This window comes from Bufo bufo, chromosome 1 (genome assembly GCF_905171765.1).
Source record: "Bufo bufo chromosome 1, aBufBuf1.1, whole genome shotgun sequence".
In the NCBI taxonomy this organism is placed as follows: Eukaryota; Metazoa; Chordata; class Amphibia; order Anura; family Bufonidae; genus Bufo; species Bufo bufo.
Window position 1 is genome coordinate 701,193,017 of NC_053389.1, and position 72,089 is coordinate 701,265,105.

Genomic DNA, 72,089 nt, shown 5'->3' on the forward strand with positions numbered 1-72,089 from the left:
ATAATATGAATTGGGGAGGGAGGGAACAGCATGAGAACTCCACAGAGTGGACCAATGACATAGTGTGGATGTGGCAGAAGCATCAGGAGACCACAGAGTGACAAGGTGACATAGTGTGGAGGTGGCAGAAGCATCAGGATACCACAGAGTGGCAAGGTGACATAGTGTGGAGGTGGCAGCAGCATCAGGAGACCACAGAGTGACCCGGTGACAGAGTGGGGAGGTGGGTGGCACTAACATTACCCGCTAATGATGGTGGTTGTAAGAAGGAGCACTTGGCATCAGATGTGTGGCATCACGCGAGTGGCAGCATCAGAATAGTAGCTGAGGCAGGTAGCCAGGAGAAACCGGTCTCTTTTGTCAAGGTTTGGGTGAGGCAGCATGGATGATCTACTCTGATGCATCAGGCATTGGTGGTGGAAATCCTGGCTGATCCACGCCTGATTCATCTTGACAAAGGTCAGTCTCTCCACATTTTGGGTGGACAAGTGAGTTTTCCTTAGGGTAACTATGGCCCCCGCTGCACTTAACACCCGCTCTGATGCCACACTACTGGCCGGGCAGGACAGCGTTGCCAGGGAAAATTTGGCCACAAATCCAGTTTGGATGCCAAGTAGTCCAGCGGATCTTCAATGACAGCTGGCAGGGTGCACTCCACGTTTGCCACCACCTGCTGGTTAAGGTCCTGCTCTATGTCTAGCTTCTGGTGAGTAGTTTCTTCACTATGCGGGTGAAGAAAGCTGCTCATCAGCGACTCTAGACTCAGGCTGCTGCTGATGGAGCTGGTACTGCTCCTGCCACCCCCCCATCCCGAGCAGCCATGGCAGTGGAATGTGTGTGCAGAGGGCCCCCCCTCAGTCAAACCTGCGAGAGGATGGACGATTGCGCAGATAGGCAGTGGCCAACTGACTATATAGGATGTCTATATAGTGGTTCAGTTTGTCCTCCCTATCAGCGGGTGTAAAAAGGACCCCATTTTGTATCAGTAGTGAGGGTCTAACATGGTGGAGAGCCAGTAGTCATCCCTCTGCCAAATGGTGACAATTCGGCTGTCATTACGCAAGCAAGTGAGCCTGCATTGGGCCATTTGCGCAAGTGACTCGGAGGGACTCCCTGCCTCCATCCTCCACTGCATACTGCCATGCCTCATCTTCCTCATCTCCGTCTTGCTCCTCTGGCTGCTCCTGCTCCTCATCTCCTGTCACCTGTGTAGAAAAACCAACTATTTCGCTACACATTGCTTGTGCTCCAATGTCCTCCTCCTCCAGTTCAGCCCCCAAAAGGCTCATGTGGCCGTGAGATGTAGGCTCCACGTCTCCATTCCCCTGACCAGCCAGATTTACCAGCATCTTTTCCAGGATATTAATTAGTGGAATGACGTTGTTCATCCCGTAGTCCTGGCGACTGACAAATAAAGTGGCCTCCTCAAAGGGTCTGAGCAAACGCCAGGTGTCATGCATGAGCTGCCACTGGCTAACATAGAAGTTACAGAGCGGAGTATCTCTGTCTCCTATATCATAAAGAAATCATTTATGGTCTTTCTCTGTTTGTACAGTCAGTCCAACATATGGACGGTGTAATTCCAGCATGTGGAAACGTCGCATATCAGCCTATATTGGGGGACACAGTTCTGCCTCTGTAACTCAAGGATGGTGTGCTTGGTGGTGTACGAGTGGCTGAAGTGCATGCAAAGTTTCGTGGCCATTTTAGGATGTCTTGCAGATGGATGGAAGACTTCAGGAAACGCTTGACAACCAGATTGAACACATGTGCCTTGCAGGGTGCATGGCTCAGCCCTCCTTGACGCAGCGCCGACGCCATGTTCTTCCTGTTGTGGGTCACCATGGTTCCGATTTTGAGTTGTTATGGAGAAAGCCAGGATTAGATTTCTTGATGAAGGATGGGGAGCAGCTCTTCCCCTGTGTGACTCAGTTTGCCCAGGCAAACTAGGTGCAGAACAGCGTTACACCGCCGTGCCCTGCACATGTGGTATGCTGGTGGGGTATTGTGAATTGTCCCCGCAGTGGAGGCTGAGGACATGGTGGAGTATGAGTAGGCAGAGGCGGACATTGTCGCAGGACCCACGGCATGAGAACGTGGAGGCGGATGCGGCGTCACCTGGCCAAGTTGCTGGTTTGGCTTGGTAGGAACCACATTCACCCAGTGGGCAATAAAGGGCATGTATTGTCCCTGACTGTAGTTTCAGCTCCACACGTCGGTGCTGCCGTGCACTTTGTCAGACACCGACAGGCTTAAAGAGGACTTTTCACTAGAATGAAAAATCTAAACTAAGCATACAGACATGGAGAGCGGCGCCCAGGGATCTCCCTGCACTTACTATTATCCCTGGGCGCCGCTCCGTTCTCTCGGTATAGGCTCCGGTATCTTCATATGTTCGTCTCAACTGGGTGGAGCCTTTCTCCCAGGCTGTGGCGCTGGCCAATCACAGCGCTGAGCTCATAGCCTGAGAGAAAAAAAAAACTCTCAGGCTATGAGCTGAGTGCTGTGATTGGCCAGCACTCCAGCCTGGGAGAAGGAGACGCCAGCAGGCTCCACCCAGTTGAACCGAACATATGAAGATACCGGAGCCTATACCGGGAGAACGGAGCGGCGCCCAGGGATAATAGTAAGTGCAGGGAGATCTCTGGTCGCCACTCTCCATGTCTGTATGCTTAGTTTAGATTTTTTATTCTAATGAAAGGTCCTCTTTAAGGACTGGCCAAACTTCTGTTCTACATATGTGTGCAGGGCTGGTACTGTCTTTTTGGCAAAGAAACAACGGCTTGGGACTCTCCACCTCAGCTTGGCACAAACCATCAGTTCTCTGAAAGGTGCAAAGTCCACCACTTGGAAAGGGAGGGACTGCAGTACCAGCAACTGTCCTACATCAGAAAACTGTTTCTTTAGCGGACTGTAAAACAATCTGTGACACATCTAGTGACAAAACAATTAAAATGGAGAAGGTGAGCACTAAGGGACGAGGAAGTGGGCGTGATGCTGATGGTGCATGCAGAGGCCGTGGTCCTGGGCACAATGAAACTGTGCCTGCTGCCAGTGCACCAGAAAAAAATAAAACATCCACTGTACCCAGCCTTATGTCCAACTTAGCTGGGCGGCGCAGGACAACACTGTCCAAGTCATAACAGTGCGAAAAGTTGGTCAGTTAGATTGCTGAAGATAATGCTTCCAGTCGGTTAAGCACCACCCTCTCTTCCACCAAGTCTAGTCAATCGAATCCTCTCTCTGATCATCCTTCCTCCCACCATGAAGAGGCTTGCCAAACGAGTGATCCCACACTCGGATATTCCGAGGAGCTCTATCCAGCGCCACTATTACATTTGGCCCTCGTGCCCAGCATGCTTGAAGAGGGACCTGAGTTATTGTGCCCTGATTCCCAACCTCTTGAGACTTCACAGTCTCAAGAAGATGACGGTGGTGAACGGCAATCATTCGTTCACGAGGTGGTTGATGATGAGACACAGTTACCAATCACTGAGGTTGTAGTTAGGTCAAGTCAGAAGGATGAGCAGAGTCAGGAAGTGGAAGAGGAGGTGGTTGACGATAAGGTCACTGACCCAACATGGGAAAATGAAACGCCAAGCGAGGACAGCAGTACAGAGCGGGAGGGATCCGCAGCACCGCAACAGGCTGGAAGAGGCAGTGGGGTTGCAAAAGTCGGCCCACACCAAACAGGCCCACAACCGTAACACCGAGCACCCCCATGCGTAAATCTACCTTCCAAGGGGTAGGTGTTCCGCAGTCTGGCGCTTTTTTGAGGAAAGTGCAGACGACAAAAGAGTGGTAGTTTGCAATCTGTGCCGTACCAAAATGAGCCGGGTCGTGAACACTAGCAACCTCACCACCAGCATGATCCGCTACATTGCATCCAAGCACCCTAACAAGTGGGCCAAATGCCTGGGTCCACAATCTGGGTCTGAGGGTTACACCACTGCCTCCTCTTCCCCTGTGTTACGCACTGCTGGCCAATCCCCTGTCAAAGGCGCAGGCCCGGATGCCCCTTGCTCTGCACCTGGACCTTCGCATGAACCATCAGCAACAACATCCACTTCCCTGTCCCAACGCAGCGTCCAAATGTCCATAACACAATCATTTGAACGCAAGCACAAATACCCACCCACCCACAGACCATAGCACTAAATGCGCAACTTTCAAAATTACTGGCCCTTGAAATGTTGCCATTTAGGCTTGTGGACACTGAGGCCTTCCGCAGCCTGATGTCGGTGGCTGTCCCTCAGTACACAGTCCCCAGCCGTTTTAGAGGGTCAGTTCAGTAGCAGGCCCTCGCCCTTAATGTTTTAGAGGGTCAGCTCAGCAGCAGGCCCACAGCTAAAATCTTTTACTTGGTCAGCTCACCTGCAGGCCCGCAACTCATTGTGAATGAGGCCTTCCTTTATGTGATATACAGGTTGTATCGGAGTGCCTCTTCATTGTAATTTTTGGCAGGACTTGCACTTTATATACAAGTAAATATACAGGAAAGAATGTTTTCAATCAATTTTTCCCATAAAATCGATTTTTTACTTTGGTTTTGTGTGTAAAACCTTAATTAGATTTGTGGGCCTGGTGATCAGTTTAAGGCCTTTTAAGCAGCATCATCAGCAGCAGCATGGTGATAAAAATGAGTGGCAAGGTCACATGGTGTAGAGATGGCAGCATGAGGAGGCCACATAGTGGCACAATGACTGAGTCTAGATGAAAGACTGAGGCCACAGATTGCTTAGAAAGGTGCAGATGGAATCAATCTGTGGAGCTGTATTACCGTCACCTGCAGATTAATGCCGACCAGGGCTGTAGCTATAGGGGAAGCAGGGGAAGCTGCAGCTTCTTTAAAAGTGGCATACAACTCGGACAACATGGTTCCCAGCAGCGACCTGGGAGTCCAAGATGCATCCAGACATCGTCCCCATGGTGTTCCCGATCCATTTCGGTGGTGTTTCTGTCACTTTCTGACCTTTTCCAATGGATCAGGCACCCTCCCCTCTTCAGAGCAGGGGGTGCCTGGTTGTCTCCCATTGACTTCCATTATACTCGGGTGCTCGGCCGAGCACACGAATATAGCAATGTGTTCCGCCCAAACACCCGAATACTTTGGTGCTCGATCATCACTACTAATAAGCCCTTTTTCTTTTTCCCCACTAATACGCGGCAAAAAAAGACTGCACTGCACAAGGGCTAATGGATGGAATAAAACAGATATATTGAAAAAGAAGATACGACTGCCGGGATTTATTTTTCAAGTGGAGGTTGCTCCTTCCCGTAGCAGCGTTCACAAATGGACGAGTGCCGACCAGCTGGATTATTTTAAAAAAGACTTTAGAACATATAAATGCGGCCATGTGCAACAAATAATATTTTTTTTTTTTGCCACTAATACACGCCAAAAAGGGCTATAAATTTTCCACTTCACCACACAACGGCTAATAAGCCCTTTTTCTTTTTCCTCACTAATACACACAAAAAAAAGGCTTTCGAACAGATAACTGTGGCAGTGAAATGCCATTAAATTTTTATTTTTGCCACTAATACACGCCAAAAATGGCTTTCATTTTCTCACTTCAACACACAACGGCTAATAAGCCACTTTTCTCCCCCACTAATACACAACATAAAAAGGCTTTAGAACATATAACTGCACCGCACAAGGGCTAATAAGACCCCAATAACAAGAACGGTTTGCTGGAATTATAGAAGTATTGCAAACCTGAAATGAGCAGCAGTATAATGGCAATTTGGATCCCCAGTCAGTGCAGCAAGGTATAATAGGATTGGTCCTATTACCCAGGCTGTAAACGCCCCTATTGAACCCTGTTCTGCTTCAATACTGTCTAATAATTCCTCCCTATCCTTTCCCTACACTTCTAATGCTCTTACCCTGAATTTCTATTAAGAAAAATATAAGTTTTCAAGTCTTTCCTAGCACTGTCCCTAGCGCCTGCTAATGTCTCTACCTGCACTAAGTACATTGCAAGCAGCGTTTTGGTGTCCGTCTCCAAAGCGGAATGGAGACTGAAATGATGCAAACTGATGCATTCTGAGCGGATCCTTTTCCATTCAGAATGCATTAGAATGCAAACTGATCCGTTTTGGACCACTTGTGAGAGCCCTGAACGGATCTCACAAACGGAAAGCTAAAACGCGAGTGTGAAAGTAGACTAAAATAAAATCTGACATTGCAGTTTGTTTTTTAAACAGGCTGTTTGTTACTAATGGCCACCATGTAGCTGGCCAGCTGATACCTGTCCTAGGTTGCTAATATAGCTTGTGTGTTTATACAGCTAGACTTGCCAATAACCTTAACACAGTTCCTATGTTTGTGTGTTAAAGACAAAAGCAGAGTTATTTACAGTGACTTCTTGTTTGGATGTCATAAAACTGTTATATATTGTGTTCACAGAAGCAGAAAAGATAATATGCCTTTAAGATTCATTATATAATGTAAGGTAAGCTCAATGACACAGCAAAACACAACAGAAAGCATAGAGTTAAACTGTTGTTGCTGGGCAGGAGTCTTGACCAATCACAGCCGGCCTCACACAGCAAGAGCTTTGACCAATCACAGCCAGCCTCACACACAGTCTGTGTGGGAAATTCCCCTAGCAAGAGCTGCTAGAATTATTACACCAGAGGAGAGAAGCTGAACAGACATTCACTCCACTAAGAGCTGTGTTTTATGGAAGCAGAGAGGCCAAAATAGGTATTTAAAACATATACAAACGGAAAATGCAAATGTGATCGCACACTGCATCCAGCACTCTGCCCTCCATACTGGATGAGACATTGGTTTATATTTTGGCCAAAGCATAGTAAGCCACTCACCGCGTCAAGGTCGTCTCAATTGAGTGGTCCCTAACTCTTGTTCCTACCTGTTCATGGGCCATGACAGCCACACAAAATCCAGGGAATGCAGGTCAGCATGCAAGCCAAGTACACTTTGCTTGTAACCCCGTCCGGTGCCATTACAGCTTTCATCGGATCCAGGGATGCAAGTACCAACATGCATGCTGAACCCACCATATACTTCTCCTGGAGCCAGATGGCTAATGGTAGGTTCTATATAAGCAGACTCAGTTTTATACTGACTTTAAAACCAGCCTCCAGGACAGATTGACTGGTCAGGTGTGCTTGACTCAAAGGAGATCGCCACGCCTCCAATATATGCTACAAAGAAAAAAAAGTGGGGGGTTGAGTCAGCACAACCTGCCTGCAGGTGCAGATCACTATAGCGAAATACATATACAAACGGAAAATGCAAATGTGATCGCACACTGCATCCAGCACTCTGCCCTCCATGCTGGATGAGACATTGGTTTATATTTTGGCCAAAGCATAGTAAGCCACTCACCGCGTCAAGGTCGTCTCAATTGAGTGGTCCCTAACTCTTGTTCCTACCTGTTCATGGGCCATGACAGCCACACAAAATCCAGGGAATGCAGGTCAGCATGCAAGCCAAGTACACTTTGCTTGTAACCCCGTCCGGTGCCATTACAGCTTTCATCGGATCCAGGGATGCAAGTACCAACATGCATGCTGAACCCACCATATACTTCTCCTGGAGCCAGATGGCTAATGGTAGGTTCTATATAAGCAGACTCAGTTTTATACTGACTTTAAAACCAGCCTCCAGGACAGATTGACTGGTCAGGTGTGCTTGACTCAAAGGAGATGCTGACCTGCATTCCCTGGATTTTGTGTGGCTGTCATGGCCCATGAACAGGTAGGAACAAGAGTTAGGGACCACTCAATTGAGACGACCTTGACGCGGTGAGTGGCTTACTATGCTTTGGCCAAAATATAAACCAATGTCTCATCCAGCATGGAGGGCAGAGTGCTGGATGCAGTGTGCGATCACATTTGCATTTTCCGTTTGTATATGTATTTCGCCATAGTGATCTGCACCTGCAGGCAGGTTGTGCTGACTCAACACCCCACTTTTTTTCTTTGTAGCATATATTGGAGGCGTGGCGATCTCCTTTGAGTCAAGCACACCTGACCAGTCAATCTGTCCTGGAGGCTGGTTTTAAAGTCAGTATAAAACTGAGTCTGCTTATATTGAACCTACCATTAGCCATCTGGCTCCAGGAGAAGTATATGGTGGGTTCAGCATGCATGTTGGTACTTGCATCCCTGGATCCGATGAAAGCTGTAATGGCACCGGACGGGGTTACAAGCAAAGTGTACTTGGCTTGCATGCTGACCTGCATTCCCTGGATTTTGTGTGGCTGTCATGGCCCATGAACAGGTAGGAACAAGAGTTAGGGACCACTCAATTGAGACGACCTTGACGCGGTGAGTGGCTTACTATGCTTTGGCCAAAATATAAACCAATGTCTCATCCAGCATGGAGGGCAGAGTGCTGGATGCAGTGTGCGATCACATTTGCATTTTCCGTTTGTATATGTATTTCACCATAGTGATCTGCACCTGCAGGCAGGTTGTGCTGACTCAACCCCCCACTTTTTTTTTTTTTCTTTGTAGCATATATTGGAGGCGTGGCGATCTCCTTTGAGTCAAGCACACCTGACCAGTCAATCTGTCCTGGAGGCTGGTTTTAAAGTCAGTATAAAACTGAGTCTGCTTATATAGAACCTACCATTAGCCATCTGGCTCCAGGAGAAGTATATGGTGGGTTCAGCATACATGTTGGTACTTGCATCCCTGGATCCGATGAAAGCTGTAATGGCACCGGACGGGGTTACAAGCAAAGTGTACTTGGCTTGCATGCTGACCTGCATTCCCTGGATTTTGTGTGGCTGTCATGGCCCATGAACAGGTAGGAACAAGAGTTAGGGACCACTCAATTGAGACGACCTTGACGCGGTGAGTGGCTTACTATGCTTTGGCCAAAATATAAACCAATGTCTCATCCAGCATGGAGGGCAGAGTGCTGGATGCAGTGTGCGATCACATTTGCATTTTCCGTTTGTATATGTATTTCGCCATAGTGATCTGCACCTGCAGGCAGGTTGTGCTGACTCAACCCCCCACTTTTTTTTCTTTGTAGGTATTTAAAACAGTTATATAATGTTCCTACTGTTAATATAGTGAATAGAACTGTATAGTGAACCAGTTATATGTGTATTTACTTATAATTCCGCCAATTGCAAACTACAAAGTTCACAATTCAAATTCCATATTGCAATCCAAATTTGATACAATCATACAAACAAAATTGCAATCTGCAAACTGCTCAAAGCAATTGTATAGAGCAAACTACAAACCAAGTTGAGCAAGTGAACTATTGGTTAAACCTCAGATATACCTCTCAGAGAGATCATAAAGTGCTTAAATAACTTAAAGTGAGAGTAAGGATACCGAACAGAGAAATATATCCACCATTGTATGCTGAATGACAAGATTGAACAGTTGAACCACCATCTTATGCATACCGCCATTTTGTGATATCTTTTCAACACGTGTTATGTACATGGACTATCTGCTGCGGAGGCGGCAGTGTTATGTATGAAGAAAAGTTGAAGTTAATAAAGAAGTTATTTCAAGCATTTGGTGTGCTCTTTAAACCTACTGTTTCCATATAACTGCGCTAGAGGAATTACAGAGTAATAAACAGTCTGGTTGGACTAAAAAGTCAGAGATATCAAAGTTTTTCTAATGCCACAGCGCAAAAGGCACTTTATAGTGCTGTGCCTGCCACACACCATCCATTTATCCATATCCATATATGTTGCTGTCACTTTGACTAACACTGTCTTGTCATTAAAGAGTTCGACCGAGCCCTCAGAGTGTTGAAAGACTTTTCAGGACATTTGGGGCACTTCCAATTTGAGCTGAATTTATTCAGTCCAAATGGAATCTGATGGCTGATTTGAGCAAATAGGAACCCAAAATTTTTTGGAAAATTCACTCATCTCTAAACACTATACTTGTGGACCTTAGTAATGGTGACTATATGCCATTGGTACTGTTCATGTTCAGCAGCACTCTTCCGCTTGATGTGTTCTCCAGTACTATATTACTATAGTACGTTCTCCAGTCTAATGAATCTCTCATCATATACTACTTGACAAATTTAGTGCATCATCTGTGTCTTTTCAGATAAACATAGGCACAGCTGAGATATGGAGTGACTCCTAAATGGCCTTGACAGGACATTTCCAGATCTCGGTCCACTAGGCACGAAGCCTATGAGGCAGTAGAATGGTGCAATCACCGATGCATTCACAATGACATCACCGTGACCTCCTGTACCGAGTCTTGTGTGATCATGTCATCGCATGATACCCGATGCAGTCGCAGTGATGTCATTGGGACCGCCTTAGCCTACAGTTCAGAAGAGGTTCATGACCTACATTGTATACAGTGACAGGGAACATTGGCAATACTGGGGGCACCAAGGAAGGGAGGGATAATGAAGCATTATATTTACCTGGCACTACAGTGGGGAGCATTATATACTGGTACTATGGGTAGTACTACAGGAGGCACTACAAGGGGAGCATTATATACTGGAACTACAAGGGGAGCATTATATACTGGCACTACAGGGAGAGCATTATGTACTGGCACGGCAGGGTGCATTATATATATGCTGGTACTACAGGGGGCATTATAATACAAGGGCACTACAGGGGAGTTATAACTGCAAGGGGGTGTTAGAATTACAGGGGCACTGCAGGAGGGTCATTATAAATATTTGGGGCACCAAGGTGATGTTATTACTACTCTGGGCACTCTTGGGGAGTATTATCATTATTGGGGGCACTATTACCAATGAAGGCAGTCTGGGAGCACTATTACTATGGCGGGAGTATCTGTATGGCACTGCTATTTCTGACAGTACAGTGTTTGTGGGCATGGGGGAGCACAGCGTGCACAGTATTGGGAGTAGCAGCAGGATGACACAGTGGTTTGTATAAATTTAGGGGCTGATCTGGACACTGCTTAAACTTGGGCTTTGATCTGGAGTCTTCATAAATTTGAGATTTGATCTGGAGTCTACATTAAATTTTGGGGCTGATCTTGTGGTCTGTATACATTTGGGGACTGATTTGGGGGTCTGTATAATTTTGGGAGCTGCTTTGGGGGTCTTTATAAATTTGGGGGCCGATATGGGGTCTGTGTAAATTTGTGGGCTGATCTGGGAACTGTATACATTTGGGGGCTGATTTGCAAAATCTGTAACAGTCCCCCATCTACCATGTACCATATAGTAATACGGGTGTCTTCTTAGCACTACACAACCCCTTTAAGGTGCTAATCAGGGTAAGTTTATTGTGAAGTACAGGAAAACAGATATTGCAACATATTGATACCATATATCTTTATCAAGGATATCTGGAAGTTGGAAAATATATCAGAGAGGTATGTGTGTATCAAATATGTCTATCTGAGTGAGACATGTGAATTAATGCTGCTGATATGATCCTTCCAACCTCCTATTACAGATATCCTTAATAAAGATTCTTATCAGATTGATACTTTTCATATGACAATATATGTTGTCCTGCACATTGGAATAAATGTACACTGATTTACACATCATGCATTTAACATCTGGTGGTCTATTTTTGTGCTGTGGATTTTGTGCAGTTTTTTGAGTCTTTGCTTCTATTACAATTAATAGACAGTAGTGGGCAGGTGATGGAAAAGTGAGGAATTTAAAATGTCTGTGTGACAAACTTTGCAGAGAGGAATTATAACAGAAAAAAGTTATGAAGAAAGTCTGGACCAAATGGTGAACATGAGAAAAAAGGACATCTGCATCAAATGAGACATCACTGGATAGTAATAGGTACAGTATGTAGTTCTGCACTCTCCTGTATGTTTACAGTGGGGCAAAAAAGTATTTAGTCAGCCACCAATTGTGCAAGTTCTCCCACTTAAAAAGATGAGAGAGGCCTGTAATTTTCATCATAGGTATACCTCAACTATGAGAGACATAATGAGAAAAAAAAAATCCCAAAAATCAAATTGTCAGATTTTCAAAGAATTTATTTGCATATTATGGTGGAAAATAAGTATTTGGTCAATAACAAAAGTTCATCTCAATACTTTGTTATATATACCCTTTGTTGGCAATGACAGAGGTCAAACGTTTTCTGTAAGTCTTCACAAGGTTTTCACACACTGTTGCTGGTATTTTGGCCCATTCCTCCATCCAGATCTCCTCTAGAGCAGTGATGTTTTGGGGCTGTCGCTGGGCAACCGAGAACTTTCAACTCCCGCCAAAGGTTTTCTATGGGGTTGAGATCTGGAGACTATGGGGTTGAGATCTAGGCCACTCCAGGACCTTGAAATGCTTCTTACGAAGCCACTCCTTCGTTGCCCGGGCGGTGTGTTTGGGATCATTGTCATGCTGAAAGACCCAGTCACGTTTCATCTTCAATGCCCTTGCTGATGGAAGGTGGTTTTCACTCAAAATCTCACGATACATGGCCCCATACATTCTTTCCTTTACACAGATCAGTCGTCTTGGTCCCTTTGCAGAAAAACAGCCCCAAAGCATGATGTTCACAGTAGCTTGCTTCACAGTAGGTATGGTGTTCTTTGGATGCAACTCAGCATTCTTTCTCCTCCAAACACGACGAGTAGAGTTTTTACCAAAAAGTTCGACTTTGGTTTCAACTGACCATATGACATTCTCCCAATCCTCTTCTGAATCATCCAAATGCTCTCTGGCAAACTTCAGACGGGCCCGGACATGTACTGGCTTAAGCAGGAGGACACGTCTGGCACTTCAGGATTTGAGTCCCTGGCGGCGTAGTTTGTTACTGATGGTAGCCTTTGTTACTTTGGTCCCAGCTCTCTGCAGGTCATTCACTAGGTCCCCCCGTGTGGTTCTGGGATTTTTGCTCACAGTTCTTGTGATCATTTTGCGTGGAGCCCCAGATCGAGGGAGATTATCAGTGGTCTTGTATGTCTTCCATTTTCTAATAATTGCTCCCACAGTTGATTTCTTCACACCAAGCTGAGGTGCTGTCGTTGCCCGAGCTGCGTTGGCGACTTCCTCCTCTGCCTCGTGCTTCCACTGAGCCCCTGCTTTCAGGTGGGAATGCAATCAGTAGCACATCTACCAGCGTGAGCTTGTACTCGCACATCTTGCAATCATGCTCCAGTGTCCTTGTAGCGGGGATCCAGCAGGGTGGCAACCCAGTAATCAGTCCTGGTAAGAATGAGGGCAACTCAGTGGTCGTTACGGAGGCACTGCAGCATGTAGTCGCTTATGCGTGCCAGGCTGCCCAGAGGCAACGACAAGCTGTCCTCGGTGGGAGGTGTATTGTCTTTGTCCTCTGTATCCCCCCAGCCATGCTCCAGTGATGCCCGTGAGATGATTTGGGTGCCACGCTGCTGTGAACGCAGATCCTCCTCATCCTCCGAAACTGTGCCTTGGCTGGACAATTGTGCACCTAGCCGCTGTTGGTGCAGGAACCCACCCTCCAAGCTACCTGTGGACGACAGACCTGACAACCATGGAAATGATTCCTGTTTCTCCTCCTCTTCATCCTCATCCATCATCGCCTGATGTGTTTTTTCAAGGAGGCATAGAATTCGTATAGTAACGCTGATGACAGTGTAAGCAGTGCTGGCCATGTTGGTGGAGTACTCGAAACAGCACAACATGGCACACACGGTCCTCATGGATGAAGTGGTGCTGTTCCGCAGAAAGACTCAACCGTGCGTGCTGCAGCTGAAACTCCACTATCGCCTGCTGTTGCTCGCACAGTCTCTCCAGCATCTGCAAGCTTGATTTCCACCTTGTGGGTACGTCACATATCAGGCAGTAAGCAGGAAGGTCGAAGTTACGCTGCAGTGCAGACAGGCGACAGATACCCCGCACTTTCTGCAGCAGCTCTGACATAACTGGGTAGTTCTACAGGAACCTCTGCACCACCAAATTCAGCACATGCACCAGGCAGGGGATGTGCGTCAAACCGGCTAAGCCCAGAGCTGCTACGAGATTTCGCCTGTTGTTGCACACCACCAGTTCTGAATTGAGTCTCAGAGACACTAACCACTTATCGGTCTGTTCCTCGATACCCGCCCACAGCTCCTTCCCGGTGTGGGTGTTTCCCCCTAAACATATGAGTTACAGAACAGCCTACTGTTGTTTCCCCCTGGCTGTGCTGAAGTTGGTGGTGCAGGTGTTGCACTGACACGATGAGAAGGTGGTGGAAGATGAACTGGAGGAGGAAGCGGAGTAGGAGGAGGAGGCAACAGGAGGCACTGAGAAATGTCCAGCAATCCTTGGGGGCATTAGGAAATGCATCTAACTGCTTTCCGCCTCAGGCCCAGCCGCCACTATATATGTCCCTGTCCGTTCTTACTGGTCCACATATCAGTGGCTACATGGACCTTGCCATTGCTGGCATTGAGCAGCGCACACCTGATTTTTTCCACCACTTGTTCGTGCAGGGCAGGGACTGCCCACCTGCAAAAGTAGTGGCGGTTGGGAACTATATACCATACATTTTTCAAACTCTCCGTCTCCACCAGATGGAATGGCAACAATTCAAAGGCCAGGAATTTTGAATTGCTGGCATTCAGGGCCAGGGTTTGCGGGTGGGTAGGGGGTTATTCCCCTTTCTCTCCAGTGTTTGGGGGCTGGACAGTGGTACGCTTCCATGGGACAGTGTGGAGATTCTCGGTGACACTGGTGGTGTTGCTGCCACATCCTCTCTTTCGCACATTGCCTGAAGAACTGCCACGCCAGGGAACTCCTTTGAGCTGGCTTTGGTGTGCTCTGTCCCTTAACGCATGGGTAAAAGGAAGATAAGAGAACTAAGCTCAAAGATTACTGGATCACCTTTGTGTAGTGCCACTGTTCTGGAGTCAGAGACTAAGTGGAATGAGTGTATGGAAGCAACCTGTGCAAATAATGGTGCAGAAGACTGATGTCTGCCACTAGGGAGACTGACCTGTTGGTTGCCAAGTGCTAAGTTCAAGATTAGAGTAAGATCGAAGTACTCGAAAGGCTGAATTCCTGAAGTAAGTGAGATAAGTTGAAGGAAAGTGTCATCCTCTTGTAGTTTGAGCTGGAACCTGCTATCTACCACCGTCACACCGTGCCTGTTGTATGAAGTTGCAGCTTGCATACTTTTTTGTACCAAGGAATTATCTGTATTTCGAGGCAAACTTTATCAAGTAAAGGTTCTGTTGTTACAACTATTGACTCCTCATTCTTTGTACACTATCTCTCAATGCACCTTACATTGCTGGCATCACAAACACCAGGGACCCTGCCACCAAGGCACCCAAAGCATCTACACCATCAAGGAGACCTCAACTTCCATCTGGCTGTGGATCCCTGGACAACTAGAGTGTCCCGAGGGATTTTGTGCCGTCCTTCCCTTCACTGCACGCCAGACCAGGGAGCTACAGAACAGTGAGTAATACTACTATCCACATCAGCTCACCCTACACCAACACACGCACACCAGACTGGTGCAGGTCTACAATTTTGTTTCTGGTGTCAATCGACAGCTCTTTGTTCTTGGCCATAGTGGAGTTTGGAGTGTGACTGTTTGAGGTTGTGGACAGGTATCTTTTATAGTGATAACAAGTTCAAACCAGTGCCATTAATACATGTAACAAGTGGAGGACAGAGGAGCCCCTTGAAGAAAAAGTTATAGAAATCTTGCTTGTTTGTAGGTGACCAAATACTTATTTTACCGAGGAATTTACCAATTAATTAATTCAAAATCCTACAATGTGATTTCCTGTATTCTTTCCCCCCTCTCTGTCTCTCATAGTTGAAGTGTACCTAGGATGAAAATTACAGGCCTCTCTCATCTTTTTAAGTAGGAGAACTTGCACAATTGGTGGCTGACTAAATACTTTTTTGCCCCACTGTATGGAAAGTTTGAACAACTGTAATGTCCAGTATGGATTAAAATGTACATGGTCGTATCTGCAAAATGGTTTTCCACCAGGTGATTGTTCATTCATCTGCTGTTCAACCATCAACCAACTTCTGTCTAGTGTGTATGGCCACCTTTACTATTTACTGAAATGAATAGCAGTTATAGAAAGTTTGATTGCTTCCAAGAGCTGTTAAGCTGGTCATACAATTGACATAATGATCAGCCGCATTGTTGCGGATCAGTCATCTATCAGATTGCTCGCATTATTATTATTTATTATTAAAGCGCCATTCATTCCATAGCGCTGTACATATGAGAAGAGGTATACATACATAATACAGACAATTGCACTAATCATAAACAAGACGAGTTACAGACTGGTACAGAAGGAGAGAGGGCCCTGCCCGTGAGGGCTTACAATCTACATGCATGAACGATCCCACCAACTAAACTCGCTGACCAGGGAGTCATTTTTTTATTTATTAAAAACTGACTCCCTAGTGCTTGAGCACAATTGCAAGTGATTGGCTGAATTTAGCTGATCATGCCATCAACATGCATGTTCGACTGATGAACGGCAGAAGTTTTCCAGCATTGCGGATTACCTGTTCGGCAAAAAGTTTTTCAAACGTTAGTAGGGCGGAATGGCTGAAATCTTACATTTGTCCTGATTTTAATCTTAGATGTATGGCCACCTTTAGTTGTTGTTTTAGCCATGCAGATCTACCTCTCAAAGTGGAGAACCAGCCGCTGGTTCTCAGGATTATTGAAGGACACCTGTTAATCGTAAATCTATAACATGTATGAGTGATATATCACAAATGTCTATTTACTACATTCAGCATATATAACATATACATAGTACTGAATTTCACTATGCAGGCACATTTTGGACATGTGTCATTGAATCCTCCTCAAACAGAGGTCTGATAATGAGACAGCATGCCTCTGCTTTTCAAGCATGATGCCAGAGAAGCAGAATGTCAGTAGGGTTTCTTTAGTCAGTCTTTTTGACTTCAACTTTTGTATCTCTATACTTTCCATAAATTATACAAGATGGTCTTCTCCTGCACACCATTAAGGACTCAAGGTTTACTTTATAGGAATCTTGTTGAGGTTAATATTTATCAAAAGCCCGCTCTCCTGTTATAAATGTATCCGTGGATCTTACAAGAGACAACAGGCCGGTGTAGATTACCCTGGCTTACCTCCTGTTTGATGTGCTTAAAATGTCACCATTGTGTTTAATGCCTTCACTAAACATTTACATATGATTTTATTTACATCTCAAAGGTTCTTGGAGGTCCAATTAATCTTGGTTAAAAGACCTGAGTTAAGATAGTTACCCCCTCTCCCCAAGGTAGTGGAGTGAATTTTTGCCAAGAAGTAAATTTAGCATCCAGAGAGCTGGTTTCCAAGAAAATAATGGGTTCATTATTTCCTATGGAAACTGAACGCCCTTGCTAACATTTACTGTGCTTGTAACACACATAGCTGCCAACACAGACCTGGCACATCCTGAGAACCTAAAGGTAGTCAGCAAAACATTGTGAAGTCTAGAGTTTAGCAACTGAGATAAGATGTTAATCATCATGTTCAAGAAGGAACATAGAGGGTTTCTCCTGCTAATGTGTGTCTTCTACATGTTTTGTTGCTGTGGATATAAAATACTGGCAACAAGAAGAGAGCGGGGACCATTTACAATGCAAACAGACAGATGGAACATGATGGAGTTTATATTTATGTGTTCATATTTGGTCATAACTGTAGGCACCAAGTTTAAATAGGCAGTTCCTTCAGGGATTAGTCGGAAATAGAAATATGGGTGAGAAACACCATTACATTTAATTACAGTGCAGAGGTAAATTATGTGCTTGAAAGAAGGTTAATATGGAGTCATAAATAATTACTTAGAGACATCTACCACAGAAACAGTTATTAGCATCTATAGGGTCTTAGATGGGAAAGCAATTTTATTTGCACATATTTTGGAGCTTTAAATGGGTTGTCTGTATAATAAATGAAATGATCTGCAGGAAATATTATAAAATAGCAAACTAACTTTTGCTCATCAGTCAAATCCAGTGCAGCTCCAATGCCAATACTCCAGGGGTCCCTGCATACACTCAACACCTCTGAGGTCAATGATAGTGTTGAGCACGAATCTTGGAAAAGCTAATTTTTATCACGAATATTGCCACTTCGAGAATTCGCGAATATTTAGAATATAGTGCTATATATTCGTTATATTGAATATTCGTCATTTTTTCCATCTGAACATGCTTGACCCTTCGATGAATGTGTATCACTAGATTTGGTAGCATGGCTGCAGAGATCATTAACCTACCTGGACCTTAGTATGGTTGGCACTAATGTTAGGAGATGCACCTAGTTCAGAGAAATACTGTAGATTGATATATCACTAAATTTTCCCTCCACTGGAGCTTGCCATTACGTGCATGCAGCCATATAAACCGAATATCTTGGTGACAGTTTTAGGCTAGGGCTACACTGCAACTTTTTGTAGCCTGACTGACTGATTTTAATTCTTGTACTTCAGCTGCAGTCCAAATGAATATATTCAGCTGCATGCAATCTTGTGGACTGCAGCTGTCATTCAGTAGTTAAAATGAGTCAGTCACGCTACAAAAAGTTGCAGTGTAGCCCAGGGCTTACTGCTAATGTTGCATCCACAGGAAAGTGAGGTGACCAATTATTATTATGTTCTACAATTCTCAGCACTTGGAGATCCTGTTCTATAAGTGTATGAAACTCGCAACAATTGATCTTCTCCTAGATGAAATCTGGCAGAGCAGAAATTTGATAAAGTGACAAATGTCAGAGTGCCACATTGTAACTCTCGTCCAGGTGTTACTGCTGATGCTTGTCTATGGAGATTGCACTGTGGTTTCCTTGATTTTTTTTGCCAAGTATTCTTTTAGAAGTTACTTCTTTGTTTTTGATGTGGTCAGTCCATATTGGACAATTGTATACAAAGTTCAACAATACATTTGAAACTTTAGTGAAAAAACTCCATATGTTTTAAAAATATAGGTTCAGATAACATTTAACTATAGTGTAGACTGGAGGGAACAAGAGCGATAATTTCTGACAGTAACTAATGCTTCTATTTGTATCGGTGCAGGTTATGTGGTTCTGCAATTTACTTTCAGTCTAACCGTTATTCATTGTGCTGGTCTTATCTAGCTGATTTCATCAACCATGAGCTCCTGAGTACTAATAAAGCTAGAGTACATATCTGTAGAATGGACACACAGCATGAAGAGTGATGGGCGAAGCCTATGTAGGTTTATTGCCACGCTCATTTTTAAAATTTGAGATATTGTATAGATATGTATTGTACAGAAATTATTCATATTTACTAAACCAATGTGTCCCTAAGCATTATTTGGAGCTTGGATCTAGAGATAAGCGAATTTAAAAAAAATTAAATTCACCGGTTCGTTTTCCTGGAAAAATTTTATTCGATCCGAATATATTCGTGGCGAATTACAGTACAGACCAAAAGTTTGGACACACCTTCTCATTCAAATAGTTTTCTTTATTTTCATGACTATGAAGGCATCAAAACTATGAATTAACACATGTGGAATTATATACATAACAAACAAGTGTGAAACAACTGAAAATATGTCATATTCTAGGTTCTTCAAAGTAGCCACCTTTTGCTTTGATTACTGCTTTGCACACTCTTGGCATTCTCTTGATGAGCTTCAAGAGGTAGTCCCCTGAAATGGTCTTCCAACAGTCTTGAAGGAGTTCCCAGAGATGCTTAGCACTTGTTAGCCCTTTTGCCTTCACTCTGTGGTCCAGCTCACCCCAAACCATCTCGATTGGGTTCAGGTCCGGTGACTGTGGAGGCCAGGTCATCTGGTGCAGCACCCCCTCACTCTCCTTCATGGTCAAATAGCCCTTACTTTCAAAGTTTTCCCAATTTTTCGGCTGACTGACTGACCTTCATTTCTTAAAGTAATGATGGCCACTCGTTTTTCTTTACTTAGCTGCTTTTTTCTTGCCATAATACAAATTCTAACAGTCTATTCAGTAGGACTATCAGCTGTGTATCCACCTGACTTCTCCTCAACGCAACTGATGGTCCCAACCCCATTTATAAGGCAAGAAATCCCACTTATTAAACCTGACAGGGCACACCTGTGAAGTGAAAACCATTTCAGGGGACTACCTCTTGAAGCTCATCAAGAGAATGCCAAGAGTGTGCAAAGCAGTAATCAAAGCAAAATGTGGCTACTTTGAAGAACCTAGAATATGACATATTTTCAGTTGTTTCACACTTGTTTGTTATGTATATAATTCCACATGTGTTAATTCATAGTTTTGATGCCTTCAGTGTGAATCTACAATTATGAAAATAAAGAAAACTCTTTGAATGAGAAGGTGTGTCCAAACTTTTGGTCTGTACTGTATGTTAAAAACGACTATTTCCTGGCTGCTGAGAGTCTTTATAGTGGTGTAGAACATTGTACCTTGCAGTAACACGCATAGTGAGTCTGCTTTGGTAGTGAAATAATACTATGAGTCAGTATGACATACAAATGACAGGACTCTTAGAATCACTGCACACTTCACTTATTTGGGCAGTCATGGGGCCAAAACCAACCAAATGACTCAAGTATGAACTCAGTCTTACAGGTCGATGTTAGCGCCAAGAAGAAGCGCACTCCTTTTACACCGTCGTCAGCTGATTCCACATAGATGTCTACAGAACCTGTTCTATTAAATGCTTATACAAGTAGAGCCCTCCTGACATAGTGGAGACGGTGTCAGTAGTAAGTTTGTGTTGACGTCACTGATTCATTTTCCCTTCCTCTGATCCGTCGGAGCAATAACCCACAAAAAACGGATCCTCTCTGCGGAGCATACGCCTTTACTTGGTCAGCATTTGTTCAATCATCCATCAGTATTGCTAATGCCAAAAAAAACTGAAGTGGATTCAAAACAGAGATGAAACATGAATGGAATATTTGCATGTCTTCTGTGTTTTGTACCCACTCCTGCTTTTGGCTACTAAATCATAAGCCAATTCTGATGGGACCATACTACAGGCCTTACAGCTGATACACAGACAGGATCCGTTGTGCGTCTCATTTTTCCTTTCTTGTGACAGATCAGAAGAAAGGTCAAATAAATGATGATGTCAGCCAGACCGAAAGCCAAAATAGTGGACCAGTCATGAAGTTGGGAGGGTGGGAACAACATGAGAAGCATAGTGGCTTGGTAAAAGCAGCATGAGCAGACCACAGAGTGGCAAGGTGACATAGTGTGGATATGGCAGCAGCAGGAGGAGACCACAGAGTGGCAAGGTGGCATAATGTGGAGATGGCAGCAACAGCAGCAGGAGGACACCACAGAGTGGCAAGGTGACATAGTGTGGAGATGGCAGCAGCATGAGGACACCACAGAGTGGCAAGGTGACATAGGGTTGATATGGCAGCAGCAGGAGGAGATCACAGAGTGGCAAGGTGGCATAGTGTGGAGATGGCAGCAGCAGCAGGAGGACACCACAGAGTGGCAAGGTGACATAATGTGGAGATGGTAGCAGCAGCAGGATACCACAGAGTGGCAAAGTGACATAATGTGGAGATGGCAGCAGCAGCTGCATCAGGAGACCACAAAGTGTCCCTTTAACAGAATGGGGAGGTGGGTGGCAATACCAATACCGCTGACGAAGGTGGGTGAAATAAGGAGCACTTGGCATCAGATGTGTGGCATCAGGAGGGTTGCAGCATCAAAGTAGTAGCTGAGGCAGGTAATAAGAAGAAACCAGTCTCTTGTATCAAAGTGTTGGTGTGGCACCATGGATGATCTAGTCTGATGCATCAGGAATTGGTGGTTGGAAATCGTGGTTGGAAATCATGGCTGATCCATGCCTGATTCATCTTGACAAAGGTCAGTCTCTACACATTTTGGGTAGACAGGCGAGTTCTCCTTGGGGTAACTATGGCCCCTGCTGCACTAAACACCCGCTCTGATGCCACACTACTGGCCGGGCAGGACAGCTTTTCCAGGGCAAACTCTGCTAGTTGCGGCCACAAATCCAGTTTGGTTACCCAGTAGTCCAGCAGATCTTCAATGTTGGGTGGCAGGGTGCTGTCCAAGTATGCCACCATCTGCTGGTTCAGGTCCTGCTCTAGGTCTACCTGCTGCTTCTACTGGTGAGTAGTTTCTTCACTATGCAGAAGAAGACTCAGACCGCTGCTGATGGACAATTCAACAAGAAAAAGTTCCAGCACTCACGATTTCTTTGGTAGCTAAAATCCTCGTCTTTATTCAGGCAGTAGAAGCAATATACAGGACATGCACCCTCTAGTGTAGCAACATTGACGCGTTTCGAACAAAGTTCTTATTCTTAACTGTGAGCAGTGTCTTTTCCAGAGATTAAATACTGGACTGAAACAAATGGTTCCGCCCTCACCTGAAGAGGTGGGGGAAGGGATAAGAAGGAAAAGGTGGAACCTTCTATTCCCTATATAAGGCACTGTCCAGGCTGATTGAGTAAGCTAGACTTTACTTTATTAATTGCTGCTGATGGAGCTGGTACTGCTCCTGCCACCCCACCCCTCCCCAGCAGCCATGGCAGTGGAATGTGAGCGCAGAGGGCCCCCCTGATCAGACCTGCGAGAGGATGGACGATGGTACAGATAGGGAGCGGCCAACTGACTACATAGGATGTCTCTGTAGTAGTTCAGTTTGTCAGAAGTCATCCCTCTGCCGAATGGTGACAATTCGGCTGTCACTACACAAGAAAGTGAGCATGCATTGTGCCATTTGTGCAAGTGACTCAGAGGGGCTCCCTGCCTCCATCTCTACTGCATACTGCCACAGTGTTTCTAGGTTCTCTATCTCGTCTTCCTCATCGCCCTGTAGCTCCTCTGGCTGCTCCTGCTTCTCCTGTCCTGTCAGCTGAGTAGAAAAACCACTCATTTGGCTACACATTGCCTGTGCTCAAATGTCCTCCTCCCCCTCCTTCTCCTCTTCCAGTTCAGCCCCCACAGGGCTCATGTGGCCATGAGATCGAGGCGCCACGTCTCCTGTCCCCTGACCAGCCATTGTTACCAGCATCTGTTCCAAGACATGAAGCAGTGGAATGACGTCATTAATCCCGTAGTCCTGGCGACTGACAAATAACGTGGCGTTCTCAAAGGGCCTGAGCAAACGGCAGGTGTCACACATGAGCTGCCACTGGCTGACATCAAAGTTACATAGTAGAGTACTCCTATCCGCTTGCATCATCAAGAAATCATTGATGACCTTTCTCTGTTCATATAGTCGGTCAAACATATGGAGGATAGAATTCCAAAGGGTGGAAACGTCGCATGTCAGCCTATGTTTGGGGATGCCGTTCTGCTGCTGCTGCTCAAGGAGGGTGGTGCTTTGCAGTGTATGAGTGGCTGAAGTGCATGCAAACTTTCCTGCCCATTTTTAGCATGTCTTGCAGATGGGTGGAAGCCCTCCTTGATGCAGCGCCGACACCATGTTCTTCCAGTTGTCGGTCAGCATGGTTCCGATTTTGAGTTGTCGCAGAGAAAGCCAGCATTCGATTTCTTGATGCATCACACGGAGCAGTTCCTCCCCTGTGTGACTCGGTTTGCCAAGACAAACTAGGTGCAGAACAGCGTGACACCGCCAAGCCTGCACATGTGGTATGCTGGAGGGGCACTGTGAATTGTCCCTGCAGTGGAGGCTGAGGACATAGTGGAGGATAAGGAGGCAGAGGCGGACATTGTCACAGGACCAACGGCGTGACCTGTCCAAGTTGCTGGTGTTGCTGTGCAGGAACCACATTCACCCAGTGGGCCGTAAAGGACATGTATTGTCATTGACCGTAGTTACAGCTCCACACGTCGGCGCTGCCGTGCACTTTGGCAGACACCAACAGGCTCAAGGACTGGCCCACCTTCTGTTCTACATATGTGTGCAGGGCTGGTACTGACTTTTTCACCAAGAAATGAAGGCTTGAAACTCTCCACCTCGGCTCGGCACAAGCCATCAGTTCTATGAAAGGTGCAGAGTCCACCACTTGGAAAGCGAGGGACTGAAGCACAAGCAACTTGGACAGGAGCACATTCAGCTTCTACGCCGTTGGATGCGTTCACGCATACTGTTGTCTCTTGGCAATCGCTTCGGTGATCGATTGCTGACGGAATGACTGACGAGGAGTAGGAGCAGGAGCATCTGGACCAGCAGAAGATGGGATTGACAGACTGAGGTGGGGAGCCTTGACTGGCTGAAACTGGATGCGTGCCACTGGGTACTAAAATACGACCCTATCCGCTTTGACCAGAAAAAAATTTAAGATTAAAGTGCGTATACAGTATATATATTTCTTGAAGTACTGAAATACGTCCCTATACGCTTTCAACAGAAATAACTGCAGAAGTGAACTGAGAATATATATTTATTGTTGGACTGAATTAGGCCACGATACACTTTGATAAGTGAAGTGCTTATATATATTTCTTGCAGTACTGAAATACGCCACTATACGCTTTTACCAGAAATAACTGCAGAAGTGACCGGAGATTATACAGTATATTTCTTGCTGGACTGAAATAGCCACTCTACGCTTTAACCAGAAAACAATTAAATTGTGAAGTGCGTATATATATTTTTGGTAGTACTGAAATATGCCCCTATACGCTTTCACCAGAAATAACTGCAACAGTGCAGTGCCTATATATTTGTCTTTTTTTACTGAAAAATGCCCCTATATGCTTTCAACAGAAATAACTGCAACAGTGCAGTGCGTATATATATTTTTCTTTTTTTAATAAAATACGTCCCTATACGCTTTCACCAGAAATAACTGCAACAGTGCAGTGCGTATATATTTGTCTTATTTACTGCAAAACGGCCCTATATGCTTTCAACAGAAATAACTGCAACAGTGCAGTGCGTATACATTTATCTTTTTTTAATGAAATACGCCCCTATGCGCTTTTACCAGAAATAACTGCAACAGTGCAGTGCGTATATATTAGTTTTTTTTTTTTACTGAAAAATGCCCCTATACGCTTTCAACATAGATAACTGTAACAGTGCAGTGCGTATATATATAATATATATTTTTAATGAAATACGCCCCTATACGCTTTCACCACAAATAACTGCAACGGTGCAGTGCGTATATATTTTTCATTTTTTTACTGAAAAACTCCCCTATATGCTTTCACCTGAAATAACTGCAACAGTGCAGTACGTATATATATTTCTTGTTGTACTGAAATACGCCCCTATACGCTTTCAACATAGATAACTGCAACAGTGCAGTGCGTATATATATTTTTCTTTTTTTAATGAAATGCGTATATATTTTTCATTTTTTTACTGAAAAACTCCCCTATATGCTTTCACCTGAAATAACTGCAACAGTGCAGTACGTATATATATTTCTTGTTGTACTGAAATACGCCCCTATACGCTTTCAACATAGATAACTGCAACAGTGCAGTGCGTATATATTTTTCTTTTTTTAATGAAATACGCCCCTATATGCTTTCACCAGAAATAACTGCAACAGTGCAGTGCGTATATATTTGTCTTTTTTACAGAAAAACAGCCCTATATGCTTTCAACAGAAATAACTAACAGTGCAGTGCGTATATATATATATTTTTTTAATGAAATACGCCCCTATACGCTTTTACCAGAAATAACTGCAACAGTGCAGTGCGTATATATTAGTTTTTTTTACTGAAAAATGCCCCTATACGCTTTCAACATAGATAACTGTAACAGTGCAGTGCGTATATATTTTTCTTTTTTTAATGAAATACGCCCCTATACGCTTTCACCAGAAATAACTGCAACAGTGCAGTGCGTATATATTTTTCATTTTTTTACTGAAAAACTCCCCTATATGCTTTCACCTGAAATAACTGCAACAGTGCAGTACGTATATATATTTCTTGTTGTACTGAAATACGCCCCTATATGCTTTCAACAGAAATAACTGCAGAAGTGAAATGTGTATATATTTTTCTTGTCGTACTGAATAAGATACTAAGATATAAGCCACTAAAGGCTTTTTAATATAACACTTGCAGCCCATTAACAAATAGCTGGAATGACAGAGCTGTCTAATGGCTGTTTGGATCTCCAAATAATCATTCCCTGCAGTTGTAAATCACTTTCCTATCAATTACCCTAGCGCCTTCTGATGTCTCTCCCTGCACTAAGATACTTTGAAATGATTCCTCCCTATCCTTTCCCTGCACTTATAAATGTTTTTTAGTCTTTTTTTTTTCCACAATCGTTTTTCCAATAGCTGTCCCTAGCGCCTTCACATGTCTGTCCCTGCACTCTGAATGCTGGAAAATGGAATAATCTAAAATGGCTGCCATATTTATAGGGCTGTGACATTGCAGGGCTGGCTGGCTGCATGCAGGCATGTCAATCTGGGTGATCCAACCTTCCCAGAGTTCCATGCCCCATGTCCTCAGTCCTCACACTTGTAGCCGCCATTTTAGAAAAATTGTGATTCGTTACTACGAAGTGAGAGGAAATTCGCATTCGTTGCAAATCAAATTTTTCCTGAAATTCTAAACAAATTCCACTTCGTCAGCTTCGATTCGCTCATCTCTACTTGGATCCATGCAGGAGACCTGTGGGTGATGACATGTAAATTTATCATCAGGAAATAACATAATTTAGTGTACCTGTCACAGCCGGGAAAAGGAACCACAGAGGAACAAAGTCATAAAAAAATGTAAACAAAATGAGATACCTAAAAATGATTATTAGGGCAACAGAGTGCCCAGAATGAATAACGTATCTCTTATACCTTTAATTGTTGTTGGCCAAAAGACAGTTATCTCTCTTAGCTCCCCAATACACTCACAGGCTCAGCTGAAATTTAAAGGGTCTGATACTTCTCTACTCCAACATTGTCTGTTGGGAAGAGTCACAAGCCTCCTTTCTATACCTTATATTGTCACCAGATCCCATCAGCAGATTAAGCCAACAATAGCCTAGTGTGTGGGGGGGCTTAAGCAGCCATAGTAATACAAATAAGCTCATATCCACCAGAGACACAAAGGGAACAGGAATCCATCTGTAGACAGCTGTTTTGGGGTTCTTGCCTCCTCATTAATACAGCACAAGGTACTGTTGGCTGGATGAGATACCTTGTGTGCGTTTTTGGGAGAAGGGGTACTAGTTTTTAGTGAAGAGACCTAGTGATTCTATGGGGACTTATTATGCTCCATGTGAAAAAATATGAAAATGAGCTTGTATCAGCTTTATAGGGAAGTATGTTTTTATGGTGAACGTTTCTCCCAATCTTGTAACACTGATGATCCACATGAAGTGATAAACCCCTGAAATGATTATTTTGTTATACATTATGGAACCTGTTCTCGACCTTGTCCATTATTGGATGGACCTGTCACTAGTGATGAGTGAATTACTTAAAATTCGATTCTGCTGAAAACATTGGGCACTCGATTTGGGTCCAAATAAATTTGATCTAAATCAAAAGTGCTCAAATTGCCCTGAAAAGTCGTGTGTGAAGGGATACGACATACTCTATTTGGCTATGGGTAAACACATGGTAGCTGGAGGTAAGAAACAGCCTATTTAGTAATACACTCTACTGTAGGATTTTTTCCATTTATTTTTAGAAAGAATGCTCTGAAAAAGATTTTCTGTTGGTGGGAAATGCTGCAGATGCGCATATTCAGCTGGTGTTAGGTGGGTTGCCCTTAAAGTTACGTAAAAGGGTTCAAGGCAGAAGTCCCTGGTGGTGCAGGCAACGCAATGGTGGTAGCAGTGCAATATTGGTGTAAGGCAATAATCAGGCCAATGTATGGGTAGTAAGTCCATTGTTCTTTGTTGAGGTAGTTTAGGCAATTCATAAACAGAGATACTGGTAGAATTCAGTTGAGACTCTGCAGAGTACATACACAGTACTTCCAAAGCTGATCATGGCAGTAAAATGGCTGACTCTGAATCTTTGTCTCTGTCAGGTCCAAACTACTTTCTAAGTTGATTAAGGGGTGCACATTCACAATATTGTACTACTGTTCCCACCGCGGTGTGGAGATCCTCCAAGGGGTAGCTTATCCTTAGTAAAAGTGTGCTGACTGCCTGAGGCGATGTACCCTTTCCACTATCAGTAAGGCCTGTTGCTGTATGAAAAGCAATTGAACGTACTGTCTATCCTTTACACCAGTCGTTTTTGACCCTTAACACTCTGTATTCTGTACTTCTTTCCTTCTCAAAGAATGGAGGTAGTTGTTGGGATGAAAGGGTGAGAGTCTCACTTCTGCACAGGCACATGCAGATGCTTCCTCTCTCTCCAATTGTTTCAACTCAACTACTAAACTCCAGACCCAGAGGATAAGGGCCAACCTCCTCCCACTGAGCAGGGCGCAATAACTAAACAGTGTTCCCCTTTCAGCTCTTGGACAACAAACATAAAAAAGTACATTAACAATGAACATTAGTTGCAAATTAACCATTTACAGTATCCCTGCATACACACACACACACACACACGTTATCTGGGGTCATGTGACCCTCCTTCTTCATTTTTCCTATCAGTAAGGCCTGTTGCTGTATGAAAAGCAATTGAACGTACTGTCTATCCTTTACACCAGTCGTTTTTGACCCTTAACACTCTGTATTCTGTACTTCTTTCCTTCTCAAAGAATGGAGGTAGTTGTTGGGATGAAAGGGTGAGAGTCTCACTTCTGCACAGGCACATGCAGATGCTTCCTCTCTCTCCAATTGTTTCAACTCAACTACTAAACTCCTGACCCAGAGGATAAGGGCCAACCCCCTCCCACTGAGCAGGGCGCAATAACTAAACAGTGTTCCCCTTTCAGCTCTTGGACAACAAACATAAAAAAGTACATTAACAATGAACATTAGTTGCAAATTAACCATTTACAGTATCCCTGCATACACACACACACACGTTATCTGGGGTCATGTGACCCTCCTTCTTCATTTTTCCTGTCTCCTGATCTGACAAATGGCTGATCCCATTTGGAGAAATTTTCCCTAATCAAATTGCAAAAAATAAAAATTTGGATTCGGAATTGACCCAAATTTTGTAAAAAATGTGCTAAAAATTTGGAATGGATTTGATTAATTTAGAATCAATTAATTCATCTCTACCTGTCACTCATTTGGTGTTTTCACATAAAAACTCTGGAAAATTTCAGGAATATCAGGTCCAGAGATTTACTGGAGTTGCCTTTTCACACATGTAGCTATGAGCCTGGAGATGTTCTGTGTCTGGCGTGTTCTCACTACAGAGGAAATGTTTAGGGTGCCTAGGCATGGGGCGGATATGCTGTGGAACATTGACTGCTGTGTTCACACACGAGCTGACTTGGACAAAACCTGGACTTAGTTCTGGGGCACTGGCGAGAAAAAGTCGGGGGTGGAAATTGCGAATGTTTGCGTTTACCCATACAGCTCCTACAGTTAAACTCCAGAACATATCTGGGTTAGGGCGCATTCACAGGACCGCGCCATGTTTTTCGGTACGATAATTGTACATCCGCAAAACACGGATGCCACCTGTGTGCGTTCCGCAATTTGCAGAAGGGAACAGGCGGCCCATTATAGAAATGCCTATTCTTGTCTTCGATTGCGGACAAGAATAGGACATGCTCTAATTTTTTTTGCGGGGCCGCAGAACGGAACAACAGATGTGCTGTCTGCATCTTTTGTAGCCCTATTGAAATGAATGGGTCAGCACCCATTCCGTAAAATTGTGTAACGGGTGGGCACTCATTCAAACGGTCGTGTGAATGAGCCCTTGCCCTGCATGTGTGAATGGGGCTGAATTAATTCATAGCAGGGAAGCGTGGCAGAAATTGTTCTTAATGTATTTAGGGTCACAGTTTCACCCCTCTGTTCACCGATGGTAACCTAAGGCTTTAAGTGCGGTAAGCAGAGTAATTAAAGGGTTTCTATCACTTCGTTTCACCTATTTAGCTTTCAGACACTAGCGATCCGCTAGTGTCTGCTTTATCTAACCATCCTAATATAAGAGCTTATTGTCCTGCCGTTTAGCTAAAAAAATAACTTATATAGATATGCAAATGAGCCTCTAGGTGCTATGGGGGCGTGATTAGCACCTAGAGGCTCCGTCTACCTTAACAAACTGCCGCCGCCCAGCGCGTCCCTCCAGCCCGCCCATCTCCTCCGGAATGCGATGCTCCTCGTATTCGGCGCATGCGCAGTGAATGTCTGATCGCTTCCGTGCTCAGACATCTCCACTGCGCCTGCGCCGATGACGTCATAGTGCTCCGAGGAACAGGCGCAGTGGAGATGTCTGAGCAGGGAAGCGATCAGACATTCACTGCGCATGCGCAGAACAGAGACGCGCACGGAGAGGATCGCTTCAGCTGGAGATGGGCGGGCTGGAGGGACGCGCTGGGCGGCGGCAGTTTGTTAAGGTAGACGGAGCCTCTAGGTGCTAATCACGCCCCCATAGCACCTAGAGGCTCATTTGCATATCTATATAAGTTATTTTTTTAGCTAAACGGCAGGACAATAAGCTCTTATATTAGGATGGTTAGATAAAGCAGACACTAGCGGATCGCTAGTGTCTGAAAGCTAAATAGGTGAAACGAAGTGATAGAAACCCTTTAACTACATTTTTCAGAATGTTGAAATGTTGTTTTTTTTTAAAGCGGTTACCATGAAGGATATAAAATGTACATCAAAACCAACCTTCCTAGATTAATAAAATCTTTTCCCAATGATGAAGTGAACTGAATGTCACCATAGATGAAAGTAGATGTGTGACACTGTCATACTTAACATATTATATGACTAAGTCGTTTTCCGTATGTTAATGTCAGAATGACTTCTCCTCCTGGCAATCCTGAAGACATTTGTCTAGTGCAAACATGCTTCTCTTCATTTCTGCCTATTACATGACCTGACAAGCAGGCTGCTTTTCCTAACTAGAAGGAAATAACACATTCACTAATTGGAGTAACAGATCATTCCTCCTGCAGGCTCTGATGTTCCCTCTGTCGCTATCTGCTTGAGGATCCACGAATTTTCAATATTTAGTTATTTAAAGGGCCAGTAATGAAGTGGAGGCGCTTCCTTTTTGTAAATTTTTATTGTACAATTATGACACTATAATTTCATGTTTATTAGCAATCTATTGGACATCCCTGATTAGAAACTTAAGGGAAAAAATTAAAATAAAAAATATATATATATTCGTACCGTGTTAGCCAGTAAATAAAAGATAAAAAAAGATTACAGTAAGATTCCTTATTGGTTGAAAGGTATCAACCACTGAGGAATCTCAATCTTTTTTCATCTAAAAACTTAGGGGGCCACTTTTTGGCGTATGTTTGGTGCAGATTTGATTTGTAGCAAAAATCTGTGACTTCTTCCCCTTCCACGCCACGTTTGTCAGTTCTAAAAAAGGGAGCGTGGCGTGGTCGGGGAAGATGGCGGGCTGACAGGCCTGTCTCCTTTTATCATTTTCTACACAAGTTTTAGATGGCGTAGAAAATCATCTAAATGTACGCCAGCAAGGGAGCTGGCACAGATTTGAGGCTATTGTACACCGGCGGTGTATGTGCCTAAGTTATGTAGAGGCCGGCGCCTCTAAAAAACTTTGGCGCATCAAGCACCAGCGCTGGGTTATTAAGACCAGCATCTGAAACACCGCTCTTAATAAATGTACCCATAAAATGTTGTATTTTGAGGGTACATCTATTTTTCTCCACTTTTGGTTTTATATGCTTTTACTTGTCATGAGTCAGCTGGTATATATTTCTCTTTGTGCATTATGACTTGTATGCAGTGTACTCATAACAAAATGACATTTATGCAGGGGCGGATCCAAGACTGAAACTTAGGGTGGAGCAGAAAATCTGTGGCAGTGGTATTTGAATAGGCAAGCAACACCATCAACACAAAGTGGAAGACAGAGACATACACTTGCTCTTTCAGTCAGAGCCAAAGATGTACTACTGATGTACAAAGAGCAATATAATATAGGTGGATCCCTGTATCAGAAACAGTAATATTAAGAAATGAACCTCTTTGCACACCTGGACATATCTGTACAGCTCACAGGTGCGCGAGGAGTGTGCGGAACGTGCCCACAAGCTGAGCACACTGCATACATGGCTAATGCTTGCTGTGTTCTACTACTAACACCCAGCTACAGTGGCTAGGAATGGAGATACCTCTAACCCCGGACATTTAACCCTTCAGATGCTGCAGTCAATCAAGAATGCAGCATCTAAGCGGTTAGACAGAGGGAGGGGGCTCCCTCTCTCCTCAAATCAGCCACCTCATGGTGAAATCACAGGGTTCTGATTGGTTTTCATGGCAGTTAGAGGGAATCTGTCACCAAGAAATTCACTGAACCACAGTACCTTGAAGGGCTAGCTCAGCTGAACGTAATGGTGCCTTTGGCTTAGCGATCTGTTGCTTCATTCTGGAAAGTATATTTTTTTTATCTATATGCAAATGAGCAGTTAAGTGCACTGAGGGTGGGTCCAAGTCACCCTGTGCACCTTTGCTCCCCCTACTTTCTCTATCAGCCCCTCCCTCACTTTCTTGATTGATAAATATGCAGAAACCTGGCCCTGTCAATCAAGAAGTAAAGTGAGATGTAGGCAGAGGAAGCAGGAAGAGCAAGGATGCACACAGTGATTTGGGCCCACCTTTGGTGCACTTAACAGTTTATTTGCATAATGATTAAAACTATGAATAAAGTGATGACTATCATTATGCATTGCTGCATTCAGCTGAGCTAGTACAGCAGCTGCAGGGGACGTGTGGGGTGGAGGGGGTAAGAGTGCTGGTTGTAGCCCTGAGATAGGTAGCAGTATGCACAGTTCACGGTGGCAATCATCACTTTGGTGCTCCCTGGCCAGTGCTCTGTGAATAGAGGGTGCACCCTTTCCTCCCTCAGGGCACACATTGACCTTCTGGGACTCCTGCCTCATGGTAGTTGGGGTACCGTTAATGTTAGGTGGATGGCAAGGTACAAGACAGGAGTAAAATTCAGGACTGGTGGATGGATGATGAAGTCAATAATCAAGCCTGTTGGTTATAATAAATACATTCCTTCCTTAACGGATTGAGGATAGACGTAGTAGAACATATAGCAGCAAAAGACAATGCTCCAAAGTACATCACAGTATACTCTCCTAATAGCTGTGCATGGGCAGCAACAATTATAGTAGTTGTAGTCCTGACTCTCCTTCTAAGGACTTTTGGCAGTCTTTAAAAATTGCAATTCCTGGGCAGAGGAGTGCAGAATTTAGACACGGATAGCCTGTCTGTATCTGAGTGTGGTAAGTGCCAGAGGCAATAGTCCTTTCCATAGCAACAAAGTCTCATATGTCATAAATGAGAGACTACCTTACTGACATAATTTTTCATGGCCTGAATGGTTCTGGACCTTCTGTAAAATTTGGTCTCTTTCCTTCTGGGGTACTCTGGTAGTAGAGTTGTTTCTTTGGCAGCCATAGTCTCAGAGGCAGAGGTTCTCTGCATTTGGGTCTGGTCTGCAGGAACACTCACATACTTCTTGTACGTCTGCTCAGAACATTAGCTAGCATTAGCTAACATTAATTTAACCTTTTTTGGAAATAATTAACCATTTGCAGTAGTCCTCTGAGGTACTGCACCAGCTCAACACAAGGCACTCTACCTGGTTTACCATAGAATTTCCTGCTGCAAATTCCCTTTTAATCAACAGGAAATATTAGACCTAAAATGACATGATAGTAAACGATGGACATCCACTTGAATGTTTTTGGACAATCATTTTTATTGTATGTTGAATAGAGAGGCCTTTTAAGAATATCTATAAAAATCCAAAGATATAGTTTAACCGAAGGATTTTGCCTCTGGCTATTTGTCATAAAATGACATTTCTTGCATATCAAGAAGCCAATAGCCTGATCTTGGAAAATGTTTAACAAGCAGAGTTCGTCTCATTGGTTTCATGCAATTAATACCTCGCTCAAAAATCCTGACAGTTTGACAAGATCTGGCATTTCTGGATTGACTGTGTCCATACCACACTTTGCACAAATTAATCTGACAGCTCTGTTCATTCTCACATCTCTTTGGCTGACATTTGACTGTATGTCAGTGTGGTATGCATGTCTTGCCTTACCATGTTAAAAAAAATATGCTTAATAAATACAATATTTAACCAACATTAAGTCCAGATGTCTTTTAACGTGTCCGTAAGTTTTCTTTTACAGTACAAATGCCATACAAGGAGCGTTCACCTGTTCTCCTAGAAGAACCTCTGTTATCATACCTATAAATTACTATTTGTTTAACAGTTGTGGCTAAGGGGTCTGCAAACATTTGTGAAAGGTTAAGTGGAGGTCTAGGGTGGCCATGCCACCTGTGTTTATAAGCTTGGATTTATCTATGACATTGACATGAATCAAAGAACATATGTTCACACCACTTATAAGGCATGAGTGTTTAAGAGTGCAAATATCTATCATATATTTTCATTCATTCTAGAGGTGATGAAAACTGGAGGACTGACTTCAGGTGGAGTGGTAGGATTTTTGTTTATTGCAGCAGTCTAGAAAGAACTTCATAGGCCTATAAGTGGAGTCATGTTTTTACAACTTCTCTCAGAGTTTTCTGAGAGTAAAATATTGATGACCTATCTTCAGGATATCTCATCAATATCTGATCGGTGGGGGTTTGACTCCTGGCACCTCTGCCGGTCAGTTGTTTGAAGAGTCTGCGGTGAGTGCTGTGGCCTCTTCCCAGGCCAGTGATGTCACATTCATCACTCACATGGTCTTGGGACAGCTCAGTCCCATTCAAGTGGAGCCTGGTTTCCAATACCAAGCACAGCCTCTATATGATGGATAGCACTGTGCTTGGTAAGATGTGAGGAGGCCATAGTACTCAAAAGAGTGCCGCCGCCTCTTCAAACAGTTGATCGTGGTGGTTCAGAGTTTCTGAACTCCAATATTGATGAAGTATCTTGATTCCTAAGGATAGGCCATCTGTATTCTACTCCCAGAAAACCCCTCTGAAGCATTTAACATGGCATGCACATTACATACAAGACCTTTTGACTAGATCTGCGGCCATTCCAGGGATCTCATGTATTGAAGGTCACAGGCCCCATATTGATCACTATAGTCATGGGTTGAGTTGACAAAGTCAAATAGAGAAGCATTTATTGCTTGCATTTTGTTTTTGTTTGTTTGTTTAAGACACTTACAGGACTTATCTTTAGTGAATTCTGTAATTGACTAAACAGCTACAGTCTCCTCTCTTTATGCGCCTTCATGGTCCATCTCACTGCTATGGTAATGAGGGAGGCAGTTGGCTAATATCTGATATCAGGTTGATATATTTCCTGTCCAGTTCCTTTTTTTCTTTTTCATTTTTGATTACGTACTAGTAAATTAGTTACATCCTCTGGCAGTTCATGTGCTTAGATTGAAATCTATACCAGTTCCTTGACTGGAGTAGTTTTCATTCTTCGTTGACAGCAGTTTCCTGGTCTAAATGTTAGTGAATTCACCTGGTCCTGCCTAAATTTAGGCGCATGGGTATTTAAAAAGTCAGAAGAGGGGTTCTTGTGACTTTTTTGTGCCAGAAACAGGCGCAAGGAGCCATAGTAAATGACCCCCATTGTGTATACTGTAGATATCATTCAGTTGTCAATGTCTAGATGGGCGTTCTGCAGGCTATAATGGCACTACTAATAGGGCTTTTCTAATAGACATATACCGTAATTTGTACACCGTGTAGCTGCATTATTTTTTGTACTATTTTTTCACTTTATAATGAGGGTATTAACTACGCTTGAAAGGTGTGTCTTTTTGTATTCTCACTGTCTTAACTCATGACCAAATCTCTGAACTCCGTCACTTGACAAAATTCTGCTCAGAAATATTACATAGCATATTTTGTATACTACACCTATTACGTGGTCGAGGAGACAATGTACTAACATGTATATATTTAATTATTAGGTATGAGTCCCTATATGCGGCCATATCTTGAATGATGTGCGGACATACACTGGCTTAGCAGCAGTGCCACAGTAATAAATACTTCCTTGCATGCCTTTATGAGATGATTTCTTTCATAGCAGTGAACCAGCTTTTATGAGTTTGTCATGTGTGATCACATACTGTAGATGTTAATTACATTATGTTCCCTGATTACAATAAATGTGTCATTGCTGCTCTACATTTTCCTCTACAGTAAAACTGAATGTAACCCAAGACACCTTTTTTCTGGGATGCTGTGAATCGCTTGCTGCCACAATTCATCTGAACACACTCCTTACTAGCAGAAATCATCTTGGCAAAGAGCTTAGCCCGAGACAGCAGACGAATGAGTGGGTGGTGCCTTTTTTACTGCCAAAATCACTTTTTGCCTACAATTAGGCATTGTAATATCATCATGAGACTTAAGGAAAAACTCCATACATAGATGAAACACATGGAAAGCAATGACGGTTTGGACTGAAAATTGTAAAATGGAAATGTATGAAACCCCTAATTTTTATTTTAGATTACATGATGAATAATTTCCATGGGGCCATATTTAAAATATATCCTACCTGAGGACTAGCTTAAAAGGAGCCGGGTAACAGGGGTATTCACACCTAAAAACATCAAGCTATACTGTCCTGACTACTAGCTTATGTAGAGTAAGACTACTTTCACACTTGCGTTGTTAATTCTGGTATTGAGATCTGGCAGAGGATCTTAATGCCGGAATTAAACGGATCAGTTTTTTTTACACATCAGGATTCATCCGTTTCTTTAGGCCTCTTGCACATGAACGTGTGCTGCCCGTGCCCGTGCTGCGGACAGCAAATTGCAATGCACGGGCACCGACTGTGGGCCAGCCACATGCGGATCGCGACCCCATTCACTTGAATTGAGGCCGGGATCCTTCTGTTCCGCAAAAAGATAGGACAAGTTCTATCTTTTTGCCGAATGGAAGCACAGAACGGAACCCCACGAAAGCACTCCATAGTGCTTCCGTTCCGTGGTTCCGTTCCGCACCGCATCTCCGGATTTGCAGACCCATTCAAGTGAATGGGTCCGAATCTGTGATGCGGAATGCACACGGCCGGTGTCCCGTGTATTGCAGATCCGCCGTATGTGGGCCGCAATACGGCCACGGGGGACACATGGTGTGCAAGAGGCCTTAAGATGCAGTTGTGTGAAATCAAAATAGAAAAAACAGATCCTACACTAAATATTGAACGTCAATAGGTGACTAATCTGGTTTTTAAAGGCTCCATAAAAAACAGATCCATCACCATTAACTAAGGCGACTTTCACACTAGCGGTTTTGCTGGATCTGGCAGGGTTCTGCAAAAATGCTTCCGTTACTGAGAATACAACCATCTGCATCCGTTATGAACGGATCCGGTTGTATTATCTTTAACATACCCAAGACGGATCCGTCATGAACTCCATTGAAAGTCAATGGGGGACGGATCCGTTTTCTATTGTGTCAGAGAAAATGGATCCGTTCCCATTGACTTGCATTGTGGGTCATGACGGATCCGTCTTGCTCTGCATCCCGGGACGGAAAGCATACCACAGCATGCCGCGGTTTTCTCTCCGGTATGAGAACGGAGCTGAATGCATTTTGGAACATTCCATTCTGTTCAGTTACAATTTGTCCCCATTGACAATGAATGGGACAAAACGGAAGTGTTTTTTTCTGGTATTGAGCACCTATGACTGATCTCAATATTGGAAAATATTAGTGTGAAAGTAAACGGACGTTGTTCTTCAGTGCCGGATCAGTTTTTTTTCCGTTTTTATGACCGTACACAAAACCACAGCTTGCATTGGTTTTGGGTCTGGTCACAAAACGGAATGCTGATGGAATGGAAGACATCCTTATGCATCCTGAACTGATCTCTTTCCATTCAGGACTAAACGGAAATGCAAGTGTTAGGCCTTTCACACGGGCGAGTTTTCTGCACGGGTGCAATGCGTGAGGTGAACGCATTGCACCCACACTGAATCCGGACCCATTCATTTCTATGGGGCTGTGCACACGAGCAGTGATTTTCACGCATCACTTGTGCGTTGCGTGAAAATCGCAGCAAGCTCTATTTTGTGCGTTTTTCACACAACGCAGGCCCTATAGAAGTGAAGGGGGCTGCGTGAAAATCACAAGCATCCACAAGCAAGTGCGGATGCGGTGCGATTTTCACGCATGGTTGCTAAGGAGACGATCGGGATGGGGATCCGATCATTATTATTTTTCCTTATAACATGGTTATAAGGGAAAATAATAGCATTCTTAATACAGAATGCATAGTAAAATAGTGATGGAGGGGTTAAAAAAAGAAATTAATTAATTAACTCACCTTAATCCACTTGTTCGCGCAGCCGGCGTCTCTTCTGTCTTCTTCTTTGAGGAAAAGGACCTGTAGTGACGTCACTGCGCTCATTACATGGTCCATCACATGAGCTATCACCATGGTGATGGACCATGTGATGAGTGCAGTGACGTCACCAAAGGTCCTTTTCATCAAAGAAGAAGATAGAAGAGAAGCCGGGCTGCGCGAACAAGTGGATGAGGTGAGTTAAATTATTTATTTATTTTTAACCCCTCCAGCTCTATTGTACTATGCATTCTGTATTCAGAATGCTATTATTTTCCCTTATAACCATGTTATAAGGGAAAATAATAAAATCTACACAACACCGATCCCAAACCAGAACTTCTGTGAAGAAGTCCGGGTTCGGGTTTGGATACCAAACATGCAGATTTTTCTCAAGCGTGTGGAAAACGCATTAAAATGTTTTGCATTCGCGCGGAAAAATTGCACATTTTTTCCGTGACGCACCCGCATCTTATCCGGGCAAAAACCATGACGCCCGTGTGAAAGTGGCCTTAAAGTAGCTTAAGCTAAATTAAAAAAAACGACTGACAGTTTCTTGCTACAATGTAGAAACCATATTGTTGTTACGCTGTTGGGTGCAGCAGTGGATCCTATAATCCATACTACAATAAAGCAGGTTAGACCAGGCCTAGGGTCTAGGGTTGTATGCATTCTTTATCCTTAAACCCAACCAGGAGGTATGGATGGACTGTCCCAAAGGGAATCTCCAGGTTATGCTCACCCAGAGTAGTCTCGGATTGATGGTGGCAATGTAACGGAGGTAGAAGTCCATGGTTAGGCTGCTTTTACACAGTGTTTGGTCAGTGTTTGATCAGTGATTTCTATCAGTGATTGTGAGCCAAAATTAGATGGAGGTCAAAAAGACAGAACAGGTGCAAATCTTTCCATTATACCTTATTTCTGTGTAAGCTTCACTTCTGGTTTTGGCTCAGAATCATTGATGGAAATGACTGATCAAACACTGACAGTGCGAAAGCTGCCTAGGGCCTCATGCACACGGCCTTTGCCTGGCCGTGGCCATATTGCAGCCCGCAAACTTGAGTGCTTCCGTTATGTTTCTGTCCGTGCCTCCGCACTGCAAAAAAATAGAACAGGTTTCTATTTTTTTGCGGTGCGGACAGATCACGGACCCATTCAAGTTGAAAGGGTCTCGATCCGTCCTGGCCGCCGCACGGACGTTGCCCGTGCAGTGGGGACCGCAAATTGCACAATGGCCGTGTGCATGAGGCCTAAGGCTGAGGTTGAAAACAGATAGACAACAGGATAACTAGGGGTGAAATTCAAATGTCAAAACTATGAAACCAAAAACTTCAGGCAGTAGTCCAAGGGATAATGTAGGAGAAATTTGAGAGGCAAGTCCAGGTCAGCAACAGAATCTAGCAAAAGTGAAAGAAGCAGTAGATAAAAGAAAACCTATATTCAGGCATAGGGCTCATCCACATGTTGTTTGGCCGTATGACATGTTGTTTGGCCGTTGTTTGACTGTTGTTTGGCCGTATCGTGCAATGCACGGGCTCCATCCATGCGGCTGCTGCGATGGATCCAGACCCATTCAACTTGAATGGGTCCATGATCCGTCTGCACCACAAAGAAGACAACATGTTCCTTTTTTTTCAAGTGAATGGGTCTCCATCCGTGATGCAGGGTGCACACAGCTGGTGCCCGCATATTGCGGACCCGCTGTTTGAGGCCCGCAATACGGGCACTGTCGAACAACGGCCGTCTGCATGAGCCCATAGAATGAAGGATCTGATTGAGATTTATAGCTACATCTGATCAGCATCAGAATCTAGAACCCAGAGACTTAAAAGGGTTGTCCAGGTAATAGATATTGAATAGATATCCCGGACAGCCAATATTTATCACGGACAAATTTAAAAACCATCATGAATGGTAAAGATTATAATTAATATATGTCTATAGCTCAATGTACTGATAATACCTCATTACCAGCATTTACTGTGGACTGAAAAATGCTGATAATTACTACCAAAGTAATATGTTTAAGTACCATCAGCCTCCAAAAAATCAGACACGTCTATTTTTTTCACGGACATAGGAGAAAAGTCATAAATTTTTACGGACTGTCCAGAAATTTCTGGGCGGTTGGCAACCATGGTGGGGGTCGGACACCCAGCACCCCCACCAATCGACTATTCTCAGCAGAAGAGAACGGACATGGAGACACAGCTCCGTCCACTGTACAGAGGACAAAATTGCTAAACATGCAGACTAGAAGTCAGATAATGGCCAGCTTTAGTTTATATACCTTATGTACACACAGGAGAGAATATTCTGAAATGTCCTCCAAAAGTGCAAGCACGCTTTAAATAGGTAGTGTACTTTCAAAAGACTTTTTATAGATCAAAAGTACAACTGAATATAAGAAACTTTGTAATATTATGTATCTTCGCCCACTTGTGGGCCACTTCTCCTCCTCATACCTCCTGAACTAATCTCTGTGCTGACTGCACTTTACAATGCCCGATTTTTCAGCAGATAAGCACTAACGAGCGTTCACATGAAAGCTCGTTAGCGATCATTTGGCAGTGTAATACTGCCTCCAATAATTGGGCAAAAACTCGATATTCGGACAATCCAAATGTTTTGACATGTTAACAGGCAGTAGATAGTGGTGTCTAATACTTTCAGTTTTTGACAGTGATGCAACCAAAATGACAATAAATGGCAAAAAAACGCACACAACAGCCGCACTTCCTCTACATGTGAACTCAGCGATAGGCCAGATTATCCAAGACCAACGTAATTCAAATTTAGATTACTATAGAACCCTATATACTGTACAGTAAAGAAAAATTCTGTGTCTGGCACCACTAGAATTAGATACACATTTCCTGTGGATAGCACTCTGACCAATTCATTTCTATAGGGCCATGCACACATCTGTAGTTTTGGCGGAACGATGTGGCCGTTCTCCAAATTATAGAACTATTCTGGTCCATATTGTGGACAAAAATTGTCCTTTTTATTGGGAGTAGGAAAAAGGGAAATGGACAGTTAGATGTTTGTAGATCTTATTAGATGTTTTGCAGATCTATTGTAATAAAACTGAGGTTAAAGTGATATATCTGAGATCTCAGATAAACAGACATTTGCAGTATGTTATATGCGAACTGCTATAAATTTACACAGTATCCTGATTTATTATAATTCCATTGCTGTATAAATGTAAGAAATAAATTCTATGTAAGACGGCTGTATGAGAGTCTATATTTTATTATGGGAAATTCAGCTGTAAATTTGGATGATTGAACATCTTTGTGTTGCTTGACTCTTATTAGAAATGTATATAATCCCTAAAATAACTAATTTAAGAGAGCATTACTTGTGCAATATTTTCCATGTTTCAGCTCACCTGCAGAGAACTAATACATACTTTCAACGCGTTGGCCGAAATGTCTTTTGCTATTTGGAAATTCAAATGTTTATTCATGGCACAGTCCATGGCTTTTGACTACCAATTCATTTATGTGGAAATTACTTTAATATTGACTTCTCTAGTATAAGGGGTCAACGGAATCTATGGCTTCTCAGTTGCTCCAAAATGCTACATTTCCATGTAGGAATATTGTGTGTATTTCCAGTAACCAGTTCTGAAGTTGGTGGTGCCATAAATGTATCTGAAAGCACAATGCACTTGATGTCTTTTTCACAATGTTTCATTTTTTTAAATTTATTTTTTTAGAAAATACAGGAGATCTGCCCTTCTCTTGGGCTTAGATAATTAAAGCCAATATGTAACTTAGCATAGTTTTAGAAATTGTTCTGATCTACAGAAAATTACATAACAATAGTATATAAATATAATAAACTTGATGTAGGAGAAATCTGAATGTGATACAAAATAACCCATATTGTCATTGGACTTAATATGGTTCTTCTTCCTTACAGATCCTGGTCCACCTCTCAAGTTAAACACTAAGCTAAAAGGATGGATAAACCCTGTTTTAATAAATTGCCCCATGAAACAGCAACCAATCACAGCAGTATACTATCCCTTCCCACACTTCCCATACTTGCAGCAGCATGGTCCCACTTCCTACTGACAGCAGCATTTTCCCTAAAACCAACCTACTAATAACGGCAGCTACATTCTCCTCATTTCCACCTTTCATCCACTGGCAGCAGCATTGTCCCCCAAACCACCCTTCTCCACAAGATGCAGCAGTTTCCTTATTTCCACCCCTTCCAGACTGGCAGAAGCATCCTTACTAGTGTTGAGCGAGCATGCTCGGCCGAATACCAGTTCGGCTCAAGCATCGCTATGCTCGGCACATGGCAGTACTCATCCGAGTACCCCATGTGCTCGAGTCTCCTCCCCGCAAGTTTTCGTGGCTGCTAAGCAGCTAATAAACGTACAGGTAAGTACTTCCCTCACTGTAATGCCAGTAGCCATGTTGGCTACTGGCATTACAGTGATTGGCTGGCCGGAACGCATCATCAGGTGCTATATAGCACCCGATGACGCGTGTTCGGCTCATTCTAAGTCAGGGAGAGCTGAGCATAGGAAGGGACACAGAGTGTAGGGAGTGTAATTGAATAGAATTTTTCTACAAAAACGTTTCATAGACCCAAAAGTCCTTGTGCAATATATGTTTGTAGCGCAACCTGCGCTAAATTGCTCAGTGTTAGGAAGAGCTGTGCATAGGAAGGGACAAACAGTGTAGGGAGTGTAATAGGGAGATTTTTATACAAAAAACATTTCAGAGACCCAAAAGTCTTTTTAAGGACTATTGTGTATGACAACAGCAATGTATATTTTTAGTGCATCCTGTGCAAAATACAGTGTAATAGGCCGCTGCAGACAGTTAAATTATTTGCGCCACATCTCCTGTGTAAATTGTGCGCATCCCTAAAATATCAGTGACATCCAGTGCACTTTTTCCGTAGACAGTGTCCCCTGCGGCCAGTTAAATTATACGCGCCATATCACCTGTTTAAAGTGTGCGCATCCCTAAGATATCAGTGACATCCAGTGCACTTTTTCTGCAGACGGTGTCCCCTGTGGACAGTTAAATTATCCACGCCACATCCCCTGTTTAAAGTGTGCACATCCCTAAAATATCAGTGACATCCAGTGCACTTTTTCCGTAGATGGTGTCAGCTGCGGACAGTTAAATTATCCGCGCCACATCTCCTGTTTAAAGTGTGCGCATCCCTAAAAAATCTGTGACATCCAGTACACTTTTTCCGTAGACACTGTGAAATGTGACATTACCTGTGGTATCTGTCCTGTATAACGTTTCCTCATCACAAATACCTTTGTAAATTTTTTTGCACATATACTTCCAAAACCTACGCTACTGTACGTGTGACCTACTTTCAAGCATATATCACATTTAAAATGAAGAAGGAGAGCAGTAAGGGATGGGGAAGTGGCCATGATGCTGAAGGTGCACGCAGAAGCCGTGGCCCTGGGCGCGGAGAAACAGTGCCTGCTGTCCCAGTTTGCAGGGTAGCGCAGGATACCACTCTTGAAGTCAGACCAGTGCGACCAGGTGGTCGGTTGGATTGCAGCAGATAATGCTTCCAGTCGGTTAAGTACCACCCCGTCTTCCACCAAGTCCAGTCTCAGTAGCCAGGAGTCTAGTCAAAACAATCCTCACCCTGATCCTCCTTCCTCCCACCCTCTACAGTCTGGCCGAACAAGTGATCCCACACTTGGATATTCCGAGGACCTCTTTTCATCGCCATTACTTGATTTGGCCGTCTCGCCAAGCATGCTTGAAGAGGGACATGAGATCTTGTGCCCTGATTCCCAACCTCTTGAACATTCACAGTCACAAGTACATGATGGTGGGGAACGGCAATTAGTGTTTAATGAGGTGGATGATGATGAGACACAGTTGCCAATGAGTCAACCGCAATTACTGTCTCAAGAGGTTTATGAAGAGGATGAGACACAGTTGTCAATCACTGAGGTTGTGGTTAGGTCAACAAATCAGGAAGATGATCAGAGTGAGGAAGTGGAAGAGAAGGGGGTGGACGATGAGGTCACTGACCCAACCTGGGAATGTGGAAAGCCGAGCGAGGACAGCAGTTCAGAGGGGGAGGGATCTGCAGCACCGCAACAGGCTGGAAGAGGCAGTGGGGTGGCAAAAGGGACAAGGTGGGCCACACCACACAGGCCCGCAACTGTTCCACAGAGCAACCCCTTGCGGAAATCTCCCTTTGCCAAGGGGTAGATGGTCCGCAGTATGGTGCTTTTTTGAGGAACGTGCGGACGACAAAAGAATAGTAGTTTGCAACCTGTGCCATACGAAAATGAGCTGGGGCGTGAACACTAGCAACCTCACCCCCACTAGCATGATCCGCCACATGGCATCCAAGCACCATAATAAGTGGGAAAAACGCCTGCGTCCGCGATCTGTGTCTGCGGGTCACACCACTGCCTCCTCTTCCACTGTGTTACATGCTGGCCAATCCCCTGTCGAAGGCCCAGGTCTGGATGCACCCCGCCCTGCACCTGGACCTTCGCAAGCACCATCAGCGACAACATCCACTTCCGTGTCGCAGCGTACAAATATCCTTACCCCAGGCATTTGAACGCAAGCGCAAATACCCAACAGGCCATAGCATTAAATGCACAACTTTCTAAATTACTGGCCCTGGAAATATTGCCATTTAGGCTTGTGGACACTGAGGCCTTCCGCAGCCTGATGTCGGCGGCCATCCCTCGTTACGCAGTTCCCAGCTGCCACTATTTTTCATGGTGTTCCATGCCTGCCTTACACCACATCTGTCCCGTAACATCACACGTGCCCTGACCAACGCAGTTACTGGGAAGGTCTACTTAACCACAGACACATGGACAAGTGCACTCGGCCAGGGACGCTACATTTCTCTGACGGCACACTGGGTGAACGTTGTGGAGGCCGGGAGCAAGTCGTACCCTGGGATGGCACAGGGGCTACCGACGCCAAGGATTGCGGACCCTACGTCAATCAGAGTTTCTGCCATCACCTACATTAGTGGCTCCAACCCTAACTTCTCTGCCTCCTCCTCCACTTCCACCTCTGAATTATCCGTGCCCAGCACCAGTCAGTCATCAGCTGGTAGCTGGAAGCAGTGTAGCACTGCAGTGGGAAAGCGGCAACAGGTCGTGCTTAAGTTGATATGCTTAGGTGACAAACAGCACACCGCCGCAGAGCTCTGGCAGGGGATAAGAAACCAGACTGAGCTGTGGCTCTCGCCAGTCAACCTAGATTCCAGGCATGGTTGTGTCTGATAATAGCCGTAACTTGGTAGCAGCTTTGGAGCTCGGCAAGCTCAGAGACATCCCATGCCTAGCCCTCGTGTTCAACCTTGTAGTTCAGCGGTTTCTCAAAACATACCCCAATTTGCCAGAGCTACTGGTGAAGGTGCGCCGCATTTGTGCACATTTCCACAAGTCACCGACAGCTTCAGCCGGTCTGTCAATGCTGCGGCAGCGCTTGAAATTGCCAGCTCACTGACTGTTGTGCGACGTGAGCACGCGCTGGAACTCGACGGTCCACATGTTGGCCAAGCTTTGTGAGCAGCAGAGAGCAGTAGTGGAATACCAGCTGCAACATGGTTGTCGTCTTTCCAGTCAGCCTCCACTATTCACAAGCGAGGAGTGGGCATGGATGTCTGACCTCTGTTAGATTTTAAGAAACTTTGAGGAATCAACACAGATGGTGAACGGCGATAACGCTGTTATCAGTGTAACCATCCCACTTCTGTGTCTACTCAAACGCTCGCTGCTCACAATTAAGGGCGACGCTTTGCATGTGGAAGAGTTGGAAATGGCGGAAGACATTACACAGGGTGATATCCAGACCACCCTCAGTTCGTCTTCTCAGTGCGAATTGGACGATGAAGAGGAGGAGGAGCAGGAGACGGTTGCCTCTGCTACAGAGGGTAGTACCCATGTAAGTTTAATTCCATATGTTCTGCGTGGGTGGGCAGAAGAGGAGGAAGAGGATGAGGAGATTGTGAGTGATCCTCCTGATGACAACAGCGAAGTCTTGCCTGTTGGTACTCTGCACACATGGCTGACTTCATGTTAGGCTGCTTTTCCCGCGACCCGTGCGTTATGCGCATTTTAGACAACACGGATTACTGGTTGTTCACCCTTCTCGACCCCCGCTACAAAGAGAACTTCTCATTTCTCATTCCTCTGGTGGAGAGGCCGAGCAAAACAGTGCAATACCAGAAGATCCTTGTTGAAAAATTGCTTCAAAAATTTCCATCTGACAACGCTGGCGGCAGAGTCAGTAGTTCCTTGGCCAACCAAGGAGGGGAGACAAGGAGTACACACAGCAGTTCCGACAGAGGCAGGGTAACACTCTCTAAAGCCTGGGACTGTTTCATGACACCCCGCCAGCACCCTTTTCCTGATGCGTGGCCTAGTGTCACAAGGAGGGAAAAATTTTGGAAGATGGTGAAGAAGTACATAGCAGCCTGTGTGAGCGCGTCTTCAATGATCCCTCAGTGCCTTACAACTACTGGGTGTCCAAGCTGGACATGTGGCACGAACTTGTGCTCTACGCCTTGGAGGTGCTGGCCTGCCCTGCTGCCAGCATTTTGTCTGAGCGGGTATTTAGTGCTGCTGGTGGCATAACAGATAAGCGTATCCGCCTTTCAACTGAAAATGCTGACAGGTTGACTTTTATAAAAATGAACAAGGCCTGGATTGACCATGACTTCTCGACTCCACCAGAGGAAGGCAGCTGAACATAAATGCACTTTAAATGTGTTGTTTATAATGTACTGAATACACTGTATTTCCATGCACCCCTTCCACCACAAGCAAGGGTATATGGTTGCATCTTACTTTTCTCATCCTCCTCCTCCTCTTCCATCATATCAACATGCTTATTTGTCACATATAATACCATCGTATATATGCCCTTTGCATATAATGTTTTACAGGGTCAGCTCACATGCAGGACCTCGCATATAATTTTTTAGAGGGTCAGCTCACCTGCAGGCCCTCGCATATAATTTTTTAGAGGGTTAGCTCACCAGCAGGCCCTCACCTACAATCATTTACAGGGTTAGCTCATCTTCAGGCCCTCGCATATAATTTTTTAGAGGGTCAGCTCACCAGCAGGCCTTCACCTACAATCTTTTACTGGATCAGCTCACCAGCAGGTCCGCATATAAAATCTTTTACAGGGTCAGCCTACCAGCAGACTGCACCTCAAATCTTTTACAGGGTCAGCTCACCAGCAGGCCCGCACCTCAAATCTTTTACAGGGTCAGCTCACCTGAAGGTCCTTGCATTTAATTTTTTAGAAGGTCAGCTCACCTGCAGGCCTGCACATAAAATCTTTTACAGGGTCAGCTCACCTAAAGGCCCTCGCATTTAATTTTTTAGAGGGTCAGTTCACCTGCATGCCCTCGCATATAATGTTTTACGGGGTCAGCTCACCTGAAGGCCCTCACATATAGAGTTTTAGAGGGTCAGCTCACCAGCAGGCCTGCACCTAAAATCTTTTACAGGGTCAGCTCACCAGCAGGCCCGCACCTAAATTCTTTTACAGGGTCAGCTTACCTGCAGGCCCTCTAATAAAATCTTTTACAGGGAAAGCTCACCTGCAGGCCTGCATCTAAAATCTTTTACAGGGTCAGCTCACTTGCAGGCCCTCAGCTAATTATACCTAATAGGTAATTTGCGCGCATGCTGCTTTGCTTGAAAGTGGTAGCCGTAGCTGTTTCTCAGCTCTCCCTCTCTGGAATCGAACCAATATTCCCCCGTTACAAATGGTTTACATGGTTTGGGCTGAAAATAATACCGAAAATTGATAGGGCAGACATCCAAATGGATCGTCGCCATCACGGGGACGTGCGATCGTCCCCAGGTTATCTAAAGTCACCAAAGCGGCAGCAGGCCCTCGCCCATAATGTTTTAGATGGTCAGATCAGCAGGCCCTTGCTCCAATAGTTTTTGAGGGTCACCAGCAGGCCATCAATCATAATTTTTCAAGGCTGTGTATGATGCCCTCCTTTATGTGTAACAAAGGGTGTATTGGAGTGCCGATTCCTTCTAATTTTTGGCAGTCAATTCACTTAGTGCATAGGCTTTATGAGTGTAGGAGGCCCTCCTTTATGGGATATACAGGTTGTATCGGAGTTCCTCTTCCTTGTAATTTTTGGCAACACTTGCACTTTATATACAAGTAAATATACAGGAAAGAATGTTTCCTATCAATGTTTCCTCTAAAATCTTTGGTTTTGTGCGTATTATTGTCAGACAACATCGTCAGACAACATCGTTCCCAGCAGTGACCTGGGAGTCCAACATGCATCCACACATCCTCCCCATGCTGTTCCAGAACTATTTCGGTGGTGTTTCTATCAATTTCTGACATTCCTATGAACCAGGCACCTTCCCCTCTTCAGAGCAGGGGGTGCCTGGTTTAATGCTTGGGTTCTACCATTGACTTCCATTATACTCGGCTGCTCGGTCGAGCACCCGAACATCCAGATGAGTTCAGCCCGAGCCCCCGAGCACTACTGTGCTTGATCAACACTAATCCTTACCACACATCAGAGGGTAGAGATTGAATATTGCTGGCTGCATAAGGAAAGAAGGTGTTTCTTGAGGAAAAGTGTCAGGGGAGCTCTCCAGGCTTCTTTCTTACCTCCTCTGGAATTCATTTTCAATTTCCAGACTCCTGGTCAACCCCTTCCCAAGAGGGAGAGAGTCTTTAAACCCTGATTCAATGATTCTGTAACACCACATTTCCCATAGACTTGCTTGATTCCAGCAGTCCACTCTATAGACATTGAGGTCAGTTATGGAAATAGTAAAGCAGCAGTTTGCATTTCTACTGTAATATAATAATTGTTCCAAGGAAAAGTGCCTACTTTCAGAGTTGTGCAGCAATGATTATAAACACTGCCTAATTCTGTTTCCCAGACCTTGGGGGCAACAACTAGGGCAAAAATACAAGGTTTGGTCCTGTGTGAAAGCCATGGACAAATGCAATCAACATGGGAACCTCAACTATAGGCTGAGTGGCAATCCACATTTAATAACATGACTGTAGCATACCAAAGTACATATATATACAATTGCACCTCAGAATTAAAAAGAATCATATAAGCTCATATGAGAGAAGCATGTCCAAGACCAACAATAGGTACACCACTCACCAACCCCAACTTGTAGGCCTTTGTCATTTCTCTGGCTGTCAAAGTGCTTGGTCTGCAGACTCTACAGTGTCAGATGGAGTTATGTAAAGCACACACATGTGTGGAGTGATGAATCACTCTTCTCTGATTCACAGTCTGGTGGATGAGTCTGGGTGTGGTGAATTCCAGGAGAACCTTACCTGTGTGACTGACTTTGGGATGAACTACAAAGGAGATCGCTAGCCAGGCCCTGTCCTTCAACATCATGATCTGGACTCGCTAATGCTCTTTTGGATGAATGGGTAAAAATTCCCACAGACACATTCCAAAATCCTGTAAAAAGCTTTCCCAGAAGAAGTAGAAACTCAAAGGTGGGATCTTTTCCATATTAATGCCTAAACATTTAGAATGGGATGGCATAAAAACCCCTGTAGGTATAATGTGTAGGTGACCCAATACTTTTGTCCATATAGTGTACTTCAATATGTCATTGACCTAAAAATAAATAATAAAGCCAGAATACACAAGAAAGTAACATTATGAAACATAAAAATGACAAACACCTCGTCATCATAATGATCCAAGTTTTAATGCAGTGTATAAGTGTATACAGTATAGTAATAACATTAACATAACGAGATACAAGATGAGGATCGCTGACCTCAGGCCAACTTGATTTACTGTTTTCTAACACAGGAGACTTGGTTGCGGACAATGAATGACACATTTTCCTTTCTGAAAATTTTGCAGGAGGCATTTGGATAATCATGTATCACAGAAATCTAATATCCGTTGGGCCTAATGACTGTGTTGTGTACATTGGGCATTATTACAAGCAATTACATTTTATTCAGGAAAAAACAATGCAGAAAATTAAATAAAATGTCTGCCAAGTGCCAAGAGTAATTACTTATCATGTCACCCATCACAGCACTAAGCTGGTTGAAAAATAATGCCAGCTTCTGCAGTGATTAAAATTATGATAGAAAAACCCACTGACGATAAAAGGAACTGCACAATGTGAAGCGTCACTTTTCACTCATAACTGTCTTCTGGACAGATTGGGACAAATTTACCAATTTGCTTCTGCTACGCGTATAGAGGAGATCGATTTTCTACAAATGCAAGTACCTTTACTGTGAAACATGAAGCAAAACTCAATTTACAGTGCGGTGTCAGCATGTTCTCTCTTGTTACCCTATACAGATATGTCATAATCACAGACGGCCGCCCTTCCACTGCTGTGTGTCGAATATCAATATCGGGATATTTAACTATGGACGGTGCAGTCTTCCAGGCAGATTTTGTGATGTGCATCACGTATCAAGTAAACAAACCGTTAAAGCCAGAACATATACAAAGAAATCATACCTGAAATTGAACACTGTGTCATAGAAAAATCCTGCCTAGTTTAGTTACACATTGTTTAAAGGGTTTCTATCACTTCATATGACATAATTAGCTGGCAGACACTAGCAATCTGCTAGTGTCTGCTCTGGCCAACCATCCTACTATAATCACTTGTGGGGCAGCGGTTTTGCTAAAAAACAAACTTTTATAAATATGCTAATGAGCCTCTAGGTGCTATGTGGGCGTCATTAGCACCTAGAGGCTCCGTCTACCTTCATACACAGCGGCCGCCCAGCACGTCCCTCCAGCCCGCCCATGTCCTCCTCCGTGTGACGCAGCGGCCGAATTCTCGCGCATGCGCCGTGCGCGGCTGTATTCGGCGCATTAGAGATGTCTGAGCTCGGAGCGGTCAGACATTCAATGCGCATGCGCGGCTGTATTCGGCGCATGCGCATTGAATGTCTGACCGCTCCGAGCTCAGACATCTCTAATGCGCCGAATACAGCCGCGCACGGCGCATGCGCGAGAATTCGGCCGCTGCGTCACACGGAGGAGGACATGGGCGGGCTGGAGGGACGTGCTGGGCGGCCGCTGTGTATGAAGGTAGACGGAGCCTCTAGGTGCTAATGACGCCCACATAGCACCTAGAGGCTCATTAGCATATTTATAAAAGTTAGTTTTTTAGCAAAACCGTTGCCCCACAAGTGATTATAGTAGGATGGTTGGCCAGAGCAGACACTAGCAGATCGCTAGTGTCTGCCAGCTAATTATGTCATATGAAGTGATAGAAACCCTTTAAGGTATTGAAGCTCACAGTTTCATACCTTCTATAGAAGTAAGACATGTCAATACTATGGATCCTTGGATGCAGGGGCAACAAAACCAGATTGATAGTTACTAAATGCATGCTTAGCTTAGGGAGGTGCTGACTTTCCTTAAAAGGGTTGTCTGGGAATGATAGAAAATGGTCACAAGCAACCTGTCCCAGTATTTGAGTTGGACTGGTTGCCCCCACTTGCAGAGCTGCCTAGGTGAGGCATGGGGCCTCACTGCACACTACACTGCTCTGTAATAGATGGTAATGATGTGACCCTGCCTACAATATGCCATCATTGCTGAGCAGCCTGACATGAATGCTCAACAATATGTGGTATAAGCAAGTGGCAGAGCGTAGCTTGTAGTGAAGCCCTGTCCACTCACTCCCTAGTCAGCTCTGCAAGTGATGGTAGCCAGTCCTGATCACATTCTAGGACAGGCTGCTTATTACCATTTTAAATCATTCTTATGACCATTATACATCTTTAAATGGGTTTTCCAGTAGGTCATGCCTGACTGAGACCACCTTGGCGCTGGTAGGCGGGCACAGATGTGTTTTGATCAAAATATATTATATTGGGGTTTTAGGTTTTATCATATCAGAATGAGGGCTTAGTCTATATACTAGGGGATAGTTACATAGCAACATAGTTTATAAGGCCAAAAAAAGACATCTGTCCATCCAGTTCGGCCTGTTATCCTGCAAGTTTATCCAGAGGAAGGCAAAAAAAAACTGTGAGGTAGCAGCCAATTTTCCCCACTTAAGGGGAAATAAATTCCTTCCCGACTCCAATCAGGCAATCAGAATAACTCCCTGGATCAACGATCCCTCTCCAGTAGCTATAGCCTATAATATTATTACACTCCACACTTTTAGTGAACTCCCCCATCACCACCTCCACAGGCAGAGAGTTCCATAGTCTCACTGCTCTTACTGTAAATAATCCTCTTCTATATTTGTGTACAAACCTTCTTTCCTCCAGACGCAGAGGATGTCCCCCTGTCACAGTCCTGGGGATAAATAGATGATGGGAGAGATCTCTGTACTGACCCCTGATATACTTATACATAGTTATTAGATCTCCCCTCAGTCGTCTTTTTCCTAAAGTGAATAACCCTAATTTTGATAATCTTTTAGAGTACTGTAGTCCCGCCATTCCAGTTATTACTTTAGTTGCCCTCCTCTGAACCCTCTCCAGCTCTGCTTTGTCTGCATTGTTCACAAGAGCCCAAAACTGTACACAGTACTCCATGTGTGGTCTGACTAGTGATTTGTAAAGTGGCAGGACTATGTTCTTATCATGGGCATCTATGCCCCTTTTGATGCAACCCACTATCTTATTGATCCAAACAAGTAAGGTAGGGGGCGGCACAGTCAAGCGAGCACTACGTACAAGTGAAACAGTCAGTGCGGGTCACAGGCTGACGAGGAGATACACACTCGGCGGTGCACAGCTGAAGACAGTTGATAGACTGTAGCAAACTCTGGTAAGTAAGAAATAAAAAAACAGCGGCACTCACCGGTGTGCGTCAGCAGCTTTTATTTCATAGACGAACTAAGGCAGGGGGCAGACAATCCAAGCACGCAACTAACAGCGGCGGCCGTTTCGCGCTATCTGCGCTTCATCAGGCTGTGCGTCAAATGCGTGCTTGTGTCAGCGCTCCTTTTGAACCCCTGATGCGGATTGCCGTCATGGAAGCAGACGAATCAGACCGCACCTGGATAGGGGGAGGTACATACAAACAAAATGCAAAACAATGAACAAGCAAATACGGATGACCCCAACCTAACATCTATGGAAAATGCAGGGGAGTCACAAGACCCTTTAGGAAAAAGATCAGAAGGGGACTGAGGAAAACTAAGAAGAACAGGTGTCAGGAGGTCGGAAAGGGAGAAGAAGCAGGTGTCTTGGAGAAAATGAAAACCCCTCCCACAGCACCAGATGTGAATTTAGTGATCAACCTTACGGACTTGGTCTTACCACCCGGCTGTATTAGCATCCTGAATAAAGGACTTGGTTATTGTCTTACTGAACAATTCGACTCTGTTACCTTTGAAATAGATCTATTCAAGGCCACCCGCAAGATGTACCTATACAAAATGTTTAAAGATGCCCCCAAAAAAGTGTCAACTACACAGGGAGAGTCTCCACTCTATCCCGACCCTGGAGCTTTCCAAATATCCACTAAATTCAGTGATGAGGAAATAAAATGCCTTAACCTACTCACTGGTTTAGATACAGCTGAGAAATCCACTCTTGATACCCCTGTAGACCCTTTCAGAGGTGGAGTTCAATCCACTTTTTGTCCCCCCATGTCCGCCGGCAGTAGCATTGATATTTTCCAACATCAGGTGATGGAAGATATTAGGGCAATTTTATATCCCACCGCTCCACCTAATGTTACCCAGGAAGAAGAAAGGGCCCTATCCTGGCTCAGCTCCCAGGATAATATCATTGTGAAACCGGCGGACAAGGGGGGAAATATTGTTCTTATGTCTAGGGAGTTTTATCTGACTGAGGCCCTTAGACAGTTGGGAGATGTCCGCGTGTACGAAAGGATACGGGGGGACCCCGTGGCCAATATCCAGCAGTTCCTTAAGTCCTTGATTACCAAGTATGTGGAGCTTGGCTTCCTTCCTAGGAACTTTTTGGACAAGCTTGTCCCATCATCCCCAGCTAAACCGTCCTGGTATTTTCTGCCGAAAGTCCACAAATCGCTGAGCCATCCCCCGGGACGTCCTATCGTCGCGGGGATTGGCTCAGTGACTGAGCCTCTATCTAAATACGTGGACTGGCTTTTGAGACCCATTCTTACCAGTGCTCCAGCGTATCTCAAAGACACCAATGATTTTCTGCTTGCCCTGAAGGATTTACATTGGCAGGATGGTTACCAATTGGTGTCCCTCGATGTGGAAAGCCTCTACACCCGCATCCCACATGATGCGGGTGTAGAGGCGGTCCTCGACATCGTGGCCAATTTGGGCAAGAGTCAGACCTACTGCAATTTTATTGGTGAAGCACTGGAGTTTATTTTAACCAATAACGTGTTTCAGTTTGGGGCTGATTGGTACAGGCAAAAACTGGGTACGGCCATGGGGACCCCCGTCTCCTGTACATTCGCCAATATGTACCTCGCAAGGTTTGAGGATAGGTACATTTACTCCGTTATGAACCCGTATGTATCTAAATTGAAAGCATATCTACGCTACGTAGATGACGTGTTCATAATTTGGGAGGGTACTAAGGGCGAGTGTGACGAGTTCGTGGATTTCCTTAACAGCAATGACATGGGCATGACCTTTACCCTCAATTTCGGTGGCTCTAGATTGGAGTTTCTGGATGTGGCTGTCCTGGTTGAGGGCGACGGGTTGGTCACGGAGGGCTTCCGTAAGCCCACGGCGACCAATTCCTTGCTCCGCCATGACAGCTTCCATCCATATAGCGTCAAGAGAGCCGTACCACACGGACAATTTGTTAGATTGAGACGTATAAATAGTAAGAATAGCAGTTTTTGCAGTCAGGCCCAAGACCTAAAAAAGCGTCTCAAAGAGAGGGGTTATCCAGAGGGACCACTGAATGAGGATATGAGAAAGGTTGAGAAGGATTGTTCCCAGGAGAGTCTACTTAAGAGGGGCACTGGGAAGAATAAACAGGGGAGTATAGATGCCACATTCACAAGGTTTGCATTCTCATTTAAATACAGTCCCATGGCAGAGCGCATTCGCTCTGTCATTTTTAAGAATTGGGACGTATTGAGGAGAGATGCAACCCTACATGAACTCACTGAGCGTAAACCATTGATTTCCTTCAGGAGGGCTCACACCGTAAAAGACCGAGTGGTCAGAAGCAGGTTCAAGCCCAGTAAGAGTGAGAATTGGCTGAAAAGCAATTTACCTAAAGGGAATTTCAGGTGTGGCAACTGTTCATTTTGTCACCATAACTCCCTCAAAAAATGGATTGAATTTGCGGGTGTCCAACACAAAGTGAGCACCTTTATTAACTGCAGGAGCACATACGTAGTTTATCTGCTGTTGTGCCCCTGCGGACGATTTTATATCGGCAAAACTATTAGGTGCCTTTTCGAGAGGTTCAGGGAACATCTTAACTCGGTCAAAACAGGGAAGGGATGCCCCAGGTTCATCCAGCACGTTAGAGAAGTCCACAATGGGGATGTGAATTGCATTTCATTCTCCGGCCTAGAGATAGTACCCACCCCTCTGCAGGGAGGGGATAGACACCGCCTCCTCCTGCAGAGGGAAGCTAGGTGGATTCTCCGTACACAAGCACTAGGAGAACTTGGGCTGAATGATAGAAACGACCTCAGCCCGTTTCTCTAAATAAGTTTCTTTAAATTGTTTATTTTGGCTATTGTCTAGTCATAACACGTACTGTGTATCCATATTTGTCCCTGAGTATGTGCTTGTTCATTGTTTTGCATTTTGTTTGTATGTACCTCCCCCTATCCAGGTGCGGTCTGATTCGTCTGCTTCCATGACGGCAATCCGCATCAGGGGTTCAAAAGGAGCGCTGACACAAGCACGCATTTGACGCACAGCCTGATGAAGCGCAGATAGCGCGAAACGGCCGCCGCTGTTAGTTGCGTGCTTGGATTGTCTGCCCCCTGCCATAGTTCGTCTATGAAATAAAAGCTGCTGACGCACACCGGTGAGTGCCGCTGTTTCATTTCTTACTTACCAGAGTCCACTATCTTATTGGCCTTGGCAGCAGCTGCCGGACACTGGTTTATACAGCTTAGGCTACATGCACACGACCTTATGTGTTTTGCGGTCCGCAAATTGCGGATCCACAAAAAAAACGGATGACATCCGTATGACATCCTTTTTTTTTTGTCGATCCATTGTAACAATGCCTAAAACGGACAAGAATAGGACATGTTATATTTTTCTTTGCAGGGCTATGGAATGGACATACGGATAGCACACGGTGTGCTGTCCGCATTTTTGGCGGACCCATTCAAATGAATAGGTCCGCATCCTGTCAGCAAAAAAAAAAACGGAAACGGACATGGAAACAAAATACGTTCGTGTGCATGAGGCCTTAGTTTGCTGTTCACTAAAATTCCTAGGTCCTTTTCCATGTCAGTGTTACCCAGTGTTTTACCATTTAGTATGTACGGGTGACTTGCATTATTCCTTCCCATGTGCATAATCTTACATTTGTCAGTGTTAAACCTCATCTGCTACTTATCTGCCTAAGCCTCCAATCTATCCAGATCCCTATGTAGCAGCATAATGCACTCTTTCATATTAATTAGTGTTAAGCTCGAATATTCAAATAGTGAATTTTAAATGCGAACATCGGCACTTCAAGAATTCACGAATATTTAGAATATAGCGCTATATATTCGTAAAATATAATATTCTTTTTTTAACACAGTACACATCAGGTGATCATCACTCCCTTCTTCTAGCTTGTGGGCCAATGAGAAGGTTTTGTCACAGCTTAGCAACATTCCTAGCAACCAATAGAAAAGTTGCCTACCCCTTACTATTGCCGAAATACGCAAGCGCAAATATATTGGAGCACTCTATCTGCATATATAAAGCTATTCTAATGTTCTGCCATGCCAACCATTTTCTCCAATCTCAGGAAACTTATACCAGCTTGGAAAATGTAGCATAAGTGACCCAAGCCTGTATTTCGCGTGCAATACGCGAATATTACATTGCCGATTTTCGCAATCAAAAATATAATCTCGAATTCTCGAATATATGATGAATATTCTACAAAATATTCACGAAATATCGCGAATTTGAATATTGCCCCTGCGGCTCATCAATTCACTAGTGTTAATTACTTTACACAGTTTAGTGTAATCTGCAAAAATTTATATTTTACTATGCAAGCCTTCTACAAGATCATTAATAAATATATTGAAAAAAATGGAGCCCAATACTGACCCATGAGGTACTCCACTAGTGACAGTGACCCAATCTGAGTGTGTACCATTAATAACCACCCTGTTTTCTATTACTGAGCCAGTTACTTATCCACATACAGACATTTTCTCCCAGTCTGAGCATTCTCATTTTATATACGAAACTTTCATGCGGTACAGTGTCAAATGCTTTGGAGAAGTCCAGATATACGACATCCATTATCTCACCGCTGTCAAGTTTAAAACTTACCTCCTCATAGAAACTGATTAAATTTGTTTGAAATGGCCGATCCCTCATGAAGCCATGCTGATATGGCGTTATTTGCTTATTTTCATTGAGGTAGTCCAAGATAGCATCTCTTAGAAAACCTTCAAACAGTTTACCCAGATGTTAAAATTATCGGCCTATATATAGTATCCGGGCTCTGTTTTTGGACCCTTTTTGAATATTGGCACCATATTTGCTATGCGCCAATCCTGTGGAACACTCCCTGTCAGTATAGAATCCTTAAATATCAGAAATAAGGGTCTGGCTATGACATTACTTAATTCTCTTAGGATACGGGGGTGTATGCCATCTGGTCCTGATGATTTGTCTATTTTTATCTTTTTAAGACGCCACTATTTTTCTTCCTGGGTCAGACAGGGCACTTTTAATGGGGAATTTGAATGCTTTCTTTTTGTCATTTATTGCTGTCTTTACAGTTCTATTTATCCACATTGTTTTTTTCTTGTTCCTTAAACTTTTATTCCCATGAGGTATGTACCTCTCACAATTAGATTTTATTATCCTTTATAAATTATCCCATTTTGTGGCTGTATTTTTATTTTTGAGGATTTTGTCCCAGTTAGTTAGGCCTATGGCCTCTCTTAGTCGGCTAAATTTAGCTTTTTTGAAGTTTGGTATTTTTGTTCCTCCCTGAAGAAACACTCTTTTGGAATGACAATTGGAAGGTTATTACTTTATGGTCACTATTTCCCAGGTGTCCCCCAACCTGCACATCTGTTGTTCTGTCAGGTCTATTGGTTAATACTAAGTCCAGTATGGCTTTCCCTCTAGTCGGGTCCTGAACCAGTTGGGAAAGGTAATTGTCTTTGGTTGTTGCAAAGAACCTGTTTCCTTTATGAGCTATACAGGTTTCAGTTTCCCAGTCTATATCTGGGTAGTTGAAGTCCCCCATAATAATGACCTCTTTATGATCTGCCGCTTCGTCTATCTCATTTAGTAGCAGATTTTCTGTGGACTCTGGCATATTAGGTGGTTTATAATAAACTCCTATTAATATTTATTGTTCTTGCCTCCATGTATTTCTACCCACAGTGACTCCACATGTTCATGTCCCTCCCTATCTTCTCGGACTGTGGGCTTTAAATAGGACTTTACATAAAGGCAGATGCCTCCCCCTCTCTGTTTTTGCGATAGTTTCTAAACAGATTGTAACCTTGTATGTTAACCGCCCAGTCATAGCTATCATCCAGCCATGTCTCAGTTATTCCCACTATGTCATAGTCCTCCTCACACATCACTAATTCCAGTTCACCAGTTTTATTAGTCAGGCTTCTGGCATTAGTATACATACAATTAGGAGGTTTATGTATATTTTTTACCCTACACCTTTCCTTCTGAACTGTTCTAGTCCCTCCTTCCATTCCTCCCCCAGTCCCATTGCCTTGCCCCCGGTCTCTATCTGCACTATCCTCCCATCCTATAACTACCCTCCCCCAGTCCCTAGTTTAAACACTCCTCCAACCTTCTAGCCATCTTCTCCCCTAACACAGCTGCCTCTTCCCCATTGAGGTGCAGTCCATCCCTACGATAGAGCCTGTAGCCGATAGAGAAGTCGGCCCAGTTCTCTAGGAACCAAAACCCCTTCTTCCTACACCAGTTCTTGAGCCCCTTGTTAACCTCCCTAATCTCCGCTGCCTTTCTTGTGTGGCTCGTGGTACAGGTAGCCTTTTGCTAAACACTACCTTTGAGGTCCTTGCCCTAAGCTTGTGACCTAAATCCCTAAAATCATTTTTAAGGACGCTCTACCTGCCTCTTTGTCATTGGTTCCGATATGGATCATGACTGCTGGATCTTCTCCAGACCCTCTCAGTAATCTGTCAACCAGATCCGCGATGTGTCGAACTCGAGCGCCAGGAAGACAACACACTGTTCGACGATCCCGGTGTTTGTGACAGATCGCTCTATCTTTACACCTAATAATTGAGACTCCCACTACCAGCACCTGTCTGGCTTGCCCTGCTCTCCTGGTCCCCTGCTTATTGGAGCTGACATTCCCCTGAATGGCAGAGGAAGTGTTTGGCTGCAGCAGTGCTCTCCCTGAACTGACATCCCCCTCATCTGCCAACCTTGCAAACTTGTTGGGGTGTGTCAGATCAGGGATAGCTTCCGTGGCACTCTTACCTCTACCCTGCTTTCTAACTGTTATTGAGCTAGCTACATCACTTTCCTGAGCCTCCTCGCTACCACCGTTCCCCATATCTACCCCATAGAGTGCTTGCTCAGTGAGCAGCAAACTCTTTTCCAAATTGTCAATGCTTCTCAGTGTTGAAACTCGCCCGGTTACATACTCGATGTGCGATTCCAAACGGCCAATTTTCTCAGATTTTTAACAAAGATATGCACCCTCATATGGCTCTTCCAGGACTGCATACATTAGACAAGATGTGCACTGGACTGCACTGTCAATAATGGAACACATACTAAATGGGGATTATGCAGAGAAAAAATACAATATAGTGCAGTGATAAGAAAATAACTTACTGTAGTCCCCTCCTAAAGTCCCTGAATCTCAAGTCACGTAATCTAAAGTCACACACTTAAAGGGAACCTGTCACCGGGATTTTGGGTATAGAGCTGAGGACATGGGTTACTAGATGGCCGCTAGCACATCTGCAATACCCAGTCCCCATAGCTCTGTGTGCTTTTATTGTGTATAAAAACTGATTTGATACATATGCAAATTTACCTGAGATGAGTCAGAGCTTGAAAATATGACTCTTCTCTGGTCACACAAGTAAGATATGATTCTTTTATGTTAATTTGCATATGTATCAAATCGTTTTTTTTACACAATAAAAGCACACAGAGCTATGGGGACTGGGTATTGCAGATGTGCTAGTGGCCATCTAGTAACCCATGTCCTCAGCTCTATACCCAAAATCCCAGTGACATGTTCCCTTTAATACAAACAGACACTGGAAATCAAACACGAGAATGCTCACAAACTCACGTTGTTTGACTGCTTGTATAAGTGCAGCTCTCAAACCAGACTGCTTTTTTTCCTCTGGATTCAAATGACTGAGCTGCCCTCTAGACTGGCTATTTAACTTCTCCTAATTAGATAGCCACACCCTAATTACTCACCTGTGCAACACCCTGGAGAAGGAAGAGAAAAAAAAATGTAATCACAGTATACTCTCAGCTGTTATGTAAGCCGTGTACCAGGGTGGGCTCCCCAGGATACAGCGAAGTCACAGACGAGAAAAGCGACACAAACTCCAGCTTTTAGTAACCAATAAAATTTTATTAAACATTGACAACCAACATAACGATGTAGGAATACACAAAGTAATATTTCCCCACCCTTGAGTCCTGTCCTAGTCCGGCTAGCCGATCCTAACTTGGTGGCGTGCACAGCAGAGCCTGAAAAGTCAATACTGTGCCGCGTAATAGAACAACCGATGGCGCACACAGCAGAGCCTGAAAAGTAGATTCTGTGCCGCAAACAATCCTGGGCAGCCTGCTGAATACAGATCCTACCTATGTAACTAATGGCAGGTGCAAGCTCATTCTCAGATTCTTCAGGTACCACTGAAACAGTGTGATGAACACAACAAAACCCGAGTTCACTGACCTGATATGTCTCTCATTAGGATAGTTCCAGGCCTGTAAGCACACCTGAAGCCTTGCTGAGTAGATGTCATTTTCTTTCAAAGCTCAAATCAGCTCTGCTGGAGACAATCCCTTCTCCTGAGGATAGGATCTGGGTACGGAACGGGTGACAGTCCCACTCTACTATCACCTCGATCACTGCAGGACACTCCAACGTCGTGATGTCTGACTCTCTCCTCCCTGTTCTTCTCAGAAAACAGCCTGCATGAGTCATAAGCATGACTCATCAGCTCCTCTGCATATTCAAATCCAGCAGTCACTTTAGCTGTGTGGGCTCTAGTGCCCAAAATGCCAAATGACAGTTCCAATACAATTATGCACAAACATTATACAGTAAAAGCTGTTCCACAATCTCATAGCTATGAAATAAACCTGGCAGCAAAAGAAAGTCACAGTGTATAAACTAGACTACACTGCTCTGACTTGGTATAGAGTACAATAAAGTCAGGCACAGCCACTCAGCGATGCACACAAATAATTTAGCTCTCACAGATACTCCCTCAAGTAATCTAAAGTCACACACTTAATACAAACACACACTTGTTATTTGCCCGTAGAAGCGGGCTAGGCCTGTCCCCCCTCCCCCCCCAGGTGGCCCACACTCTCCTGCGGCTTTACAGCCACCTACCTCGGCCTCCCTTAGGCTAGCGTTGCGCTGGTCTCCTGTGTCTCCCCCCCCCCCCCGACTTCCCAGCTCCCCTGACTTCCCAGCTCCCCCCCTCCCAGGCCAGCGTTTGCGCCGATCTCCTGCGTCTCCCTGACTTCCAAGCTGCTGCGGCTCCTCCGTGCCTGCATATAAGTTAACCCTCCCCCCCCCTTCCGGCCAAGCTCCTCATCAGGGTACAACGGTGTCTCCGGGAAGAATTGCAATGGTTGCTCCCTGCGTTGCCCTTAAGGCCCCCACCCTCTCCAGATCGGATCTCACCCGCTGGGAGACGGGCGGCACCTCCCTCCTGGAAGGCAAGCTGTTGTTCGACGAGGTGTGGAGCCATGCAGCAATGATCTCCGAAGCCACGCCGACAGCCCATGCTTACAGACGGCCTAGAGGTCGCCGTGCCGGTGTTCTCGTCAGACTAAGGAGGAAAGGTCTGAGGTCAGCGGTACCCTCGATTCTCCTTGCGAACGTCCGATCCCTCCCCAACAAGTTGGACGAACTCTGTCTGATAGTCCGCAAGTATGGTCACGGCGAGCATACCCCGATCATCTGCCTCACGGAAACATGGCTGCATGATGACATCCCGGACAACGCTCTCCATCTCCACGGATTTAACTTTGTTCGTGCGGACCGCGTACCATCCCTTTCGGGGAAGTCCAAAGGCGGCGGCATCTGCTTCTACATCAGTGCTACCTGGTGCCCTAATGTCTCCCTCTTAGAACGGATATCTGCGAACCTTGAGGCGCTCCTCATCAACTGCAGGCCGGCCTACTCGCCAAGGGAGTTCTCTTCGTACGTGCTGGTGGGTGTTTACATCCCCCCCGACGCTGACACCGGTAATGCCCTACAGGCCCTCAGCGATACCATCACAAACTGGGAGTCGGCCCTTCCTGGCTCACTGTTCATCGTGTTGGGTGATTTTAATAAAGCGGACCTCCGTCGTGTCCTACCACGCTACTCCCAGCACATTGATTGTCCCACGAGACTCTCGAACACCTTGGATCATTGTTACACGCCTCTAAGGAAAGCGTACAAAGCCGTCCCGAGAGCCGCATTAGGCTCATCCGACCACTGCCTTGTCCATCTGGTCCCCTCCTACAGACATCGCCTAGAGTCATCGAAACCGATCCGTAGAACTTCCAGAGTGTGGTCCGAGGAGGCCAAGCTACAACTACAGGCCTGTTTTGACTGCACAGACTGGGGAGCCCTAGAAGAGAATGACCTGGACACCTGGGCGGATGTTGTCTCCTCGTACATCAGTTTCTGTGAAGACTCCTGCGTCCCCTCAATATCTTACACGATTTACCCAAATGACAAACCGTGGTTCACAAACAAGCTCAAACAACTACGCAGGCGCAAGGAAACAGCGCATAAATCCGGTAATCAATTACAGACTGGCCAAAAACTGCCTTAATCGGGAACTGCGTGCGGCGAAACGGGCATACGCGGAACGCATCCACCATTCTTTGCGCTCAAACGACTGCAGAGCGGTCTGGAAGGGCCTTAGGTCCGCGACCAACTACAACCCCCCCCCGGCGCTCACCACCCCTCGTCAGGCGCTGGCAGAGGAGCTGGGCAGGTTCTACTGCAGATTCGAGACCTCGACCGAGGGTGATATAACTCGGACAATGCCCCCCAGAGTGGGCACCCCAGTCCCGGCTGCCACATTATCTGGCCTGCTCGCTGACTTCGCTGATCCACCTACAGTGAATGTGACTACGGTTCGCACCCTGCTGTCCAAGCTAAATGCGAGAAAAGCCCCTGGTCCCGATGGTGTTACTCCTACGTGCCTGAAATATTGCTCAGTCCAACTGGCCCCGGCCCTCACCCCAATCTTTGACAGATTCCTTAAGGAGGGACATGTCCCCGCCTGCTTTAAGATCTCAACTATCATCCCTGTGCCGAAGAAACAGGGCATTTCTGATCTAAACAACTTCCGGCCCGTGGCTCTGACTTCGGTGGTCATGAAGACCCTAGAGAAGGTGGTCCTCTCCATCCTGAAGACCGCCACTCTGCACCGGCTGGACCCTGCAATTCGCCTACAGGGCAAACAGATCCACTGACGATGCGATTAACATGTGCCTAGAATACGTCACTGAACACCTCGACAAACCCAACACATACGCGAGAATCCTCCTTCTAGACTTCAGCTCGGCTTTTAATACCATCTCCCCCAGCATCCTGCAGAGGAACCTTACGGCGCTTGATGTCCACCCAACACTACGACATTGGATCATGGACTTTCTCACTAACAGGTCCCAGATCGTCAGATTAGGCAATCTGACCTCCAAACCGAGGGTCACCAACACTGGCGCCCCTCAGGGATGTGTACTATCGACGTTCCTGTTCTCTCTGTACACGAACGAGTGCAGATTGGAGGAGGCCTCAGTTAAAGTCTTCAAGTTCGCAGATGACACCACACTCGTGGGCCTGATTAGCGACAGCGATGAGCAGGCCTACCGTAAGGAAATCGACAGGGTCAGCAACTGGTGTGGCGTGCACAATCTGGTCCTAAATGCCACAAAGACGGTCGAGCTGGTCGTCGACTTCAGGAAGGGAAGGGTAGTCCCCCCCCGACCTATATTGATGGATCTGAAGTCGCAAGGGTACCCAGTGCCCGCCTCCTAGGCACGACAATCTCTGAGGACCTATCCTGGCGTCCCAACATCTCATCCATCATAAAGAAGGCTCACCAGCGGCTCTATTTCCTTCGACAACTGAGGAAGTTCGGCGTGGCTCAGGTCCTATTGAAGTCCTTCTACTCCTGTACCATCGAGTCGGTACTGTGCTCGTCCCTTCTGGTGTGGTATGCCGGCTCATCAGCCAGTGACAAGCGCAAACTACAAAGGGTCATCAGCTCGGCGGAGAGAACTACTCGACTGCCACTACCACCCCTTGACTCTATCTATCTCACTATCTTCTCCAACAGACTGCGCTCCAGGGCTCTGAAAATATTCAATGACCACTCCCATCCGGGCCATCATCTCTTCAGACGTCTAAAGTCCGGCCACAGGTATCAGGCCATCCCTGCAAGGACATCGAGGAGGCTGAACACTTTCTTCCTAACGGCCGTCAGACTGCTGAACTCATCACGCCCCATCTCCCACCCATAATCCCTCGCCCCTGATGTGCCCATTGCATAACCCCCCCCCCCTTCCACCCCCTAGTACTATGCCTGTTCCTGTGCCTAACCCAATTCCGAGCACGATCGACTGTGTCTTTGTTTGGCGAATAAAGCTGATTCTGATTGAAATCAAACACGCGAACGCTCACAAACTCGCTTTGTTTGACTGCTTGTATAAGTGCAGCTCTCAAACCAGACTGCTTTTTTTCCTCTGGATTCAAAGGGCTGAGAAGCTGAGAAGTTCCTGGCTTTGCCCCCTTCCAGTTGGAATTGAAAAAATAATTTGGTACCATATGAAAGCTTGATATCTTGTTATGTGACTGTGCAAATATCAGATGTTTACAATTGTTATAACTATTTTTAATTTCAAGTAGAACCAGAGATGGCAGAGGCACAAGGAAGTTTCACGTCTGTAGAGTTACGGGCCGTCATGAAGTTTTTGTTTCTCCAAGGAAAGTCTGCAAAGGACATTCACACTGAGATGTCACAAACACTAGGGGAGAAGTGTCCTCAGTGTGAATGTCCTTTCACCAGGAACTTCTCAGCATCCCCTCGTATATAACGTTTGTATCTATTGTTCGAGTGCATTATTTTCTGTGATTTTTCTTTTATAAATGTAGCCCTGCACATTTGCATATTCATTTATTACATTGTGCAGGATATCTTTTTTTATCTTTTCTGTGATTTTTTAAATAAATGCTCAACAATGTGTAGTATATGCAAGTGGCAGAATAGTGTGTAGTGAGGCCCTGTCCACTCACTCCCTAGACAGCTCTGCAGGTTGTGGTCCTGTTCAATCATTCTTATGAACATTGTACATCTTTAAAGGGGTTTTCCAGGAGTTTGATATTGATAGCTTATCCTCACTATAAGTCATCAATATCTGATCGGTGGGGGTCCAACACCTGGCACCCTCGCCTATTCGCCTATCAGCTGTTTGGAGAGGCCTCTTCCTAGGCCAGTAGAATCAGTGGTCTCCTACCACTGAGCACCACCTTCACAAGGGTGCCGACCATAAACTCTTTACTCTTCCTAAACCACTGACATTACGTTCATTGGTCACATGGCAGCTCAGTCCCATTCAAGTTAATGGCAGGATTTGCAATAACAAGCACAGCCACGGTACAATGTATGGTGCTGTGCTTGGTATGCTCTAAGGAGGCCATAATACATAACAGAGCTCCACATCCTCTTCAAACAGCTGATCTGTGGTTGTGAAGGGTGTTGGACCCCTCAAAGAGTTATCTCCCAGAGAACAAGAACCATCTTGACTTGCCAGTGACACCTATTGGACATAACTTTTCAACAAGCCTTTGAACATAACAAGGGAAAATAGCCAAGCCATATATCTTTCCACAGACAGCTGCTTCAGGGTGCTTGGCCCTCACACAGTGGCAGCAGATGCTCAAGATGATAGATTATAGGGTCCCTGCAGAGACTTCAAGAAGGCAGGTCCCTGGGGAAAGACAACACTTGCTAGGATTCCTCTGTGCCTTGAAGTCACCACCATGAGATGCATTTACAATAATAAACTGGGTAGTGATGAGCGGCAGAGGCAATTTTTGAATTTGCAATATTTCACGAGTATTTTGTAGAATATTCGTCATATACTCGCAAATTCGAGAATTCTCTATTATTTTCTTGAGTGCAAAAATCGGCAATGCAATATTCGCGTAAAGCGCGCGCAATGTAGGCGTGGGTCACTTTTGCTACATTTTCCAAGCTGCTAGAAGTTTCCTGAGACTGGAGATAATGGTTGGCACGGCAGAACATAAAAAATGGCTTCATATGCAGATAAAGTGTTCCAATATATTCCCGATTGCGCTAATCGGCAATTAATGATGCGCATATTTTGGCGCAATACGTGAAACTTTTTACTTACATTTTAGCAGGTCTGACTACAAATTACTGATTGGTGCACTATGTATTGTTGTGACATCACAGCACTCTGTATGTAGCATATATGTATGGACAGCAGAACCTATCACACTACCTAACACCCTGCACTGCAAGAGCTAAACTATATCAGGATATAACCTACACTGACTATCTCCCACCAACTATCTAAAATATAAAGCTGAGTGTATGTGTGTGTATGTCCGCTAAAGGAATCCGCACCGTCGTATTTACAATCACGAAATTTGGCACACAGGTACATCAGGTGTCTGGGAAGGGTTTAGACCAGCTCTCTAGGACGTACCGTTCCTGAGATATTCCCAAAAAAATGCATTAGCCAATAGAAGCTTGGTCACATGACCCTTATCAGCCAATAGAAGCTCGCAGGTCCTCCAGCCTCCACATACACAGTTTTACTCCAGGTTTCCTTGACAACCCAGCCATTTATTTTCACTGCTGTAGGAGAGCTTTAAAGGAACTCTGTCACGAGGATAATCACTATAGAAGTAAAGCTATGGCCTAATAGCACTTATAACCTTTTTTCTCCAGATGTGCCTTTGTTTCAGCAATAGATGTTTTTATCCTCTGAAAATCCAGTTTATTTGAAATGCAAATGAGCCAGTAAGGTGCCCAGAGGGGCGTCACTCTTGCAGGAAGGAGCCCAGACACGCCCCCTGCCACAATATGTCCACCCTCAAAAGACGAACTTAAAACCCCGCCCCAGGCCCTACTAAGCCACGCCTCTTATTGGGTTAGGCCACGCCCCTCCCACTCCTTAGTCGACAGGGATTGAAAAAATGAAGTTAAAAATCAACTTCTAGGTCCAGCTAGGCCACGCCCCCGATTCGGTTAGGCCACGCCCCTCCTATTTTTTAGCATACAGGGATTGAAAAAATGAAGTTAAAAATCAACTTCTGTAAGCTGCAGAGGTGGGAGGGAGGGTGACTTTCTCCCTGCAGCTCACACTCAGACAGCACAGGGCTGCTGTCTTAGACTGAGCTGTTCAAAATGACACGCCCCCGTTCCAGTAAGGCAATACCCACTCCCACTCCTCAGCCGACAGGGATTGAAAAAATCTACTTCTAGGTCCTGCTAAGCCACGCCCCGATCTGGTTAGGCCACGACCCTCCTACTCCTCAGCTGACAGGGATTGAAAAAAATGAGGTTAAAAATAAACTTATGTCAGCTGCAGGGGTGGGAGGGACGGTGACTTTCTTCTGCAGCTCACAGACAGCACAGTGCTGCTGTCTGAGAGTGAGCTGTTCAAAAGGACATCCTTGTGTCCATCCAGGCCCTGCACCAGATGGAGGACAGGGAGTCTGAAAGCCGGACTGTCCAGCCTAAAACTGGACCTCTGGCCACCCTAGGGGCAGGCTGCTGTGGAGGTCACAGTTAAGGTGATGGTCTGCTATGGAGGTCAGTGTTATGGGGCAGATTGCTGTAAAGGCCACTGTTAAAGGGGGGGGCTGTGGAGGTCACTGTCAAGGGGGTGGGGGGCTGTGAAACTCACTGGTAAAGGGGAAGGCTGCTGTAAAGGTCAAAGTTAAGGGGATGGGCTGCTGTCGAGGTCCAATTTTAAGGGACGGGCACTGTGGGGGGGAGGGGTGTCAGTGTTAAGGGGGCGGGGTGCTGTAGATGTCACTGTTATAGTGGATAGTGTTGATATCTTTTAACGACACACACAAACATTAAATGAAATAGATTAAATATACCTGAGCGAAGCCGGGTCCTTCAGCTAGTCTGTATTATATATATAAGCTATATAACTATCTATGTAATGTAGTGTGGAAAGCACAGAGCACATCAATGACACAGCTGTCTCTCTCAGAACTATAAAAAAACTGTAGAAAAGGGCTGCTGGGGAGGTTCTTATATAGTAAGGGATAGGCTACTTTCCTAGTGGTTGCTAGGGATGTTGCTAAGCTCTGACAAATATATTGTAGCCTTCTCATTGGCCCACAAGCAAGAAGCAGGGAGGGATCATGGGTTCAGATGGAAAAAAATCTAGAATATTAGAAAATACGAATATATATCACTATATTCTAAATATTTGTGAATTCTCGAAGTGCCGATATTCGCGATTAATATTTGCTATTCGAATATTCGCGCCCAACACTAAATCTGGGTAGTCTGCCAAATAATCGACCCCGTTTTTTAGGTTGAGATTCTATAGACTGTCTATTCATATGCAGTGCAGTCAGTCTACTGTGCTATATGCCACTTGTGCAAGGGGTAGGGTACTGGAGGTCTACCCTTGCTCAGGATCCCACCAGGAGATTCACGTGTTCCTGAGCTTGTCTGACTGTAGGACACCAAATGTCTTACTAGACCTATTCCTACTTGAAATCACAATCAGCATCTTTGAGGATCCTTACAGTTGTGAACTAATATATTCAACAGTATACCTACTTATCTCACTCTTGTTAAAGTTGTTGTCTCTTCTTGCCATCCCCAAAAAGTAATCTCACTGAAATTGTAATGAAATTTGCTACATGGACTTGTCTGCCAAAATTAAAGCTGTTTTCTGTGCCTCGTCTCAGGTTCATAGAGGGGGTGCTCAATTATATAAAATGCATCCAATGACATTGCAGAGCAATGGTCACTACTTTGTAAAACCCAAAGTAATCCCATACAGAGTGGCTATTAAAATTAATCTGAAAAGAGCTTAATAGAATCAATAAGTCTACAAAATCATATTTTCAGCTTACACTGGAAAAGGGATCTAATCCATTCTGCTGCCTTCTCATCTCAGGTTTTAATTAACGAAACAGATTTGCATGTGCTCCGCATGATTAAATAAATACAATTATAGTGTCACCGGAAATTACTGCATTTCTATTTATCAAGAGCGAGTTTCTGCATTTTTACTTTTCTGTTATTAATTTTGACCTAAAATGTTAATTTTGAAATCTGTTTGCATGGCCAACACAAATCTATTAGAACAGTTTTCGTCTACGTTCTTAGCATTTTAGATTATCACATTTTAGTCTCAGTTCCTCTTTCATTTATTCCTGTATAACAAATGCTAATTTGGAATGAATAAATGTCTGGTGGCAATGTGGATATTGGCAGAAAGCAAAGCCGATGAAAATACAAAGATTTGTTGTCATTCCAAATGATTCAGCTCAATAAATAAAAGTCAAGTGGTAAACCAATATTGTTTTAGAAAATTTAAAACTCATTTTTTGTTGTATTTTGTTGAAATGGATAATATTAAATTACATTTAAAGAAAAAATTATTAGCAAGTGGGGAAAGTTTGTTCTCAAAAAATGACCCACATAAAACTCATTTAAATTTAGCTAGTTATTAGTTGTGAATAGTTACACATTCAAAAAAATCATAAACACAAATATCATAAATAAATCACTGTGATTTGATGGATTTCCACAATAAAACTCAAAGTACAATGATGAATAAATTTTATTTCTCTGTAATTTGTTCCAAAGAGGAAAAATGTGGCATAATTAACTGGGGTGGGTAATAATTTTAATAGGCACCATCATTTAAAGAGCATCTGTCAGCAAGATATACACTATTAAACCAGGCATAATGTATAATAGGATTGATCCTGCAGAGAAAAATAACACCTTTATTATGTCTCTATATTAAGTATAATGTTTTTATTTTAATGCAAATTAGCTTATTCATGTACCAACGGGGTGCGCCTATAGTGTGAGTCATGGTGCAGGTGTGAGATTAAAGGGCCAAATGAGATGCCTGCCCCTGTCAATCAATAGAAAAGGGGGAGTGACAGGAGGAGCAGAGCAGGGCTTTAAAGATCTGGGACTTTGAGGGGATCAGATCACTCCTCGCTGCACCAATAAGCTCATTTGCATAAATATTTCTAAGAATAAAAACAATGCTCAATAAATGCATACAAAGGTTATAATTTTACTCAGCAGTATCAACCTTATCAGGCATTATCCCTTTGATAATATTGTTGAAACTTCTGAAAGATATATTTAATAAAAGAGGAAAACTCGCTACTCTTTCCCACAGGACTCTATATTAACCCCTTAAGGACACCGCCATATTTCACCTTAAGCACCAGGCCATTTTTTGCAAATCTAACCAGTGTCACTTATGTGTGAATAACTTTAAAACTCTTTTACTTATCCAGGCCATACTGAAATTTTCAAAAACCCACTTTTTAAGGACCAGTTCAGGTCTGAAGTCACTTTGCGAGGCTTACATAAAAGAAACCACCCAAAAATGACCCCATTCTATACACTACGCCCCTCAAGGTATTCAAAACTGATTTTACAAATGTCGTTAACCCTTTAGGTGTTCCACAAGAGTTAATGGCACATTTTCCATTTTAATACATTTTTTCCAGTAACAGAGCAAAGGGTTAACAGCCAAACAAAACTCAATATTTATTGCCCTGATTCTGTCGTTTTTAGAAACACCCCATATGTGGTCGTAAACTACTGTACGGGCACACGGTAGGGTGTAGAGGGAAAGGAGCTCCATGTGGTTTTTAGAAGGCAGATTTTGCAGGACTGGTTTATTCACACCATGTCCCATTTGAAGCCCCCCTGATGCATCCCTAGAGTAGAAACTCCATAAAAGTGACCCCATCTAAGAAAATACACCCCTCATCGTATTTAAAACTGATTTTACAAACTTTGTTAACCCTTTAGGTGTTCCACAAGAGTTATTGGCAAATGGAGATTAAATTTAAGAATTTAAATTTTGGGGCAAATTTTCAATTTTAATAAAAAATTTTCCAGTAACAAAGCAAGGGTTAACAGCCAAACAAAACTCAATATTTATTGCCCTGATTCTGTAGTTTGCATAAACACCCCATATGTGGTTGTAAACTACTGTACGGGCACATGGCAGGGCATAGAGGGAAAGGAGCGCCGTGTGGTTTTTGGAAGACAGATTTTGCTGAACTGGTTTATTCACACCATGTCCCATTTGAAGCCCCCCTGATGCACCCCTAGAGTAGAAACTCCATAAAAGTGACCCCAGTTTGGAAACTACGGGATAAGGTGGCAGCTATGTTGGGACTATTTTCAGGGTACATATGATTTTTTGTTGCCCTATATTA